Here is a 72,089-nt window from a genome sequence, read left to right as displayed (position 1 = left end):
ATCATCAGTGCAGTTCAGATTTCATTTGACAATGAAGAACATTTTACACCTTGGCTAATATCGTTATGATTGTGTCATGATGCCGAACAGCGATTCGTAGGTTTGTAAAAATCATGTTACGCAAGCATCGGACTGTACAGAGCCAGAGGGCAGCATATCAATTATTTAACGCTGATTCAACTTGATAAGTAAACTACAGAGGGCGACAAACAGGGTTAGTTAATGGTGCAGTGCTGCGCCGTTTGAGACCTGTTCTCTAGTAAACTTCTAGTAAACATGATTTTGAAAAAAAAAATCAGACGAATCGATATTCGGCATTTTGCCAAAATTCTAAAGATATCCAATATTCGATATTTAAAAAGTTCAAGTGGCATTCTCTTAAAACACCGTTTATGTGATTCTCGTGAAAAAAAAGAAGCTCAGCCCTCTGAAAAGGACATCTCTAGGGAAAGATTAAACCCTACTCATGTTTATTCAAATAAGTAATTTCAAATTGTAATTAAGCAAAATATTGCTCCAAATTCCATTTGAAAGGTCCTAAACGTGCACACGCCATTTAAGAATATAACACATGACAGCTATTGCAGAAGACGCTTTCTTACACTAACCTCTCGACATGTTCCGTGGCATGAATCCCTTACCTGAGTTGCAGATCTTCAATCCTTTCATTATAGATCGTGGCCACCCTGACGGCCTGATGTTTTTCACCCTTAACTGCTTCAATAGCCTTTCTATAGTTATCTAAGAGAATACCCTTAGCAGCAGGTACCTGGATGTAGTAATTGCACACAAAACGATAAATTATGGTTTGATATTTGAACGACTTTTTGTGTTAATAGTATCCAATTGTATTCAATTGTCAATCCGAAATTATATTAAACAATCAACAATGACCTTTTTAGCCATAACACTAACTATCTACATGTATTACATATTTTTCAAATGGAATATGGCTAATTTCGGTCGGAAGTTTCTCATACTAAAAAAGTATTTAGAACTCTCACAGTTAAACGCCACCAATATCAGGTGAAACTAGATGATTTAGATACCAAATGATCAAAAACTCAACATTGGTTGACCTTAGCCCTTTCTTGTTTTAACTCACTGAATCGTAAACAGCGTAAAATAGCAGTGCGCCCTCGAAGCTGAAAGTTACAATTAGGCAGGGCGAATATTTACCGATCGATGCCGTGCGGATGAATTTTGGTAATATTACAACGCAATTATGATGAGAAGAAATATACAATTTCGAAGCATCAAAACCCAAATGTACTTTTTGGGTTATATAACTTGGTTAATTTCAGTGATTTTAAAGCAGTCTTCTTTCAGATGCCACACAAACAAATAGTTCCTCGTCGTATTTCCATGCATCACCCAGGCCTATTAGTGGTATATAACCTTAAAAGTAGGCATCTGGATATTGTAATTGCATCAGAATTGATTGTGGTCGTTATTTGTATTTGTATCAACGATTGATTTGATCAATCAAAACCCTCTCAGCCCACCACCATTTTACTCATTAGTATAGGCTGATTGGTTAGATAATTATTTTAAAAAGCAAAGGCAATATTATAAAAAAAAATTGTTATTATTGTGGAAAGTAACTGTCTCAATTAAATAGTAAAACATTTCGGAAAAGTATCACCATCACAAGACCAAACACAAATTCATTTATAAATATGTTGGGGTGGACTTTTTCTTTTCAAATAAAGTGCCGACATATCATAATCTATTATTCAGTTCTACACTATGACGTTTGCATATAGTGGTACGTGCCCTCTCATCTTTGATAAAAGCACCTGTTTGATAATTTATGAATATCACGAAGTGATGTCATAGGTTATTGTACTTGTATCCAATCAGATATCGCATTGGCATGCGCGATCTACGTGGCTATTTTAAATTCACTTGTTTATCTTGCTATTCCAACAGATATAAAATGTAACATATCTATAAATCTAAATATTTCATTATACAAATTCAATAAATCTTTTATAGATACAATGATTATTTCTTTCGTCTGTACTGTGAGTATGCATGTTCATCATAATAAGACCATAAAAACGAATAAAATCAGTCGGCTCTCAACACGCGATATTCAAAATTCCCGCGCCGAAGTTGTCTAAGTACAATGACCAGGTTATTTGTGCTCAATTGTCGTCAGCCTTCATTGTATTACTGGGACGTCATTGTACTCGACAATTTCGGCGCCCGGGAATTTTGAATATCGCGTGTTGAGAGACGGACGTTTTTATGGTCACTATGGGTTTGTTTCAAATAAATACATTTAAATTCGTGCTTGATAATTATTTTTCTTAGATATACGGCATAACGTTGTGATTGCCGGAGACTTCTTTAAATGAAAATAGAAGAAAACCAGAATAATCGTCCTTTTACCAATAGGGACGTTCTCTAATACAGCTTCTACCTCGATACCTCGTAGACAATAATTAGTGCAGTTTGGCAAAAGAAATTCTAATTAATACTTTAAAAGTATCATTGTTCGCCAATCGTGCATTGAATAAAGCCACAGATGCTTTCCAACTAAGTGGAATCCATTACCAGTCTTTTTAATATCACAATGAACACATGAGCTCTCGTAAGGACCCAGTGTCGTTTTGTAAGGAGGTTAATTTCAATTAAATGAGTGTGTCTTATAGATCATTTGTCGACTGTTTGTCTACGTATAGCTATTATGCTATTTCGAGTTTTAAGGTAGCACAATATAAAACCAATCTTAATAGACATATAAGAGTTTTGTCTGTGTATTGGTATTCTTGGGATGTCATGTCACCAAAAAGTGGTTAATAATACCATTAAAACTGTCTTTAGGGACCGTTCATTATTTCCACCGGAGGGGGGGCGGGAGAATAAATGGGGGGGGTCAGATGGTGTTTTGTCAGGCAAAAAGGGGTGGGTCAGATGGTTTTTTAGTTATTGAAAGGGGGGGTCAGATGGTTTTGCATCTCAAAAATCCTGGAGCTTCAGGGGGCTTCGCCCCCTGGACCCCCATCTGGAACATTGCCCCTGGACCCCTGACCATTAGATTTGCGCTTTGCACTTAAGTCGGGCCTCACCTGTTTTTCACCTGCCACGGTGTGAATTGACAGAAATTTGCACCAAAAGTAAGTAATTTATTATAACATTTTGAAAAAATGGGTCATTGGATAAAACATTCCAAAAAATGGAGAAAAATTCTAGATTTTGCTTCTAATTTGCCAAATGTACAATACAAATTTGCTGAAATAAGAGAATTTTGAACCATATTTCATAAATATACATGTACACTGCCATTTTCGTAATAGAGAATTAAGAATAATCAAGCTGCTGCACAGTAATGCTGTGGTCAGTCTCTTCTTTGTTCTTTTACAATGAAAAGAGACAACTACACCACCCCAAACTGCTCCCCCAATACACATCCACTATCAAACCCCACCCCACACAGGTGTCATATTCCATACCCTAGTTAAACTACAAAGACTCGCCCAAACCACCATGACAATAAACTTGGGCAATGTATTCAAATACATTATAGAAAAATAACATCATCATCATCATCATCATCATCATCATCATCATCATCATCATCATCATCATCATCATCATCATCATCATCATCATCATCATCATCATAATAATAATATTAGAAATTCACCCTTTCAGAAATTATATTATGGTTGTGTGATGGACAAATGTTCCTGACAAATGTGCAGTGACTGCCACTGAGTAGTGAACACACACAAACCACAGCCACCCTAGCCCTATGGATGGGGTGTACATGTCTGTGTGCATGTTTTCTCTCTTTCAAGAGTTTAATGAATTAGAAAGTTCCATGAAAGAAATTTTAGATATTTTTATATAGTCAAAATATTAATTAAAATATGTATAGTTATCAATTATTTCATTAACGATAACAGTAATGATTCTGGGAAGTGACAGATAAATCTAAATAATTTTGTGGATTTGTTGGATATTATGACAACAAATTTTGAATCAAATTTGAGATCTATTTTGACATTTTTAGATAATGATTTCACACTTTATATGGATCTAATTGGACCTTCTGTGTCCAAGTTTGAGCCGAACCAAAGTACATCACCATAGGCGTAGATCCCCCCCCCAATATTTTGCCAGGGGGATGCTCCATACAATCATCCCCCCAATGTTGACGCCTGAATGTAGGTTTCTGACCACATATTTGCCCATTTTAGCCCCAAAAGTGCAAATTTCCACACGCTTCACACACATTTATTCCACTTTTGCACCATATTTTATCAGTTTAGCTTTAAAATATCAACATTTTTAGCGCATTTGTACCATCAACTAATTATGTTGCCAAAAGGTGCTGGATTCACTTTACTTCAAGAATTTTTTTCAAACCCCTCCCCCCCCTAATGAAGTCAAAAAGAAATCTACACCACTGTACATCACTGATTTATGGTAAGATGTCACAAACTACTTTTTATTCCTTTTAATATACTGATGAAGAAGATTTTGCAACTCATTCATTTTATACCAAAGGGGGCTGCGTACTGCACCCAGTATCAACATGTATGAGAAGTTGATGCATACTTACACTTTGAGAGATTGAAAATTAATAAATCAGCTTGATAGTTTATTAAACTCATTTGATTTTTTATATTCTGTATGATTGAATTAAATTACAACTTAAAAAATGAAATAAATTCGTTTTACAGCCATTTTACATAAAACTAATGAATTATAATAAGTTTGACCCTAAGTTTCCAAACCTGCCACTTGAAAGATTGTTCTTGGTGCAAAAAAAACTGTAGTCCTATGGATATCGCTGTGGTTTGTTCAGGGACCTGTGGTATTGAAGTACATGTACATGTACTAGCTGGAGCACAGGGTGGCCGTTGAACCAAAACCTGTGTAGGCCCTACATGCATGTGAAATAAATAATGTTTTAGAAAAATAAATAAAACAAGTTAAAATACCCTGTGGGGTTCTACCTAGTTGATGAGGATGTGCCACGATTTTGGGGTCCTTTTCAGCGATTTTGGTATATTGATGGGTGGCTATTCAGTAAAGACCAATATTTGGAGAAAAGTCCCGGGAGAAAAGTGCCCAATTACTGCAATTAGGGTAAATTTTAGGTGCTTTTTTTGAAAAATTGGTGATAGCCGGGTGGCAAAAACAGTAAAGGCATAGTATTTCAGCCTGATATGTGGCAGTGACGTGATGCGTTGAGGCAGCTGATCCATGTGCGCATCATTGCGCGTGTGCATACGTCAGCGCTTTAAATTGCAATACTGGGTAAAAACCACATGTGCCTGCCAACGGTCAAATTTTTTTTATTGCATGAGGTGAAAGGGGTTTGGTAGTAGGTTACAAAATGTCACATAAAAAATTCCTCCAGAGCTCGTTGCCATAGCAACGGCAGATTTTATGATTTTGACGTTTTTTGCTTATTTTGGGGTGAAAATAAAGGAAAATAGGTACTTTTCTGAATTGCTCCTGACTTTAAATTTGAGGTCACATTTAAAAAACAACCTTACCACCATAAAGTCCTATCTTTGTGCCTTCCCCAGATACAAAAAATATTTCAATAATATTTCCCTATGTGCAATTTTAGGGCTGGGCAACATTGCCAATTTAGCATTTTTGAAAAAATGTAATTTTTACCCTATCTTTGAAGTCTAAAAACTAATTTTGCTTGAGCACCGAGAATTAGTTTCTCTTTGTTGGTACTTGGGCAGACATTGCCCCTTCCAAATTTGGTAAAACATCTCTGGGGCTATTTGACCTGTAAAGCCAGTGTTGCCAGAAAGTTTGATAATTTTCAAAAATGCATTTTTCAAAATAATGCATTTTCTACATATTTACTCATGTAACCTTTAATACCACCAACTTAATTGAAATATTTGCACACTTTGCACACATGATTAGACACACACTGCAACATAAGCAGCACTTTGAGGCTGGGGACAAGTCCTGTCCTGCAAAAACCGGTATTGCCAGAAAATCTTACTTTTCTCCAATTTGTGTGTTTTACAATTATTTATTCGGCTAATTTTATACTATCAATGTTAGTTGAATAGAATGTGCATTCAAACATCATCTGAAACAATACAGGTTCAGACACATGGGCGAGTTTTTCGACAGGTGGCATAGCAAGCCATAGGCTTAGGGGACCTTGAGGATACTCAGCCTAGTTTTGACAAAAAATAGTCATTTTTGCATGGAATTTTTTTTTTAAATGACATAATTATATGCATCTTGAAAAGTGCATCAGCTTACTAAGATGGATGTTTGGATCAGAAAAGTAAATCACAACATTTTTCTGTGACCTGTGGTTTTTGACCTATGACCTCTTGGAATTCATAAGTAGGCTTAAAATGTAGGATTTTAATGATTTTGGTCGTTTTGGGCAAAAATGAGGCCTTTTTTTACCACCATCTCAAACAGGTTTTGAAACTTAGGCAATAATGGTGTTACCAGATTATATTTACCCATAACGTAACTTTTGAGTTCGTCAAAACATGCGTGCATTTGTTTAGAAATATAGCCCGGTAAAATGAATGATACGAACAATAATATAAACTTCAAACTCCCATGCGGGCATCAATATTGACGTTTGCATTATTTGACACCCTCATTGAAATTCTCCCCTAAATTAAGACATCCTTTTATTGTTCCGATGCCATCAATTTCTCCCGGCAATTTCTACTTCTACTTCTACGTTTATACTGGAACAGGACCTGTTGACGGGATACTTGTCCAGGGTGGAAAGGTAACATCACTGTCTTCACATGTTCACATGGAAACAACCATGCAGACAATATTTTACCGGTTTACAATGCAAGTAAAAATCCAACTGGTGATGAAGCTAGTGGGTCATGATGTGCTGTTGCAATTAAAACACTCCCTATTTTCAACCATTTTCCCTAGTTTCTAACACAATCCTCAAAATAATTTTCTATCCGTCTGTGTATATGCTATCAATTTGGTTAATGCCATTCCAAAAGTATCATGGTAACAATGATATGATCATTAAAGGGAGAAAAGATATAATACATAATACCCTAAAGGATGTTGAGGTCGAAGGTCATTTAGGGGTTGAAATAGCTGTGATTGGGCTCAAACTTGGTGAATATAAACCGAGAGGGAATGTGTTAAAATCACAGCAGAGGTCACTTCAGGTCAAACATCATGTACAGGTCAAATTTCAAAATTGCTCTGATTAATTTGATTGTGAATAATAAATTGCTAAATAACATTTGACACAGAAGAAGACCCTCTTACTTCCATACCCTTACTAAAGCTTCCCTTTGAAAGGTCCGATGTTTAACATTTTCCCTGAAAGACTCACAATTTTAAATATTCCCCTCCCGAGATGCCCATATTCAGGTATGTAAGGATGTGATCAACTGCGGAAGATAACATTCAATGGTCTTTATAATAAAACATGAAGGATCTAAAGATTTACCAAATCCTGCATACCAGAAAAATATTTATGTATGTGGGCCTAGATCTTGGCCACATCCCAGTCCACATTGAGTGTTTGGGGCAAATAAAGTGGGCCTATAGAAGAATCCATTGAGCCAAGTGATGGTCAAAATTCAGTTGGCCATTACTGGGTCCCGTCTGCATCAAACTGGTGTTGTTACTGCTCAATTGGTTGGATTATATCGGCTTAAAAATCAATGTTGAATTCAATGAATATTGTGTTGTAAACTTTCATCATTCGGGTGATGGAATGCAGTTTAATATCCCCGCCAAGGCCCAGACGTGAATTCAGGGGGGCGGCTTCCTCCTTCCAGACACCCTCCCCCTCCTTCCAAAAAAGAGGAAAGGAGAGAAGAGAAGAGAAAGGGGAAGGGGAAAAAGAGAAGAGAAAAGGGAGGAAAGGCGATTAATTTTACAAACATTTCTGACAGCGAAGTTAACATCCTGTAAAAATTCTTCTGAAAAATTGTAAAATTACGTAACAATAAAGTATATTTTCTTATAACTTGTGTATTTCTTTAGAAAATTTCACCAGAACAATAGAGGCAATGTTGCTGCCGGAAATGACAGTAAAATTACTGCATGTATTTTACAATGGATGTTTTTGTGATAATTTCTTCAGATTTGTTCAGTAAATTTTGTAAGTTTGTGAGTATTGATAGGCATGTTGTTAGTATAAAGCAGTGGTTTAAATCAGAGAATACACTTGAAACTGTTTTTCGTTGATACGAGTTCACTCGGCTATCCCTTTGGATTCGTAATCAAGAATCAGCAGTTTCGAGTAGACGCATTAACAGGATTATCATCAAGCCAAAACAATTGTTTTATTGGCATAACATTTTTAAGCTATTAGGAGAATTCAAAGAAGACAGTTTCCATGGAAACGGCCATTTATATCCATTTTTACTAATTTTACTGGGAAATTAGCTCTATTTTACAGATATTTAATTAAAAATGAGCATTAATAGCCGTTGCCATGGAAACTGCATACTCGTTGAATTCTCTCAATAGCCTAAACTTAAAGAAGCCCTATTTGTCAATGAACTTAAGTGTAATTTAAACTTTTGTAATGCAAAACATTGCTAAAAATGGTAACAAAAAGGTCAATTTTTGCCCCAAATGACCAAAATCATTAAAAACCTGCATTTTGGGCCTACTTATGAATTCCAAGAGGTCAAAAACCATAGGTCACAGAAAAATGATGTGATTTACTTTTTTGATCCAAACATATATCTTATAGTAAGATGATACACTTTCCAAGATTATGTCATTTTTCAAAAAATTTCCCATGTAAAAATTACTTTTTTTGGTAAAAACTAGGCTTAGTATCCTCAAGGGCGCCTAAGCCTAAGGTGTACGAAGGCACCTGTCCGACTCAACCATGTGTCTGAACCTATATTGTACCAGATGATGTTTGAATGCACATTCTATTCAAGTAACATTGATGGTATAAAATCAACCGAATAAATAATTGTAAAATGCACAAATTGGAAATTTGGATAAATAAAGTAAGATTTTCTGGCAATACCGGTTTTGCAAGACAGGGCTTGTCCCCAGCCTCAAAGTGTTGCTTCCGTTGCAGTGTGTGTCTAATCATGTGTGCAAAGTGTGCACATATTTCAATTAAGTTGGTGGTATTAAAGGTTACATGAGTAAATATGTAGAAAATGCATTATTTCGAAAAATGCATTTTTGAAAATTATCAAACTTTCTGGCAACACTGGCTTTACAGGTCAAATAGCCCCAGAATTTTTTTTTTTTTTTTGGAAGGGGCAATGTCTGCCCAAGTACCAACAAAGAGGAAATAATTCTCGGTGCTCAAGCAAAATTAGTTTTAGACTTCAAAGATAGGGTAAAATTGCATTTTTTCAAAAGTGCTAAATTGGCAATGTTGCCCAGCCCTAAAATTGCACATAGGGAAATATTATTGAAATATTTCTTGCATCTGGGGAAAGCACAAGGATAGTACTTTATGGTGGTAAGTTTGTTTTTTTAATGTGATCTCAAATTTAAAGTCAGGAGCAATTCAGAAAAGTGCATATTTTCCCCTATTTTCACCCCAAAATAAGCAAAAAACGCCAAAATCATAAAATCTGCCGTTGCTATGGCAACAAGCTCCGGAGGAATTTTTGATGTGCCCTTTTGTAGACTACTACCAAAGCCCTTTCACCTCATGCAATAAAAACATTTTGACCGTTAGCAGGCACATGTGGTTTTTACCCAGTATTGCAATTAAGTGTCCACTAGCTACTTGAAGCTGTGCCTATAAATGAAATGCACACTGACATCACTGCTTCATGGTGATGAAAAATGGTACAGATGCGAGAAAGTCTGCATTCAAAGGTCTGTGTGGCACATCCCTGTAACCAAAATTACAAAGACCCCATGACTCCTCCGCAGCAATACTTTCTATTTTGGTTGGGGGGGGTCATATGATTTTCATGTAGCTCGGAGGGGGGGTCATATGGTTTTATTATCGGAGAAGGGGGTCATATAGTTTTCGGCAGTGACTTTCTGTCTGCTCCCGGCCCCCCTACCGGTAGAAATAATGAACGGTCCCTTATCAATAGCAAAAAAATTTATTCTCATTCTTAAACACTTCAATTCCATTAAAAATATTAATCATAGGTTTTCCAAAGTTTAATAATGAAATACTACATTCTACAATTTTACAAGGAATTACCTAGGACTTTAATCGATCAGTCCCGTTGTTGCCATGCACCTCCGATTGGTTTAAATAGCGTGTACGAGTATTGCGTCGACTCGCACGTGCTGAACCGTGTTATACCGTGTCATGTCACACGGCTAAGAACCAATAAGATTGCAGGAACTTTCTCGAGTGTTTAAGAATACATTTTCGCTTCAGAGTATACGAGTCACCCATCGGTGGCAACTGGAGTCACTGTTGTTTGATAGCATGTAGAACTATATTCATGGCGCTATACATCTTAAATCTTGTTTTCATCTTTACAAAGAATATACACTGTATAATGACATTAATTAAACATCAGAAAAATGAGTAACAAATGGCAAGGACATTTTCTTGATCATGAAATGAAAGGAATAACTCATATTATCGGGCTAAATGAAATTTAAAATATATTATGTAAATAGCGCCCTCAATTTGCATACAAATATGCAATTTATAGAATAACAATTACCACAAAAAAGCAAATCTGTGTTTTGTTAGCAAAATTAATAAATGATCACATCAAACAACCGTGGAGTGCGCCTGTATAGATGCAACCAATACTTACCGAGTGAATAATCTGCAATGAATTATGTTTGTTTTCCTCATTTCCATCTCTTGCTACATACTTCTTCTTCCGTACATCAACTACTTCATTTGCATCAGCTTTTGTTTGCATAATATAGAGCTTAGGTACATAAATACATCCTAGTAGTGCAAAACCTGTTAACAGCATTCCAACTGAAACAATAATTGGTTGATAATGCCTTCCTGGTGTTATTGCCAAATATGTTGCAAATGTAGTCACCCATAACATAACATGAATCACAAAGCTGAAAAATACAAACTTTCCTTCGTAGAAATTGTCCACGACATCCTTGATTCTAGAACCAATAGCAATTCCTGTACAATCCAAAGCGATATTATAAAGAAACAGTATTGTTTTTGTATCAAATTTAGTTGCGGATCCGCAATCAATGAATATAATTTTGGCTCCTTTATCGATTGTGCGACTCACTTCTGGTGAGCTCGTAAAATACCACGCAACAACCAATATGGTATGTAAGGATATAATCATTAACAATATAAGATATTGTTTTCTTGCAGTTACTTGCAATAATTTCTTCTTGTAATTAATGTAAGCAGTAAGAATAAGAAAACATTGTAGTAGTGTAATAGGCAGCATTTGAATTCCGTTCACGATTCTACAAGACAAGTAATCAGCTGGTATTAATGATAGAGCAGAAAAACAAAAGCATAATTTAACACAGATTAATATGGAGAAAGCGTGTGTTTCTGCACATGCGTAGTACACAATTGTAACATTTCTCCTGATGGTAAATATTATAAACACTACAAGTGTTGTGAAAACACCAAAACAAGCGATGCAAAGAATAGCCAAACTTAATCCATCCAGTGGATTAAGGTATAACTCTTCCAAATCAAGGCATTCCGTACGATTTTCGTTAGAGATCTGTTCTTCAGAACAGTTTGTGCAACTCAACGCATCGAATGTGTCACTGTAATGATCTTTTGGACACACAACGCAGTCCCAACAACAGAGAGATAATCCTTGAGAGGTTCGTCGTTCCCCTGGTTTGCAAGATCTGCTACAGAATGATGCCGGTGGTTGCATGTAACCTTGAAGTCTGCTCTGCTTACGACATGAGTCCTGGTAAGACCAGAAGACATTGTCTACGTTACCCAGACCTCCTTGAGAACGTCTCCAATGTCCAATGGTTTTGAAGTCGAAATCTTGAGAGCAGTTTGAGGCTGGTTGGAGATTAACGACATCATACCTTGAATGGAAATGTAGAATAATGTACTTAATCAAGATAATATTATAATGATAATATTGCAAAGTCAGTTTTTACAGCTCGTCTGTGAAACAGAATGATTTCTGTTAAAGTTCGCATAGAAAACACACAAATAGTGCAGTGAAATACAGACTTTTATTCTTTGAAGCTTTCACACATTGGAATAACCATAATAACATTGGCCATTTGTATACAATTATGAATACATTGTTTTATTAGTTAATTACAGTTATTTGTTATTTGTCTGCTGTCAGATTTACCAGAAGACTGTTGGCATTTTTTCAAAATGTTGTTGTTGATGTTATTGATATATCTGCTTTGGAGCGGGAAACTTGACGGGAGGTTTTGGTTTAATCGGCAGCGGCACGTTTGTCTCCAAAATTTGTCTTGAGTAGTCCAAAGTATACCGTAAAACCCCGTCTACAAGCATATATGGGTTTTTTATGAAAGCTTAACTAATACTAATTAGGCGTATATATACCAATACAATAGATTGGTCTTACAATAATACTTGTTTTTATATGCTTGAATCTGTAATTTATTTGTTCAAACTCCTTAATGGCGCCTGGAATAATTTAGTTTTCATCAGAAGCACTTTATATGCTTGTAGACGGGGTTTTACGGTATATCAAATATGTAACTTACAAAGACTCAATTACGTCTGGCAAAACTGTCAACAGAGAAGCGTTTTCATTTGGTCTTGCGAAATAACTCTAATTAACTGATTAATCAACAGATCTGATGAACCTCTTCAATGACATTGTTTTATATTCTCACCATGCTTCAGATAACAAATCTCCATTGGAATTGAAATCAATACGATAGTCTGAATACCCTGTAAAGTTCACATTCTTCATACATTGTAGCATCATATCTCCCGGCACCTCTCCCACATATTCTCGGCACCCATCTGCTGAGCCACAACCAAGAACTTCATGAAGAGCTTTCGCGATGACTTCTACCGAATCAAAAACAGTGGACATCGTCGGAGCATCATAAAAATGATCATCCGTTGGTAAAGTTTCATTTCCCCTACATCTATTATCATAACCTTTTTCATTCTTTCCTTGGTCCGTCAGATAACATTCGAATACATCCTCCCAGTAATTAATAATAAATGGGTCTTTGAACTGAGTAGACACTGGCGTTCTTGATCGAAGAAATTCTTCGAAACCATCCACATCTTGGCTGTGTAATCTTAATCCCAACATTCCTTTCGTAACGGATGTTAATGAAGTGTTTTTCAGAGCAACGGATAATGTCCACGCATCTGTTCCTAACCACGTATAACCAGATGCATTATGGGATGCGAATACGTTGAAGAGTTTCAGCATTGGTTCTTCAGTCGCAAAAGCTACGATGACTTTGATATTCGGTAACTCTCTTCATAAGAATATACAAAAAGTACCAAGTTTAGTGTGTTATAATAGTAGAAATTAACAACCTTATTTAGACATATAAACATCTCAAAAAAAGTAACTACCCCCTTAAATAATGGTCATTCCAAAACGGGCAATTGTATTACAAATCTGTCAAATGAGTTGCAGTAAATTCTATTGATTTGTATTCAGTATAATGGAAGGAAATCTGTGTAGTGATATCTAAGTGTTTTTGTATTGTTGTAAGCAACATGGTAAGACCAAGAAAAAAAATTGTTTGCTTGCCCTCAAATGAATTTTAGCAATTGTGATGCGATCAAGCTAAATCAGTCGGAACTCGGCAAAAATAAATTTTCAGTTTCTTACAGAATAGTAAAACACATTAACAAAGCTGGATTTTGCAGAAAACCCCATTGAAATTGAACAACCAGTTCCAAAGATATGATTAATTAAAGAGTTTCCAAAACAATAGGTAACAAGGGAAAATATCTCCTTTGTTTGGCTATATCTCAAAATCAATATTTCCGAGTTCCGACTGATTTTGCTTGATCGCATCACAATTGGGTCGGTCGATCAGGATTTCTTTTTTTTTAATAGCAAACTCTACTGTTTGCATTAATTAAGGCTCAAAATATGAAAAATCAGACAATTTTGGTGTCAAAATGAATCAACTAACATTACAAAACAACTACAATGTTGAACACAAGCTATAAAATACATTTTTTACATCTTCAGAATGCAAACATTTGAAAAAAAAAAAACTTTTTCAGGAATTTCCAAAAATTGGGTCGGTATTCTTTTGTTCAGTAAATAGAAATAAACAACTTTTTTCTGATTTCCAAAATTAGGGTCGGTCGGTTGAGGGCAAGCAAACATCTTCTTTTTTTTGCCTAAGTGCAACTTTCAAATCTGGACCTCACTACATTAAATTGTCCGGTGTTTTATTGTTTTCTGGGTTATCGTATCAAATGAGGTGTCAAAATGCGCAAAAATAAATTCTGCTTCCAACGCATTTTACAGATTTGTAATACAATAGCCCGTGTTTGAATAATGGCGGGTTAGTTACTTTTTTTTGAGATGTTTATTTAATTTTTTATTATTGATTTTTATTTTAAATGGCAACATACGAATATACACTGTTTGTTGACATTTGGCACAGATGTGTCAAGCCATCGACATTAGAGGCAACGGGTGACTAGCTTTTTAGTCATGCTACATGGCATATATTTGCCAGATGTGCGATAATAGGTATTTATGCATATATAGAGTGCTCGTTAACATTGCAAATGTGAGATATGTAGGTGTAGGCTCATGTGTTATTGCATTTTCTCGATGATGCAATTTTATCATGTATGTATGTCGTGATGTTGGCACTATAAATTTACGTTTTTACGATGTTCGCTAATTGATGTGCACATCGGCGTGACGACATTAAAATAGAAAGAAATGAGAATAAGAAATGGTCTTTACATTGCACTTAGATGTAATTTGGTTGTGTCATGATAAAAAAAAAACACCTTATAATTTTTTTTTTAATCATGAAAATATACCAACATTTGAACAATTAATAAAGCAGTAGTAGGTCATTGTCGTCAAATCCGTAATTGTCACGTGATCGATGAGACATACACTTCTTAAGTATTGTGATTGATTGTGTAATTTAAAGTTCGTGATATAGAGATAGAGATACTGGATTTCTCTTTGATTGCAGTCAGTAGCATACTTTCCCGACTTTGACATGATGACGGAGAGGTTGTCGGCTAATTCCTACCCTGAGGTTATCATTTATAGTAAGGTGTTATACATGACTCTGTGTTAGATCCAGATCTGTATGGTGGGCTGATTTGAGTCAAATACGCAGCCGCGCGTAATGCATTATACGCGCACGTATTTTGCCGTGTGACACCTCGATGCACGCGATAAGGCATAATCAGGGTAAGAATGGGCTATTCCGGTTGAAATCCATACACCCTATATGGAAGACATGATCTTAATCTGCACACAGGGGCTGTAGATCTCAACTGGAGCAACTACCCATTCGAGTAACCCTTTTTGAAATATTCACACGCACTGTGTGGAAGAGTAAGGTCATGTCTTCCATAGGGGAGTATGTATTTCTACCGGATAGCTAAATGGTCTTATTTTGGATTTACGGATGATGAAATCTACCACGAATCTATTTGGATTCATGCTCCTCTAATGGCTTAATGTAATCATTCTAATGTATAAGGCGCGGTAGTGCTTCTAAGCTTACCTAGTGTTGTAACGTAAATTATTAGGTCCTACCCATGTTAGGATGTCTACAATCTTAAAGTAGCCTAAATTGTAGCATTTGTTCGTGTGGGTAATTTTTGGAACTTGAGCTGATACGAATGCAAAGGACATGCTTTTGATTAATCATGTTAGCCCAGTGAACTAAGATGTTTGATACATTACATTGATACATTAGCCATGTTAGCCTTGGAATTTTGAACTCGAATACACTGCAAAATATTTAGTATGGTATGACGGAATGAACAACAGATAAATTGAACATAAAATATCATCAGGATAATAATTTACGTTAATGTCAGCTACGGAAATAGCCAGAAAAAGCAACCTTGTTGCAGTCAAGCAAGGATTTGTTTTATTTTAAAAATGGATAGTTTGTCACTGAAATAAATGATAAAAACAAATTCGGACTATTGAACCGGTTCACTAATTCAGACTAAAGAACACGGCTATATTCCAACTAGAGAACCTTTTAAAAATTGACTATCATTGAGCCTATTTTCGTATTCGGACTAGAGAACCTGGTTTTGAAATTCAGATTAAAGAGCTTTTATTTATATTTGGATCTTTTTTCATATCGGACTAATGAACCGTCGAAATAAAGAAACATCGGAATAGAAACCTTCGTAATAAAAAAAACCTGTCGGATTAAAGAAGCTTCGGACTTAAGTTCGTCGGATCATTGTTACTAAATATTACCTCAAATCTTCCAAAATACTCTTCAAGTATTCCTCGGAACTCTTTGCATTGATTTGTTGTGTGTATGCCACACACACATTTCTCTTGGCTGCTTCTTCCACGAAGAGGTCTCTTCCATCAATACCATACGCTAAATCATCTGTTGAGATAGCTGCAACAACAGACCAATCAAAGTAAGCGGCTATGTCTGCTAGAGCTGTTGCCTGATTGGAGTCGGTAGGGACAGTCCGTGTGAAGTACCTTCAAATAAATGACAAGAACATAGGGGTGACTTTAAAACTTTTAAGTCCTGTTGACCACCGGTGCCCGAGTAGACTGGCAGTTTAAAGCCTTAATGTACGATTTCCGTCAAATTTTAATTTTGTTATTCTTTATTCAAAATGTTGAAATAATATTAGTAATAACTGCCGGGAAGGGTTGCTGTCCACTTTAAGTTGAAATAACAAGGTAAGTGAAAGAAAGCCCACTAGTTATTTTGACCATTTAACTTGCAGTTCTATAGGAGGACATATTATCAAAATCATGATAATATGTCGAACTTTGCTCTGTTGACCTACAAAGACAACAAACTTCGCCGATTATATTTAGGTGCACGCTGGAACATTGTGTAAACATTACAAATATGCAAAACAATCAGGTTTGAAAAAACATTAACCAATTTCATATTATAAGATTGTACATTATGGCTTTATATTGATATCTATATTTTTGGGAACAGAAGAACGCGGTTAACCGCCGGTTCTGGTGAGCTTTGTGTCATCCTGGATAAAAATAAGGGTTTTGCATAAATGAGGAAGGATAATAGTTATGTTAAGCTTATATTATTGCAAACAAATATGTAAGTAAGATATATGGAAATAAATGGATATACGAGACAACACTATCAATAATAACTCCCGCTGAGAGATTCACCAAATCCAAAGCCAAAACTAAAACCAGGAACTTGAAAAGGCCCATTCGCAATATTTGTTTCACTTACGCGTATCTGATTTCACTCAATATGGAACTTGTTGCTGAGTAGCTTATTTCTGGGATTTTGAACAGTCCGAATAAACTAGCCACAGAAACGGCAGAGTTGCTTGTTGTTGGGCCGACTACTCCCACGAAGTCTCGTAGAATATCATCCCCACTGTAACGATATCAAAAATATAATAGCAGCAAGCAAAAGGGGTAAAAAAAGGAAACGGGTCATGACATTTCCTTCAATTGTAAATAACCTGACACTGTGTATGTAAATACTTCGAGATCAATCTGATCCAGAGCAATTCTAGAAACATACTTATGACAAGTAGGTTTTGAAATGTTGCGACTCCGTTATTATGAGTTCTCGCCTTGGATTTTTTTTTTTAGGAAATGAATTTGGAAAAAACCTTCTGTTAATAAAATACTATGCTGAGCTACCAGCCTGGGTGGCTCACGCTCCAGTAATTTCAGATGATTGAGCTCAGTAATACATCAAAGAATGTCTTCCAATTCATGAAAAAAAGATAATCAGCTTATTGGATTAAAAGCTTAGAGGGAAGGTCTTGCTGCTCAGCGAGGGTTTGTAATTATCAGAAGGTTTTCTCCAAATTCATTCTCTAATGGCAACTAACATTATACCCTCGTAATGTATCCCTCGTAAGTATTCCTTGCATTCCACAAGATTTAGAGAATAAAGGTATTGTTTTTAGCCGCTGGAGTGCATCGATCGTCTCATATAACGCGGGCGACATCATTATTTTAAGTAAAACAACGAGGCGAAGCCGAGTTGTTTTACTTAAAATAATGATGTCGCCCGTGTTATATGAGACGATAGATGCACGACAGCGCCTAAAAACAATACCTTTATTCTCATTCTTAAACACTTCAATTCAAATAAAAAATATCATAAGTATTACAAATTTTAATCAAAATTAAATCCAACATTTTACACGGAATTACCTAGAGCATAAAATCGATCAGTCCTGTTGTTGTTATACACCTCCGATTGGTTCAAATAGCGCGTACGAGTATCGCGTTGACACACAAGCGCTATAAGTGTGTGATATCGTGTCATATCACACGGGTAATAACCAATAAGATTGCAGGAACGTTGTCAAGTGTTTAAGAATTGGATATAGTTTGTACAAACACAAGACTATCGAGGTCCATGCACTGGGATCTGCATCGCTTGTGATCACTAATGATAGTGAAACAGATGAAGTTTGATGTACTCACCAGTGTTCCATTTGCACATGATTGTTAAATTCCGCATAATCTATTATCTATCTATCTATACAAACATTTATTTAGCGCTCTAATGAGAACACGGCGCTTTACAATGAAAAACATAATCTAGTTGTTGATATTGTTACACATAAACCAAGATCTCGTATATACATGTAAATATAATCTATTACCCGGACATAGGTTTTGCCTAAATTCATTGTTTTCACTTAATGGGAAAAACAGCAAACGTTTAATCTGTAGCTCAACATTTCGCTCAATTCATATATTTCGTAGGGTTAGTAAGTAGGTCCCATCTGCAATAGTTGGTGTCATAATTATGTGCATGTGTTGTGTAGCCTACTACATGCAACGCAAAAGTGTTCAAATGTCTATAGGGCAGCTATTGCAGATAGAGCCTTCTTGCACTAATTTATCTTGACATCTTACCCTTTACACTCATTCACGGAAGAGCTCGTTATGAAATCTAAAGATGCTGCTACTGCGATGTTTGGATCAGCACAGGTGCCGTGAAGATCAAACCCTGTAAAACAAAGCATAAAGTAAATGCATGTAATCATGATAATGGTCCTTTTTGAAGTTTTTTGTATAACAATACTTCATTTTCTTGTTTGTTGATTTCTACTCGTACTTCTAAATTTTGGCTGGCAAATCTCATTGATGAGCATAGTAAAGTGTGAAAATCTCTCTCTTGTGGAGGTGAGAAACATAACGGTCTAGACTGACTCGTTTTCCTTTGACAAAGGGTCGTTTATTTTTTCATATTGCATAAAGACGTAAAATCGATAATTATTTTCACCAGACATTCTACGTAACATATATATATCGATTTTACGTCATCAAACATTCGTTAGAACTTAAACATGACTTGAAATAGAATGGGAATAGATTGAATAACGAAGACATAGTTTACGTCGAATATTCAGAGTCTGTAGTGGCCTTAATGCATTTTATTAATCCGACCTCAACAGACACATATTCAGATCGACTCAACCATGGTATAAATATTATTGAAATGATCTTCATCTAGTGAGTTTATGATGGTTTGTAAGTTAGGCGAGAGACGGCAGATGTTAGTGTTACATTAATTATGAATGATAATTTTGAAACCAATCATGTAAATAATTTATGACACTTGCTATCACTTGTTATACGTAAGGGGCTGCGTAATAATTATGAGCCCTGGGGGAGAGTAAAATTGAGGTGGGGCAAGATTTATTTTGGCCAGCCGAAGGGGGGGGGGGGCATTTTATGGCACGCCTTTTGGAAATTTGTATCCTCCGGTTCATAGTTATTGAACAGCCCCCAATAGCGATATTGTATAATAATGAAAGTGTATTCATCTTCATTCCACAATATTTCATTGCATAACATTATATTGTTTACTACACTGTACCAAATGTCAAACGGGTATCAATCTGTTTCAATTAGAGCTTTTGGTAGCAAATGCGGTATCAAATTGGAGATAATAAGATGTTGCACACGACCGTGTCAAGCAAATTGTCATAAGACGAGCAGGTTTAGATATGTGTTGGGTTATGTAACTGAGGATTTTATTTAGATTTATGTTGGGTTACGTTATGTAACTGAGGAATTTGTGCTGTGTTTATTAATGGCAATCATCTTCATCTAGTGAGCTTATGACCAGGGACAAGTGATTTGCGCGAAAAAAAATAACCAATTGCGCGGAGATTGTGCGGAACTTTTTTCAGTGCAAATCATGTATCCCTGCCCATACGAAAAAATAGCCAATTGCGCGGAGATTGCGCGGAAAAAAGTTCCGCGCAAATCACTTGTCCCTACTTATGGCTGTTTATGTTAATATGTTAGGCGAGAGACGGCAGATGGTAGTGTTACATTATCTTACCGTTATGAATGATAATTATGAAACCAGTCATGTAAATAATGTATGACACTTGCTTTCACATATTATACGTAATATCGATATTGAATAATGAAAGTATAATCTATTCATCTTCATTTCACAATATTTCATTACATTGCATTGCACTCCATTGCACTGCATTGCATTGTACTTCATTGCACTCCATTGCAATGCATTACAATGCACTGCAATGCACTGCATTGTATTGTATTGTATTGTATTGTACTGTATTGTATTGTATTGTATTGTATTGCGTTGCATTGTATTGTATTGTATTGTATTGTATTGTATTGCGTTGCATTGTATTGTATTGTATTGCGTTGCATTGTATTGTATTGTATTGTATTGTTTGTATTGTATTGTATTGTATTTTATTTTATTTTATTTTATTTTATTTTATTTTATTTTATTGTATTGTATTGTATTGTATTGTATTGTATTGTATTGTATTGTATTGCGTTGCATTGTATTCATTGCATTGTATTAGATTGTATTGCATTGTATTGTATTGCATTGTAATTTCTATTACATTACACTACATTACATATATTCCAGCTCATTAATTTCCCTGGATCGTTGTTCCGGGTATTAGTATTTCCCCTGGCTAGTTTTCATGCCCCTCCAGTGAACATTGGCCTAATGTTACCCAGGACAATATGGATGAGGTGTCACTGGAATTGGAACAGATATCTACTTACCTTGCTGTTACATTACATTACAATACTTTTCTTTACATTACATTACATTACATTACACTACATTACATTACATTACATTACATTACATTACATTACATTACATTACATTACATTACATTACATTACACTACATTACATTACATTACATTACATTACATTACATTACATTACATTGCATTACATTACATTACGTGATTATTACATTACGTGACTATTACATTACAATACATTATACATTGCATTGCTTTACATTATATTTATACATTACATTACATTATTCACGTTACATTATACATTACAATAATTATATAATATTATTAGCAAAAGCTATCAACAAAGTTAAAATAAAATTGTTTTTACAGATACATAATTCAAATGAAGTACATCTATTATGCATATGTACATTAACCTAGAACTGAAACAAGCAACGTGATATATTAAGATGTCGATATCAAACGAAAATATAGCGCAAAGAAATGTCAATAATATTGAATAAATAAAGTCCTGCGTACTAGTGTTGTGTTTTTAATTAGTGGTAGTTCATTAATATGTTATGAAGTGAACAAGGCAACGATTTTCCCATGTCAGTTTGAAATAATAAAAACAATATAACCATTCAAAACACCCTACAGGTGTTGAAGATAGCCCTGTACTGTCTTGTCTTTCATATACACAATCTAACAGCAGATATCAGAAACAGTTTTAAACTTCTCACAAATATAATACATACACGCACCTGCAAGACGAATTAGGATATGCAGGCAGGAACTCTTTTCGGAAACAACGTTCTTGCAACTGAAAGTTAGAGTTCTTCACTGAATGTTCTATTCCGTCTTGCAGGTGCGTGTAAGCCATGCATCAAGGTGGTATTATTAAGTTTAAACTGTTTCTGATATCCACTACGAAAGTAGTTACAGGGTTGTGCATGTCATGCATCAAGGTGGTATTATTAAGTTTAAAACTGTTTCTGACAGATTTGGTAGAATTGTTTGGCAAAAATGACATTATTTCATAGCGAGTGTGTAGATCAAATATCACAGATATACTTTTATAGATCATGTGGTTACATTGTAAAGAGTGCTGAAACAACAACACTTTTGTAAAACGTACATAACTCATTAACAACAATAAATCAAGCAAGTTTTCAAAGTATATGATTTGTAGAATAAACTTTTGCAAAACATCAAAGTGTTATTTTTCAATACTATATTGATTTAGATAATGAAAATTAATTCATTTTGGCTGTTTCGACCAACAATACCTAGTCTACACTTAAGCCATATTATATTACATTAATCGAACAATAAAAACGACTAATTTTGAATTGAATTTCACTGACACAGACTAAACGATAGTCAGTGAGTATTGTTATTTGGAGCAAGACTTGAATATTGTCCTTTTACCTCGCTATGAAAATGTTCTAGATGGCAAAATAGAGGCTAAATGGTCCGTTTACTCAGAAAACAGCTCTAGAAAACATGATTGTAAAATGTTTCATTTTGGTATAAAATTTGCTCTCAATGGTACTATTCGTGAACGTATTTGAAGATACAGACGCATGTAATACCGCTTAGACGACGAAATAAAACCTGTCGGTCTTTCGGGCTTTTTTTATTTTTTATTAATTTTTTTACCAAAATACCAAAAAATGTTGCTCATGAGATTTTCGAAATTTGTGTCGGCATCATTTGTACTGGAAAGATTTGTTTCCCGATTCTTGTAAAATCTGGGTCGGTCGGGCCCAGAGTGGGTCGAGCCCGTAGAACAGGGTTTTCTTTTTTCGTCGCCTTTATGTGTAGTATTTTGTTGTAAGTAAATTGTAGAACGTACTTGTAAACTGAGACAACCAAGATTAAAATGATTTTCAATTTATTTTCTCTTAATTATTATTTTAAAATTAATCACAAAAACATTTTGACCACTAACTCTTTTCAGGTCAAAAACTGACGCTTAATCATTTTATAATCTAATTCACAATGTGTCTCAAGACTAAAATGTTGTTGATAATTAAATGAATAACATGAAATATATTTTAAAAGCAATTTGTTCAAGATATTTGCAAGAACTCCAACAAGAAATTATATAAAAGCAATTCAATTATAACCCCGTTAGTTTGTTAAGTAATTTGGCAAAAACAGTTTAACGAATAGTTTCACACAATACTTGCCTATGCATACGTTTGTATTATCAGAAATCTTTAAAATTCTATAATGTGGCGCATGCTACAATTTAATTAATTGCAATTTGAAATATGCCCTAGAATATTTGCTGTCTTTTGACCAAATTTGACATTTGATCCCTAATGACACATTTTCCGTGAAAAGCTACTTCGCGCACCGGTACGAGCTTTTACTGGTGATCATAAGGTTGTGTGTTCGAACCGTGGCGGTACCGGTGCTATCATGTTGTGAGCTTGGGCGAGGCGCTTTACCTCTATTCATCTGTTCGGCCCGAGGTGTGAAATGGGTACTGGCGGGCCGAAGCTTACTTAGAAAATAAAATAAAATAGCACGAGGACCACTAAATAAGTCCTTAATTTAGCGTGGGTTGTTCTTGGCATTTAGCATGTTAGCCACGCATACCTGCCTACATAATATTAAATTAGATCGAACACGATGTAAGGAGATATAAAACAAACACTAATTATCACACCCTTGATGGTGAATTGGTTTAAAATTAAATTCCAAACACATCGCCGATTCTTGGTATTCTGTCATGGTTCTCAAACTTATCCTTCACTTTTAGGAAATGTATACATAATTTTAATTTTTTACACTTCCGCTGGAATCACTGAATAAGCCCTTATTGGTAGATGAGGTATTGTTGGTCGAAGAGGCCAAAAATTGATCATCATTGTCTAAATCAATATATTATTGAAAAATAACATTTTGATGTTTTGCAAAAGTTCCTTCTACAAATAGATTTGAAAACTTGCTTGATTTATTGTTGTTAATGAGTTATGAACGTTTTACAACAGTGTTGTTGCTTCAGCCCTCTTTACAACATAATTAAAAAAACCACAGGACCTACAAAAGTATATCTGTAATATTTGAATTCTTCTACATACTCGCTATGAAATGATAAATGCAATTTTTGCCAAAACTCACTACCATTCGCAAGATGCTGTGAACTACAAAATCGCAACAGTTTAAAATAATTGCTAACCTTAAGTGTGAGTTGTTCTTGGCATTCAACACGATGAGTTAGGACATGGTGTTAGCCACGCATACCTGCCTACATAATGTTAAATTAGATCGAACGCGATGTAAGGAGATATAAAACAAACACTAATTATCACACCCTTGATGGTGAATTGGATGAAAATCAAATTTGAAACACATCACCGATTCCTGGTATTCTGTCACGGTTCCCACAGGTAAAGCTGGTTTATTTTAAAGGAAAGCAAATCAATGTAATGTGTGGATCTGATGATAGAATTCATCGATGATCAAATCATAATGATTGTTAAAAATAAAAACAAAACAAAAACAATTTAATGTTGCCATTTTATTTAAAAGTATAAATACTGTATTCAAAGACATAAATAACATAACATTTCTATATCAAAGGCTTATTCAGTGACACCAGCGTGTAAGTGTAAATAAAATGTGTATAAATTTCTTAAAAGTGAAGATTTTAGTCTTTAAAATTGTCATTTTTGAAATACAAAAATTTGGCAAACAACATGCGATCAAGCAAAATCAGTCGAAACTCGGAAATACTGATTTTGAGATATAGCCAAACAAAGGAATGATTTTCTTTTGTTTCCTGTTGCTTTGAAAACTCTTTAATTGCTCATATCTTCGGAACTGTTTGTTCATGCAATTTCAATGGGGGTTTCTGCAAAATGCTGCTTTGTAATGTAAATACTTTTCATTATCCTATAAGAAACTGAAAATTTAATATATCCGAGTTCCAACTGATTTTGCTTGATCGCATCACATTTGTTAACAATAAAGACAGAATAAGACAAGTAGAGAAATTAGCTACAGGTATTTGAATGGGGCTTCAACTTTGTCAATACTGCTGTTTTCCTAATTTTTTGCCAAATTTTTCATTTCAATAAACCTACTCCTATTTTATTGACTTCACTTTTAGGAATCACTATAAGCCTTTAAGTATGAGTTGTTCTTGGCATTTAGCAGGATGAGTAAGGAAATGGTGTTAGCCACGCATACCTGCCTACATAGTGTTAAATTAGATCAAACACGGTGTAAGGAGATATAAAACAAACACTAATTATCACACCCTTGAAGGTGAATTGGATCAAAATTAAATTTGAAACACGTCGCCGATTCTTGGTATTCCGTCACGGTTCTCACAATTAAAGCAAATCAATGTAATGTGTGAATCTGCTGACAGAATCCATTGATGATCAAATCATAATGATTTTTAAAAATTAAAATAACACACCCAATTTATTCATTGGTATTTTAGTTAAGAGTATATATATATTGTATTCACCGAGATAAATAACATTACTTTTATATATAAAGTACATTTGTTCCGTCAGACTCAAAAAGTATTCCTGTTGGCATATCAGGGCCGGATTTACCATAGGGCCAGATGGGCCCGGGCCCAGGACCCCCAAATGTTGGGACCAAAAAAATTGCCTTGTTTTGGGCCAAAATAGGGTACAAGAATTGCAAAATTTTGCGCGCTTCGCAAAGAATCCAAAAACGTGGCCACTTGGGTGCACATGCCTTCCTCACGGTGCGTTTGGGGGCCTCCAAATTTTGGCCTGACCCAGGGCCCCCCAAAAGGTAAATCCGGCCCTGGGCATATTTGAACATATTTGGCTGTATTTGTGCTTCAAACATTTCAATCCTAGAAACAGGCATTACGATGCTAAAAAAGAAGGAAAACGACTTTTTACAAACTGCAACATTAAACAAATTTACAACACGATTTACTGGTTTTGACTTTGACGATTTGTACTTCTCTTTTTCTTTTGTTGGTGTATTTATAGGGTTTGGGGTGGGTAGGGGTTGGTGGTTGGGGCTGTATTTGTGGATGAGGTGGGTTTGGTTGTGGATGTGGATGTGGGACTAGTGTGGGAGGGCAGTGGCGGGTGGGGTGTGTTGGGTTGGGGTGAGTGTGACTTTTTGTGAACATGGTGTGTGTTTGAATGCAATATTTCACCGAAACCACTGGTAGCTCTCTTTAATACTAGATTGATTTTATATTTAGCGTTTGATAGTCGTCTGTGCTAGTATGAAAGCCCTCATAATGTCCCATTGTTCAGTTTGTATTTTTGAAGTTTCCTTAAATAATAAAGTAAAGTATTTTGCAATTAGTACTTACCAATAGTAATATTTGGAAGTATATCCTGTCTTTCATTTATCCTTTGTATGGCATAAACCATGGCGTACATTCGCTGTAAACCCCGAGTATTAATCATACGACATTGTCCACCCCGTGAATAGTGAATGTTAAACAACCCGCCAAAATAATATCGTCCAATCAGAGAGTAGCTGTCACTTGGCGGGATCAGATCTTCTTCAGAATCGTCTGGAATTATTTGCGTGGACCGCAATTCCAAGTTGAGTACGAAGATTAGGCACAGGAATGGTGTCCTTGTCATTGCAGAAATGGTCATTGTGTGACAAGTCCATGAAGTTGTTCACATTGGAGTAACCATATAACGTGCGTCTGACTGGTCAATGAAACTGGAACCAAGTATCGACGCAGGTCATTGATGGTCAGAGGAAAGTGCAAAAGTCATCCTGATAATATAACTTCTGATTGCATAACGATACAAAATAATGCTGAAATCAACAATATGTGACCGTACAGCACGAATGAGCCGTAAATGTCCTCAATTGTATTCTGAGTTACAGTGTAAAATGGGCATGAAGGTCATATTCATAGGTATTTCAATTTGGTGCTACGTGTATCTCATTAAATGAGGTACACGTAGCACCAAATTGAGGTACCTATGAATACGACCTTCATGCCCATTTACACTGTAACTCAGAATACAATTGAGGACATTTACGGCTCATTCGTGCTGTACGGTCACATATTTTGTGTTAGATCCCAGTTTTATAAAGAGCCATGTGTCATCCCATCTCATGTAAGTAGGAGCACACAAGATGCTTGCAGCAGGAAAGTATTAAAAAAACCACCAGAACGTCAACTGGATCTCGAATGTTCCAGTTCGTGTATTTCACAACACTCTAGACTACGGTGTGACTAACCCACCTATATAGCCGGGCAACCAGTAAGCTGCAACGAGTTGATTGATTGCTGTAGTGGTTACCTAACGATACGTACATACGACAATGATCAATTATTGAATACAGACTTGTAGTTAGTTTGCTAACGTGTAGTTTATGTATAAAATATAACTCTACATCTGTGAGTCTCCCATCTGAAATGGCCTGTTATTCTAGAACACATGGTTACCTCAATAACACTGAAATGCATTTTTATATTGAATATGTACGCCGATAGAGGGATGTTCCTGGACTACAATCATATTAGTGTGTTTTATAATAGATATTGTAAACTGATAATTAATTTCGTGATTATTTTTAAACCAGGATACGAAGTTGCTCGAAAGGTTGAGAATGGAGCATTAGCATTATTTATTTGAATATTGTTTTAAATCTGGAAATCATTATAAAACGATTACTTATCTGGCTGAATTTACATGATCAAAATTAATACTTATCACACTGTTCTAGTATTTTATGATATAGTAGATAATAGTTCAATAGTATGGCCCCGGGGTATGGCCTATGTACTTGGATTGTATCAACGAATACATTGAAAAACAAGGAAGGAAATGTCAACTACACATTATTGTAAATATTGTGTATCATTGAGTAAACCATACACAACCAAACGCATTGGTCGTATGCAATGTTGCCAGTGAGTGGACATAAGCCCTTCAAGTCAATGCTTACCTGGTGGCTCCGGGGTTACACTTATTGCTTACATCTAATCGTACATTAGTTTCTAAAGAAGAAGTGCAGTGCTTTTATGGCTTTGTCCTGGTTGCGATGGTGTATTGTGGTGTGTACAGGGTGTGCGTATTTTAGCTGCAAGTCCCTGTTTGTTGCTAAATGGTTATATAGCGGTTTCCTGTTAATGTGCCATTTTAAAAATAGGAACAAGGAATATTTCTTTTTCTTTTTTTCTTTGAGTTGTCAGAGAAAAATCGTCCGGCACCTCACTCGGTCAGGCACGCCACTGTGCGGAGCAGTTCGAATTTCGGATTCACATAAAGGAGGATTTTGGCTGTGTATTAAAGGTAACCAAACTGTAGACTTGTGTTGAGAAGATAATTTAATTAATCTAAGCGATCGGACACATTCAAGCTGATTTTTCCGTGGCAGAGATTAGGGTACAAAGGTGAATTTGTTGAAGATGTAGAGAGGCAAATAAATTAGTTCGTTGATTGAGACATCATATGATTGAGTTTCAATTCTATGGTCACTTATTGTGTTTGCTTATGATCAAAATACCATTTACGATCTTCATCCGATGATGCTGGATATTTGCATTCATAATTTAATTTCGACCAGTTATGTGTCAGAACATTGTAGCGTTTTCTCGACGAAATTCCTTAGGTTGGTGTATTACAATTTAAGTTCATCTTGTCAAAAACCAATTAAGGCCATCATCAGAGTGATGGTGGTTGATACTTCCTTCTGGTTGATTGATAACCAACAGAGAGCACACTAGCGCCCAGAAGTGGATCATATGACTCATATGCGTGACTGTGAAAATGTCCCCATATCCCTGTTCGTGGATATTTTGTAGCAGAGGATTTAAGAGTGAATCAAGCTGTCACTTCTCGTTTAAAGTGGATTTTCACCACTCTAGGAAAATAATTTGTTGCTTTTTGCTTGGCTACAAGCCAAGCAATATTATCATTCGTTTGCGACCTCGACCTTTGACCTGAAGTAGGAAACTAGTCTTGTTAACATGCATTTGCTTCATCCTCAGTAAAACAATGTTGTAGGATAATGCTTAAAATTTAAGTTGTGGGTTTGCAGGAGGCTAAAGAGTAGCCTCACTCCCCCATGACTTAATTCATTTAGCTATATATTCAGCAGTGAACGCTTTGACTTGACCATACTGCAGTTACTGTCCGTTTTCCTATACACAATACACAGTGCTCTTTCCCAATGACGCGTGACCTCTACAAATAGCCTACGTTAAAAGTATGGGGATATGCCTAGTTAACGTCGCTGTGTGAAAAATAACCGGCCAATATTAAAAGTACTCTTCTAAAGTTCTAGAAAATATAGTTTTGTAACATGTCCTAAATTTTTAGCTAATTGAGATGTTTGGAAATATGCGTACTTTGGTGTTTTAGTTAATGTTATAGGTAATAGTACATTGCCTAGTTAACGTCGCTGTGTGAAAAATAACCGGCCAATATTAAAAGTACTCTTCTAAAATTCTAGACAATATAGTTTTGTAACATGTCCTAAATTTTTAGCTAATTTAGATGTTTGGAAATATGCGTACTTTGGTGTTTTAGGAAGGATATGTAAACGACAGATAACACCAAAAATATAAAGAAATTATTTCTAAACCGTGTTAAGTCTGCAAACCACCATGTTTCTCATTTTCAAGAACGCTGGTTAACAATAAGCACGTATTGTCTCATTTCATAAACAAAGACCACAGAGAATTGTTCTCTAGCGCTCGCTTTATAATCGTATAAAAGTATAATCCCAGCTCATTGCTCCATTATACGTGTAAAGCAGACACATATGTTGTGTGTATTTAACCAGAGAAGATATGATTTAATCAGTTCAGCTATTTTCAATGAGTGTTATCTTGGTTTAATAGCTTTTAATGAGGTTTAAGTCCTGCAAAGGTTGAGTTGAATTCTACTGTAGACATGACTGCATCATGCCATGTTAACCCAGGGATGAAATAGCACCTCCCAGGTAACCTTGTTTCCCGCATAAAGCAGTGGTCAGTATAGTGATTGTTTTTTGACCTGAAGGATAATGAGTTTTAATGATTGTTGACAGGTGTACCATATAACATGGAACTTGCTTGGGTTTCCAAGATAAATTTAACCAAATTCCAATAATTATTATATTGTCCTTGGACATGGAACAATTGACCAAGAACAATTTTGGTGGTTAATGAACTTTCGCATCACAGTATCCATGGTATAAGAGAGTGTAATACCACAGTGTATTCATGTGTTTTACTTCCATGGTCTATGTTACTGCAAAATTCTTGATTTAATATGTGGTGTTTGTCAGTCATGTTTGACGTTTGGGAGAATGAATAGCTACTGTTTGATAGGTAGGTGGGTATTTATGTTGTGCGTTGGTAGTAGATTGTATACATGTAGGTACAGGTTTAAGGTATTTCATAGCACAGATCTAGACTATGGTCTATGCAAAGTCTATGTTTATAGGTAGGTATATATGGCCTATAGGTAGGAAGGTATTAAACGTATCTATAGATCAGGTACTCCTAGATGGTAGTTGCTGTTGGAGCAGGTGTGTAAATTAAGGGCCAGTGCTGACTTGGACTGATTGGATCAGATCGTTTCATTATATAACCGAGTATATAGGCTATTGCAATATGAGTTCCTGCAGTGTAGTATGTTCTTTGTATTTATTTTTTGATATATTTCATTCAGTTTGGGTATTTCAAGGCCAAGCTCTCCCTTTTAAAGGGATTTTTATTTTGGTAGTCTGTACTACGGGAATTGATAAAAACTGTCAACATCAGTGCTATGTAAGCACTGAGCTTGGGTATAGCGTGATGTAATATGTGTAAGATATTTCGTGATTCTTGCACCGAGTCAAAGAAATCTCCGTTAGAATGCTATTCCTTTTGTTTATTATACACATATGCATGCTCTTAATCAAAAAGAGCAACCTGTACTAAAACTAAATTGAAAGGTTCGCTGTAACGCACTTTTAACATGAATAGATTTGATTTGCCTGTAGGTTTAGTTTTTCAAGGAAGAGAAAGAACAATTTGCTTGAGTAAATCGATTTGTCCATGAGACCATGTACTCTCCAAATGTAATGACATTTAACATGGTAAACATCGATTGGGCAACTCGATTATTAAAGAGCAATGGACGCGGGAATACAGACTTCATCAAACACAAAAACGACCATCGTCAAATATTTAAGGCGGACGGAGGGGAGGATGACCTCAAGGCGTTTGCAATTAAATATTAAGACAAATAAAGCGGACATACAGAGGAATGGTATTGTTTCTATAAAGGAGATCCCAAGGCTTGATATAAGGGGTGTCATTTCCACCACAGGTGCATGCAGGGGACAGTTGGAAAACGTTTTTATTATTATTAGCCGTAACTCAAGAGCTACAAGACATATGGAAATATAAATGCCACTATTGACTCATTTCTTGTAATATCACAGCAATGTCTTAATATAAAGAATTACATTTCAGTTGTATAGTGACAAGGCTAAAAATTGGACATATATATGTGGCCTGATCAAGCAAAATCAGTTTGAAGTCAGACATATTCGATATTCTGTTTTCTACATGATTGTATTTACAAAGGCATTTACAATGTTACGTTTTGCAGAAACCCCATTGAAATTAGACAACCAGTTCAAAAACATATGAACAGTTAAAGAGTTTCCAAAACAGTAGAAAACAAAAGGCAATATTTCCTTTGTTTGGCTATATCTCGAAATCAATATTTCCGACAAATTTTACTTGATCACATCACATATGTGACCATCCAGCACAACTGAGCCCTGAAGTCGCCAATCATCATTTTTGAGATATTCAACCAAAATATTCTGCTTGAAATTAGCTTTAAAATGATGTATATCATGTCTATAGTATTTGACATTTAAGTAGTGAAAAATCAATAAAACAGTCAATAAATCCTTTGTTTCCTATTGTTTAATGTTAAGTTCAATGGAGCGTATCTCAATAGTGGCACTGGCGACATCCGGGCTCAGTTGTGGTGGATGGTCACATATGGCCCCTGCCATCCCACGCGTCTTATATAACCAATGCGAAAGAAGGCAAATATAGAAATTGTTAACGAAAGAAATAAAACAGTGATACCTTTCACTGAATGAAATATAAAAGCATTTCTGCCCCATCCATGCAGTAACACACAGCCTGCACATCGTCATCATCCCTATATCTTGGTGTCAAAAATTGCCGTGATAGTACAGCGAATCCTCTCGTTTTTCAACAGCTACGCATGGCGATTTTGTTCGAGATAGGCCGAGCGACTCAGGCTAAGCATACCATGACTATCATATGAGATACCACAGAGTTTCTATATTCTACACATTATTACGATTTGTGCATGCTCTAGTACCCCATATGATGTTTCTATATATTACAAGAAAATCTATTTGTTTTCAGGTAAAACCAGGGTTTTGTTTCCCGTACACTCGAAAAGCAATACACTAATTAGCGGGGCCTTGTAGCTTGCTGTGGATATCTTTTACTGCATTTTATAAGTAAAGATTTGGAAATCCAAAGTAAAAATTGTCATATATTTAATTTTGAGAATTACAATTATACTTTATAGGTATAAAGGAACACGTTTAGCCCATTCAGGTAAGTTCCAGGTGCAAGTCCTATAACACAATGCATATGTAAACTTTCTTTATCGGTGTCAATAATAGAATATTGATTTCAACGGAGTATGGCGCTGTATGGAAAAATATTTATAATACAGGGTGTTGACACTGTGGCCTGTATTGATCCCTAGTGAATCTGGCATTGGATGGCGTGTTTTGGTTTGAGACAATGTGCACTAGATATACCAGAGTTAGACTGCTTTAACTCTATTTTTAAATTTCAACTTTAAAAAAGATTTTTTTTTCAAAAGATAGATCCCTGTCTATAGGATTTTTCGTGAAAAACTATTCATTCGAGTGGTACGCCCCCGATTGATATGCTTTGACGACCGAGGCGCTGAAATATTTTCTTTCATTTTATCTCCTCAGTGCGGCTCAAAATCCAAAGGAAACGTATATGTAAGAAAGCAACACAATGAAAACTAATGTCATTTTATCATTCTGTGAAAAACAACTAAAAATCCTAATTTATCTGAACCCTTACATAAATAGCACATTATGTTATAACAACTTCCAGTTACCTTTTAGAATAGCGCCATCAATGTCTCCAATCAACGAAACTAAGGTTAATAAAGTTTCACAACATAAGCGTAAGCCCCAATGCGTGAAAAACGTATTGTCAAATCAAAATTTGTATATTTTAATTTTGACGCAGTCGGTGTGCTGGGATAAGACAACCGCACAATTACTAGTCACTCTGCATCTATCAACACTTTGCAATAGCAAGCGTTTTTTAAATACGTTTCACGTAATTGCAGGGGCGCGTAATGTGTGAGACATGCGCAATTAATTAACAATCAGTCCGGCCTCATGAATTTGCGAGGTTTTCCAATTTCCAATAATTATTTAATCTGTGAGCTGAACTCGTCTGGTTTAATATGTGGTTTGAGTCTCCGTCATAAAATCAAATGATTGAAAATAACACACATGAGAAAAATGCACATCTTTGCCTTTGCAAGCATTTATTGGCTTTGTATGGCATACATTGCAGCAGCAACAGAAGCAAAAGCAGGAGTAACAACAGTTTCCATACACTGCATTATAATTAGTGTATTATAGTTCACAAGAACTTTGCACAAATTCTATGCAAGTCACAGATGTTTCAAATATACAACAATATTGTCAGAATCTACTAAATACTTTATAAGTTTTCGAATACAGTAAGCCAAAAAATTAAGGTACCAGTTATGTTCACCCCCTGTATATCCTAAACAAAGACAGACATATCATAATTGGAACCAGCAGCCAATAGCTGCATCTTTTAGCTCGAATTTAAGACCTCATTTGTTGAAATTGTTGTAGAAATAAAAACACCGTGCGACGATCCAAAACCCCAAGAAAGATGCTAATTTAAAAGTTGAAGTTTTCTCCACTGCATGCCATATTGACTTGTACACAAAGCGCTTGCGAACAAGAGAACTCGCGCAGTGCTTCCATTGATTAGCACGTTAAAACTAGCGTCGTGCTTTCATTGATTAGAACACAAAAACTTTTGATTTCGTTTCTTCATTACGTTTTAGAGCTAAAGAGTACAGATATTGGCTTCTTGTTTTAATTTTGACATACAGGGGTGAACATAACTGGTACCTTAATTCTTTGGCTTACTGTAGGTAAGAAAATAAAATATTATAAATCCGAGCTGTCTGTCAAACAATAAATTCTTCCTGTACCTTTCAAAGGAGGGTTGCAGCCTTTGCGGATGCGAAATTTATTTAGAATATCCCATTTTGATAACATATTATTAAAGGAATGAATAAGTTGTCGGTGACCTTACGCCCCCCCCCCCCCAATTTTTTAAAATAAATTTGGAGATACTATTACTAGAGAATAAAACAACCATCTCGGAAGATAATAGTCGCTATTTCTGGGTTTGCCATTGGTTGTGCTACAACAACAGACAGTGTAAACAATGACGGAGACCTAAACTTGCACATTTCTTTTCATTGAGTGTAAATTCGTATCTTCAGTAATTCAAATTATGCAAATATGATAATAGTGCATTATTAAGTTTTAAGTCTATTGACATTTATAATAGATTCAATATTAGAGTTTTGGAAACAATTAGAGGTCATTGTTCACGCCGAAATCGAGGGTTAAGAACCAGAAAATCGTAACTCACTATGACCAGCTCTCACAAAATGAGCATAAAGTTTTTTCTTGGTTTGGTCTTCAAAAATCAATTTCCTCCGTAATGTCTTTTGTTTTCTATTGACTTTTGTCATGATTAATGGACTGTATCTTCCATACCCTGGCGACTTTATGATCATTTTGTGGGCGCAGGTGATTTTTTCTGGCTCTCAACCCTCGAAATGAAAGTTTAATTTCAATGTTTTGTTAATATTAAGAAAAGAGGGGCAAAACACTTTATTTAATAATAGTAGTAAAAATCTATACATTCATCTTGAGTATAAAATGCTTAATATATTAAAATTCGGAATATTAAATCAACCAGAAACCCAGCAAACACAAAACGTTTTCGACATCATTCGCAAAAGGTTATAAAAGGTTGTCAGGAAACGTTTAAATTTCGGGTTATATAAAGAGTAAATTAAGAGTATAAAACGTTTGCATAACCTTCAAAAACATTTTTGATAATCTACTGCTCAGCAAACAAAAATGTTTTACAGAAAACGTTTAAATGTCGGGTTATATAAAGGTATAAAACGTTTTAATAACATTCCAAAAACATTCTTGAAAACTTGATACAAAACATTCTAAACAGAATGTTATTTTGGAGTTTAAAAATATTTTGCGAAAAATGTTTGCCCAAAATATTTTCAATAACGTTTTAAAAACGTTTTCATGACCTTTATATAACCCGACATTTAAATGTTATTAAAAGGTTTTGGAAAAAAACAATTTAAGAACATTTCTGTGTTTGCTGGTTTCCAATATTTTAACATAATGTTATTTAAGTATTGACACAATATTTGGCAAAAATGTTTGCAAAAATAGTTTACAATAACATTTTTTGAAAACATTTAAAAATATTGTTGTAGTGTGTTTTCATACAAAACGTTTTAAAACGTTATCATGACCTTTATATAACCCGACATTTTAATGTTATTAAAACGTTTTTACCTAAACCAAAAGCCAAAATATAACTTATTTAAAACGTTTTTAAAACGTTTTTGTGTTTACTGGGAACCAACGTTTTTGTTAGATGGAAACACCGAGTTGCAACAAAACCTTCGGTATTCAGCTAGATGAATGACCGAGGGTCGTCCAAGGTCAGCTGCGAGGAAGTTGTTAAGCAGTATACAGACTTTTTATTGTACGTACAATATTGTATGTACAATATGTACGTTATTTAATCTATTGCCATTCTATTTCCAGTAATGTTTAAGTTCTAACGAATGTTTGATGACGTAAAATCGATAATATATTTCTGCTAGATATTGTATGTAACATATTATCGATTTTTCGTCATCAAACATTCGTTAGAACTTAAACATTACTGGAAATAGAATGGCAATAGATTAAATAACGTACATATTGTACATACAATATTGTACGTACAATACTCGGAGTCTGAAGCCCGCTTTAGTTGCCTGATGATCTATCCCAACCATGGTGAATGGTTGAGGAATGGGTGTTCCGCTCGACACGCACCGCTTATTTGACTGACCTTGGACGACCCTGGGTAATTCACCCTGCTGAAGATCAAAGGTTTTGATCCAACGTTAATGTTTCCATCCGTATATGTAACAAAAACGTGACTTTTCTGGTGACCAGATTTTATTAATCACAATTAGAACATTTGCTCAGATGAGTAATAATATATCTTCTTATCATAAATGATATAATGCTGAAATGTCTTGAGCTTGATTATTCTAGTATGTTCTAGAATTATAACTTTGATTCCCAGTTACATCAACCTATAAGGACAAAGCTACGTATCATCTGGTTAAGGGATCTGTTTTGAGCGTTTCGACAGTATTTTTTTGTTGGACATGAGAGCACATCAGACATATCGAATTGCATTCTGAATACGAAGAATGTCTTTCTGATATCAAATAATTGTCATTTTTTGAAATTCACGATATAATACAAATTTTATGACAAATTATTAAAATTTGATATTTTTCACATTTTTGATATAACAGTCCTCGAAGTATATTTTATCAATCTAATGATATATTCTTAAAGTGTATGTAGCTTGGAGAAAAAGCCGACGATCAATTGAAAATTTTGACCTTTCATATTGAAGATATGGATTTTTTCCCAAAGAGACCTAATTTTTTTTTGTGTTTTGAAAAAAAAAATCCATATCTTCAATACGAAAGGTCAAAATTTTCAATTGATCGTCGGCTTTTCATCCCATACACTTTAAGTATAAATCATCAGATTTATAAAGTTTACTTCGAGTACTGTTAATTATCAAAAATATCAATTTTTAATCATTTGCCGTAAAATGTGTATTACATTGCGAATTTCAAAAAATCAAAATTATTTGATATCAGAAGGAAATTCTTCGTATTCAAAAAGCAATTCGATATGTCTGATGTGCTCTAATGTCCCACAATAAATACTGTCCAAACGTTCATACCCCATCCCTTAAGGGGTTATACAGAAGAATATAATATATGCAAACTAGAACAACTTCTGACATTTCTATTTCTAAACATACAAATCGTAAGTGACATTCTGTCATTTTTACAGGAGAAGCCTTTTGTATTTCAATTTCTTAAGGGATGGGGTATGAACGTTTGGACAGTTTTTATTGTGGGACATTAGAGCACATCAGACAGATCGAATTGCATTCTGAATACGAAGAATGTCCTTCTGATATCAAATAATTTTGATTTTTTGAAAGTCGCAATGTAATACACATTTTATGGCAAATGATTAAAAATTGATATTTTTGATATTTAACAGTACTCGAAGTAAACTTTATAAATCTGATGATTTATACTTAAAGTGTATGTAGGTGGGATGACAAGCCGACGATCAATTGAAAATTTTGACCTTTCATATTGAAGATATGGATTTTTTTCCCAAAACACCAAAAAAATTAGGTCTTTTGGGGAAAAAAATCCATATCTTCAATATGAAAGGTCAAAATTTTCAATTGATCGTCGGCTTTTCCTCCCAGCTACATACACTTTAAGAATATATCATTAGATTTATAAAATTTACTTCGAGGACTGTTATATATCAAAAATGTGAAAAATATCCAATTTTAATAATTTGTCATAAAATTTGTATTAGATCGTGAATTCAAAAAAGTGAAAATTATTTGATAGCAGAAAGACATTCTTCGTATTCAGAATGCAATTCGATATGTCTGATGTGCTCTCATGTCCCACAAAAAAATACTGTCGAAACGCTCAAAACGCTCATTCCAGATCCCTTAACGTATTTATAATATTGGTTGGAACTTCAATTTTTAAAGTTTAATTGATTGCTTATAACAATAGCAAGTTTTGTATTTCAAAACGTTCATAATCTATAAATAACCCAATTTCGACTTCTTTGCACTAAACCCCTCTAAAATTAGCACCTCATATTGCTTATTATTAAATAATCTGTATAATGCATAATTATATTGATAGGGCTAGTCGGCCCACATTAGGCTTATATACCGTATATATTATATACACCCCCCCCCCACATCATCACCCCCACATTATAGGGGTGTAGTTTTGTCAAACTGTAAAAGACCTACCACAAATTGCAACATGCGTCCATCTCGCAAAAGGTCACACAGGAGTCAAAAATTGAAAAACTATCAGGTTTGTATGCACAAACCTGGTTTAGACCTGGACTATGGAGATTAGTTCTATGGAAAAGGAACTTTTTGGTATTTACATACCGTAATCTATAATTTTAAGGGCAAATACATGTAGCTTAATAGAAGATGGCTACAGTTTAATTTTGGGAGGAAAATTAATTATTAAAGATTAAAAGGATCCTTCCCTATGTTTAGCATCCATAGTTAGACCAGGTCCAAAGTTGTTTTGTGCATAACGGACCTCGTGTTTTATCTCCTGTGAAACGGGCCAAAAACGGTCAAAGCCCAATGAACTCTGTAGACCGTAACCTATTTTATATGATGTTACAAGACACAAAATATTGAATTATTAATATTTTGATTTTTAATTTTGATTTTGCCAAAGGAACAATTTTAGTCTCTTTGTACATGTATTAAATTCGGAACAATTGTTGATCCTTGTGGATTCCAAAATTGACATTTGACCTTTTGTCTATAACTCAAGAACTGATGTACGTCGGAGATAGGTCAACTATACTTTTTCCGAATCCTTATGGCGAAAAAAATACATTGGTATGGTATTGGTAACTTTAAAATATGACCCCATCATCCGGGCCCATCATAAACGGCCATGTCGGATTCATACATATTAGACATTAGACACTGGGGTGCGTGTGCTTATGTGTAAATGTTTACCTTTCTGTGTAGTTTCTGTGTTTTTATTCACTGCCCTTTCCTCATTTTTTAGAATTAACCACCAATTATCATGATTATTGACATCTGTATTTACACATACCTTTATGGGTACATTCAATAGTAAATTTGTGTAAACCTGTATTATATAAAGCTTAAATATCACTTGGCAACTTGTCAATCTGATTAATAGTACCACTGATTTAAATTTTCCATTTGCCAAATTTACATGCTCAACATTCCCAAAAATTCCATAAAAATGTATCCTTACGCTTGGAAAAATAATTACAATTTTAAATCTAATCCTACACATAATGACACCACATTGAATCCAATGTGACCACAAGAAGTACAGTTTCAGGCAATTGAATAGACGAAGGTCCAGTTTTAAAAGTGACAAACTGGCCTATCAAGGCGCAAAAATATTCCAACAAGCGCAACAAAGAGACAACACAGTTTCTTCAATGAAGCTTTATTTAAAACAGTTTTTATTTCAGTGTTTACTTCTCTGTACTTTCATTATATTTGTCAGTTCTTTTGTTTCAGTTTTCTTTCGTTCCTGTTGTTTTAAATTAAAGCCAAACGCATAAATTAGCCATTCACCACTCTCAAACCAGAATGTCTAGTACGTGGAGGTTAGAATAGGCCAGTTTGTCCCTTTTAAAACTGGATCTTCGTCTAATCAAATGCTTGTAACGTTGCTTCTTCCTTCTTGAAGACATTGGAAGCAATGGTGTGTCATAATGAGCCGGATTAGATCTATTAAACAAATAAATTTACCCAAATATGGTTTAGTTTAAAAATTAAGATTTTTCTTCCAAGTGTAAGGATACATTTTTGGCGCAGTATACAATCACGGTTGGTACAAAACATCAGTACTTAAACATGATCATGATGATACAACACAAAGTACTACAAAGTTGTTTGTTTCTAGAAGGAAAATTAATCTGGGTTAACATCTGTACTTACATAAATATTATTGTCCACCCACCCTGAGTCATCGGAATTGCCGTTAACTATTTTCTGACCTTTGTTACCTTCCGTTGCATCCTCATAAATTACTTCATCATTATCATTCATATCATCTTTGTCATTCACCTGCTCTGTGGAAGGTTCGACAACTCTAGATATAGGCCTCATCTCGGCATACGGTTCTTCCGTTTCAATGTCATCACTGGTAGGCGAGCTCACAACATTGGTCCCATTAGAGTGTAACTCAGACGGATCTTTGTCCGTTTGCTTTTGTTTTAGAGAAGGGTGACCCTCTGGGAGTGTCGGACGTCGTGTTTCAGGCTGTTTCGGCATGCCACCCACGTCTTCGTAAGTGGAATTGTACACAGCTTCTTGAGCTTCAGGTGATTCTCCTGGCGACTTGTCATCGATCTTAGAATAACCACTTGATTTTCTCTTATCTGGCTTACTATACAGCAATGATACATCATCTAGGACCAGTTTGCTGTTTCGTGTTTTATCAGGTTGACTATACACAGGTTCTGGTGGTGTTACGCTGTTTGTACTCGGGTTTGAAATATTTTCTGCTATCGCAGTCAGTCTTCCTGATGGTGGAATAATGTTAGCTTGCTTTTTGGACTTTGGTTTGTCTTTAATAGGAGGCTTGTCCTTTATAGGAGGCTTGTCTGCTATTGGAGGCTTCACAGACGGATGTCCATCAGGTAAAGTTGGGCGACGTACCAATTCACGCGGCTTCGTGTCACCTAGATTGACATCTTCATAGGCGGGAGATTCTTGACTATCTGGTGGCTTTGATGATCCTTCTGATGGATTAATATCAATTTTAGAATATCCGCTATCAAAGCTTGGTGCTCGTGGAATCTCTGTAGATTTTGCAGGCTGCGTCTTTTCTTCATCCGGCTTGACAAGTGACAGTGACGCAGTGTCTTCAATATTTACAGCCGGAATATCGCTTTTCATTGGATCTTCCACTTGCTTAATATCATCTTCATCGGCTTGTTGTGGATCATTTATCTGCGGGGTTGCACCAGGATTAACCATCGAGCTCCGGTTTCTGAACCCTGTCAGAACTACGCCGTCATTACGATCATCTTTAGATGTACTCATCAGGGATACTGTTGAATTCGGAACTTCTGCTTTTATCTCCTCTGCCGTGGCGTCAGGACCAGATGTGGTCGACAGTGATTTCACATCCCCATTCATTTCAGCAGATGCTATATCATGACTATCTCCATCCTTATCTCTCTTTTTACCTTCATCAAGTGCCTCTGAATCGGGATCAGATTTTGTTTTACCGTTCCCACTACTCTCTTTGTTGTGAGAATCAACACCGAATGTAGTGGTTGAAACTTCCCTATTGATATCTTCGGCACCCGTTTCTTTCTCAGTTTGTATAATTGTTTGTAATGCTGTGGTATTGTCGTGTCCAGTAACAGACAGATCGTGAGCCATAGAGTTGTTCCCGGCTTCATCAAAGGACGTGATAGCGGACATTGCGCTCGGCTTTCGCCGCGAAGAAGCACCGTACCTGAAACCAAACCGATAAGTAGGTGAGCAAAAAGTTCAAGTATAATATCAATAAAAAATGTATCATCTATAACGTACGATTTGGTAATTCTGGCAGTGGTTACAGTGTTTCAAACTACAATAAGCGTTTTGCACATTACACATTTCCGGCTTAGGTCATAGGTCAGGTGTACCAAAATCGGCCGTCCCGTGAGATTTTGTACCTACTTGTACACAGAAACAGGCTACAAATAATCGCAAAATTCTACTGTTCATGTTTTTTTTCTTTTTAAATATTCATGATATGATTGATATCAATTTGAAAAAGATGAATATAGTCTTTATTGCAAATGAGGAAAAAGTGGATTTCGTCACATTTGAAAGTAACCACAAAATGAATATTTGTTTCCTTGTTTTGCAATGGATGGCAGTAACTTTGGCACAGCGCATGTATCCCACAATGCAACACAATCTCGTAATATCGAACTTGCTTATTATTCACTTTGGCTAATTGTGTGGGATTAATAATTGAAATATTCAAAACTGCCGCGGTTTGTAATTCAATGGACAACTCTGCATGGCATATTATTAACAAGACCATGAAGCCTACGACGTTTCATATTGTTACTCGAGGAGGTAGGTGAGTTTCGATTGCAATATTATTTATAATGTCAATTCCATCTTTTCAGCGATAAAAAGAAAATTATTGGATTGCGTCAAGTGTGATATGAGAATATATCGTATGCGCCATCAAACTACCAAAGGAGACGAAGACAAGGTTTGTAGTTCAAACCGCGAATGCGGTATATTCTCGTACCACATAAAGAAATAGCAAGTTTGTGTATCAGTCGTGACTTCTCTCTAGTCCGAAGCTTCTCTAGTCCGAAGGGTCGCTAGTCCGAAAACCAAATTAAGTTCGCTAATCCGAATATAGAATAAGGGTTAGGGTCCCGGTTAGGGTTAGGGTTGGGGTTATGATTAGGGTTATGATTAGGGTTAGGGTTAGGGTTAGTGTTTGGGTTAGGGTTAGGGTTAGCGAGCCTTATAGAACCTTATTACTAGAGAACCTTATTTATTATTCGGACTAGCGAACCTTTAGACTAGAAAACCCCATATTCGGACTAGGGAACCTTCGGACTAGAGAGTTATCACTGTATCGGTTAGATTCGTTGATAATTACCTGTTGTATGTAAATGCTATGAGCCATATGACAAATACTATGAATATGATGGCAAGTGCTACGATGATACCAATGAAAGAGCAGTTATCAAATCCAGCTGAAGAAAAAAAGTCAAGAATTATATTGTTACACTCCATCCAGAGTGAAATATGTTGTGTGGGTTTGTTGAATAAACCCAACACATCCATAAAACCGACTTTTTTTAAAATTCTTTAAAGCTAATGCATATAGCAGTATTTTGTATATCTATAGACACGTGGTCCATTATTTATTCGGTATCCACAACGAAAGCAAAGACACACGGTATTGTTATTCAACAGCGAATTAAGCGAAGCACACACAAACAAGTTAAAAAACAATAAAACAGAAACAAAACAAACAAGGCGGAACGAAAACATTAACATTCTACATATCATATAGCTTGTAGGTTTTAAATATTGCTTGCAAGCAAAATATTTGTTTTTTTAATGAAAAATTTATATTTTTCTTTTTACTGTGCAAAATGAACAAGTGATCTATTGACCTTAATATTTGTAGCAATGAAAGACGAGAAAAACTAAACTACGCAAAAAAAGTTTCTTTATGGTTAGGAGATTTATCCAATTTTAAAATCTAGCGACCAATGTTGTACGTTTGCTAAATAATCGCATGCGGGAGATTGTCCTGCGCATTTTGACACCTCAATCACTACCCTACGACACTCCTGAGAAAAGATATGAATGTTTAAGTAACACGAGGTCGAAAAATGAAAATTGCAAAGAAGCCTATTCAATGGTTTTAGAGCCGATTCACTGATCCAAGACGGTTTCATTATTCCCGCCTTTTCAATTTTAATTTAAAGCATCTTAATTGATGCATGTTGGATAATCCTTTGCTTATTGTGCAGATGAATGATCAAAGACAAAGGTGAGTGGGTACTAAGACATTTATGTTTTGAGAGATGGATTTGGAAAAAGAATTCAAAACAGGTCATGATTACAGCTGCATTCCTGGAAGCAGAAGGAATTGAGACACTTGAGTGGCCCTCCAGAAGCCCTGATCTTAACCCCTTGGAGAACCTTTGGGATCAGCACAAGAGACGAGTCAACAAGAAGATAAAGGCAGATACAACTCTGCTGGGATTGCGTCGCATCGTTATCAACGAGTGGCACGGGGTTGAGCAAGGTAACTTTCGACGCCTCATTAGGAGCATGAGATGCCGCGGACGCGTGGCTGCTTTAAGGGAAGCCAACGGTGGACACACAAAGTATTGAAAGTCTGGTAAAGAAAGAGATTAATCTCAAGTGAAGTTGGAAGCGGCAGTATGATGCGTGAAATGTGCTCAGCAATTAAACAAAAAATGTTATCTGCATTTTTGTTGTTTTTTGTGTTCTTTTATGTTGAAAACTTGAATAGGCCCTTTTGCAATTTTCATTTTTCGACCTCGTGTTACTTAAACATTCATATCTTTTCTCAGGAGTGTCGTAGAGTGGTGATTGAGGTGTCAAAATGCGCATCATTTAGCACACGTACAAAATTAGTCGCTAGATTTTAATAGTGGGTAAAATTCCTAACCATAAAGAAACTTTTTTTGCGTAGTGTAGTTTATTCTCACCTATTATAGCATCGCTGTCACAAAAACTGACTGTCTCATTTGTTGCACTTTTATCATTGTCTCCTTTCCCTGTAATTTTGGTAGCAGATGTCATATAATCAGTAAAAGAAGTCTTCGTCGAGCCACTCCCATCGGTTCCAGATTCCTGATCAACTGACGTGTAAGATGCAGTCAAACTATCGTCAGTTGATATTCTAGTTTTTTGTTCTGTTGTAGTTTTCGTTGTTTCGGTAGGTTGTGATGTAGTGAGGATTTCAGTGGACCCAGTCGTAGTAGATGCAGGGTGAGTTGTAGAGAGAATACCACTAGGTGTATTTGACGTCGAATACGTAGTTGTACCTGATTAATGCACGAAGAAAGAATAAGTTACGCATTTTAAAGGGTTATATTAAAAAAATCTTAAAATTTGAACAAAAGCCGTCATTTTGTTCTTAACATGGTAAACGAATTGCTTTCTTTCTAGTAACTGCTACCATCTGTAGCTATATGCTGTCTCAACATGTTGGATTGGAATTTTTAATCGCTTGGTAGAGTATTTTAGTCATATAAGTATAGATTATAAAATATTATGTCATGCCATAATATATCATTGAACTTGAAAAAACAAATCAGGGAGTGAACATGTATATTTTCAATAATCAGTGGACTTCGGTTGTATATATAAATGCGCATATATAAATGCGCACGTGACCAGATGGCCAGTGCCATGTTCGTGTTACCTCACTGTCAATCACTGAAATTGCGACCACAGTTCCAGGTGGTGGCCGCATTGCATTCTCTAAATTCAGTAAATTTTCATCGTCAACCGTGTAATTGAATGGGATTATTTTGAAATTTTAAAACGCTTGAAATATCACAAACAAATAGGCCTATGTTGATAAATAATATAAATACAAGCTAAAAGCGTTGGGGTTCGATAATGAACCCCACAAAATTAACCGACTATATTGGAAAATGCCATACGGCCGGGCGGTTTCACAAGTTGCCGGCTCGATCATGTCATCCGCCGCCTGCACAGTTCTGACCTTGTCCCCTTTCATACTTTCATGCCGTTGCGACAAGAGGCATGACTTATCAGCCATTCACAAGTCTTGATTGTGTCTGTTTGTCTACAATGCGCGTGTGTCACGCCGCCCGGCGGCAAGAAGCATGATAGTATGAAACCAGCACTACGTCATAGATATGGCCAATTGGCACGCCCATTTAGCACGGAAATTATGAAATATAAGTTTGTAAATCACCTATATCTAGCTTTTCCGTAGTTAATTTTTTTTTCCGTGATGGAAAACGTTAATAAAGAGTTTATCTTTCGGGTCAAGTTATTTTACCCTTTGCAATCAATGCCACTATTTTGAAAAAGCAATTTTCCTTGCGACCTGTCATTTTCCCCTATACTTTTGCACGGGGAGTTTATGTACATCCGGGTACCTTATATCGTTGAACACGGTATGGCGACTTGTAGATGTCACGTGCGCATTTATAAATGCGCATTTATATATATACCCGAAGTCCACTGTATACTGATACGCCATTGAACATAATAGTTATTGTTTCGTTAAATAAATCACATTTCTTTATATATATTTATAATGAAGTAGACGACAATACTGGTAGAATTTGACTGATATAATAGTTCTTTTATCATTAATCCTTTACCTTGACAATTAGTTTCATCTTCGCTAACAGGTGCTCCGCAATTGTGAACTCCATCACAGAGTTGTGTTTGATTAATACATCTGCCATTGTTGCACGTGAAAGTAGTAGGGAGATCGCATGGCTGACATGTATCATCAGCTTGATCAGTACCGTCAATGCAGTCAACTACATTTACATCATCACATACATAGAGATCGGGAATACAGCTACTGTTGTCACAGAAGAAACTTTTTTCAGTGGAGTAACATGTCACTCCTGGGTATGGTTAAATAATGAAATTCATATCATCATCATCATCATCATTGATCATCATCATCATCTTTATTGATGCATATTATTATTATTATTATTATTATTATTATTATTATTATTATTATTATTATTATTATTATTATTATTATTATTATTATTATTATCATTATTATTATTATTATTATTATTATTAGTGTTATTATTATTATTAGTGTTATTAATATTATTATTATTATTATTATTATTATTATTATTATTATTATTATTATTATTATTATTATTAGTGTTATTATTATTATCATCATTAATCAAAACACTCTTGGTAACTTGTATCGGGCCCCGTCGCATTTCCCCCCGTAAAATGCATGGTGAGCACGTTATAGACAGGTTTATCCCATGAAAAAAACTAACACTTTTCCTACCAAGGTCATACTGGGCATGTATATTACTTTGGATGAAAGAAGTAAATTAAGCCCACGGGACTTTCCTTAAATCCAAGATGGCGGCCAAAATCCCGAAATTCCTCTAACATTCTTAATAATGTATCTTAGAATGTTTTGGAACTATTTTATTTTACCTTCAAGTCATATACAGATATCGGTTAAAGTATGTGCGCAACAAAAATAGGAAATACATTAAACCTACTAAATATGTCACTCAAAATGAGCTAAATCTATATGACTACCTTTGAAAAATGATGAAATGACACAATGAATCCATGTGTCATTATGGTCAAAGTATACAACTTCTAAAACTTCAAAGGTGCTTGTATGTTCATTGAAGCATGATGAGCAAAACTACTTTTACAAATTTTCTGTCAAATAACATCATTTGGGGACATGCCATCATGCCAGTTTTGTGTGTGATAAAATTGCGAAAAGAATAAGGCCTTTTAAAAATAGAATGTGCTTTTCTCATAAACCTGGCATTCTTAGCAATGTGATTTAAACTAAATTGCCACTAATTTCACCAATATTTAAAATAAAAACATTAACGGAAATTGAAACCAGTCGGAGAACGATCATTTTGATACGGCCTGTATAAAGTAACGTTCGAAATGTGCAAAATTAATATTTAGTTACAAACACTTACCAGTAATACTTATGTCATCTACGGCAATATGACCAAGACTACCACTTCCAACAACGGCTTCAAATAAGATCTAATGGTAAACGGTCAAATCATTTTCATTATTTATTCATGAAATGTAGGTCTTTAATAGTTATTTCATTAAAGTTTTTCTATAATCCGACGTTTTTGTGTTTATTTTCCCATTGCGACAAATGCTGCGTTTTTCGTTTTCTGCTGTGATTTTCCGATTTTTTCTTTCTTGTGTGTTGAGGCTCTGTTCTTCTTGCAGACGTTTTATCGCTATGACAGATTTTTAAGGCAGCTTGTTTGTCTCACCGGCAAAAAACACGAAGTTCGTTGACTATAATGTTATTACTGTGTTAAACGCTTTTCTTAACGTAATCGATTGTAAGCATGTTTAAATCTGAACATGTTATGACTTTGATGGTCTGTGTTCAGGATTTTATCATGGGTAATTTGAAAATCTGTAAAGTTTGAAACATATATACATTGGTGTGGAACACGTTTAAAAAGAAGTGTCGGAATTGCCCTGTGCATCTCCCAATTTAACTCGATACACAATCTGTTTTGGACCAAAATAGGGTAAAATTGTAAAATTTAACCGCTTCGCTCGCACTGGTATATTACATTAACATTTATTTTGGGCTAAAGTAGTCTGAAATTGATTTTTTTGCGCGCAGTAAAAACCCACAGTAAAACCTGCTCAAAATCCGCTGCTCGTCTTTCCTAAATTTTATGCTTCCGCCGCCGCCACTGATCACAATGATAATTGACATTATATAAAGCTGAGGCGTAATTCTTCTTTTTGATCTCATGAGGAACGCAGTCTTGTTAGCACTTGATGTACTTCGTTGTTATGCTTTGGTGTGTTTTGTAGGGTGGGGGTGTGTGTGTGGGGAGCGGAGGAGGGAGGGGTATGTAGGGGGTATAGGTTTGTTTTATTGTATTTTCTGTACATACACAGAGAAAATTGATTTAAACATGCAGTTGTTTAAAAGTTCAACACTTGTTTAACGGGTGAAATGAAAAGCCGTGTTGTTCATTTCACATTTACAAATAACTCTTTGAAATTCAAACATCATTTTTTCTCTGCGTGGCTTTACCTGAAAAGGACCGGATGATTCAGTATTAAGTGTCAATTCTACTTCAGTCCATGAATTGTTTTGACTTCCTACAACCTCCCAAATATGTCCACTGGTTGGAATTAGCCGTGTCGTCCATTCTGTTGATTCGAGACATCCTTGACGTTGGTAGACAAGAAGCGATCTTACATCCTTTCCGTATGTATAGTGATAAAATCGTAACTTGGATGAGTCGTTCAACGGCGTCAATTCGTTGCTCAGTTTGTAGCAAGGAGAGAATAAAACTGCATTATCGGCTGTATTGGAATTTGATGCTTGTAGGAGATAGCAGTCATCTGTCACCACATTCAAAAGGTAATAAGTACATGATAATGTAAGCATGAACCGAATTAATTTAATCAATTAATCAATTAATCAATTAATCATGTTAATTAATTAATTAATTCATTCATTCATTCATTCATTCATTCATTCATTCATTCATTCATTCATTCATTAAATTAATAATTAATTAATCTTGTTAAATAATTAACTAATTAATTAATCATGTTAATTATTTAGTTATAACATATAATTCTTCAAAATCATCATGGAACCGATAAGACAACCGATAAGGCGCTGCATGTGTATTCGCTGTACAAGTGACGTAACAACCGGATTAACTATATACACCATAGCAATAGGTTAAAACATTTATTGAATATACATTGATGCGGTACCTCTACATTGAACCATATCATGCTGAACACTCGCACTGTTAGTCCTGTTCACACGGTCCGACATAAGTGAGTTATTACCGGTAAAGTCCGACCGTGTGAACACGACTTAAGATTAGTATCTTTGAAAAAAACCGGAATTGTATTTAATCTATGATTGCAGGCTGCTAGGGCCATTTCCTATTGTGAATGTGGATTTTATTTTGAATGACAAGCTCCTAGAATAACGTTTATACAATGAAAACATGATCAAGGTCGTTTTCGTTGTTTTTTTGTCATCTCTGGCTTAAATTTAAACGCATTTCTCCAGGGTTTTTTTAAGATTAGATTTGGTTTCATATAGGTGAAATATCCTGTAAAATGTACCTCAAACGAATCAAATTTTAAAGAAAATCAAGAAAATAGAAATTCGTCAGGGTAGTTTAGAAACCAGCATCGCTCACTTGCACACAAACTCCTGTCACTGAGAATTCTGTTTAACTATTCAAAAGGGTTCAGACCATATTTGGTATGCAGTAAATAAGGGCACTATTCCCCATGTTAATCAAGAAGCAGTAATAAATCTTGGTATTGGCCCTATTTTTCAACTCAAAAACCAGGGAAAATATCTTACCTGTCCCAGAGTCCTTTTCAACATAATACATCCCCCCATTTCAACAAATGACGCACCCATTTACTATTACTTTGTACAGGTTTCCTTTGTTTTCATATTGAGAATAGACTGGCTGAACATAGATCGGTTAGAAGTAAACACAGAGGTATATTTTGTCACTATCGACCCATGTGGCAAAATATAGTAAACCAGTACAGAAAATTGAAATGGAAGAAATGCATTATGGGAATTGTACAAGATCTCTGCTCCAAGCCACAACTTATTCAAGGTGTTCCTTGTCAATTATGCAAATGAGACATTATACCGTTGGAAGCTTTTTAACACTGAGATATCGGACCTTGCTTTTGTTATTTGTTAATTGGGGGGATCACGCCACGTGAATAAAACGAAAGATACATTAAAATACTGCCTTTTGTCTATAACTTTCAAGAAGATATGTTTATTTTGGAAGAATAATTCATAGAAATCTTTGTAATAACTCACAAAAGACAACAATGCACACATTACCAATATTTTTACACTTTTTTGTAACCACCGGGACGTAACCAGACCCAGTTAACAAGTGAAGCACAACCCCAGAAAATTACTTCGTGAGTTCGAATTTGAACCTGGTCTGGATATTCCATCAGCGATGGTAAAAAGTGCTTCTCTTTCGCTCAGAATGTTTATGATTAAATAAAAAGGTATCTGTGACCCTTGTTTTCGCCACGGTTTCCGAGTCGAATTGAACATGTTTTGTGTACAAAACGTATTCGCATGCATCTCGGAGCTCTCGGCTGTTGTATGGCCGATTGCGATGATTTAAAGTCGGGGTTCAAGTTTACGTTGTTGATAATCAAAATTTCAAGGTTTTTTTCTTCAGAATTTGATTGCTTTTTATCTTAATTTATTTACCAAAGTGTGTTGTTTACTGCACTGCTTAGCGTCAGTGCAGTCACCGGAGCAGATCAGTTACGTAATCCAATTAAAATGTGCTCAACAACAGGGGATTAAGGCCTTCGCAGCAATCCGATTATTACATCACTTCGGCGGCGAATTGATATGGTGGTTAATCTGTTGTATCATCACTTCTACGGCGAATAGAGCTGTCAAGCTTTCGTCCGCGCTCTGATTGCAGCAAAACTAAGCATACTGCAGTTACTGTCCGTTTTCCTATACACAATACACAGTGCTCTTTCCCATTGACGCGTGACCTTTACAAATAGCCCTACGTTAACAGTATGGGGATATGACTAGTTAACGTCGCTGTGTGAAAAATAACCGGCCAATATTAAAAGTACTCTTCTAAAGTTCTAGAAAATATAGTTTTTAACATGTCCTAAATTTTTAGCTAATTTAGATGTTTGGAAATATTCGTACTTTGGTGTTTTAGTTAATGTTATAGGTAATAGTACATTGCCTAGTTAACGTCGCTGTGTGAAAAATAACCGGCCAATATTAAAAGTACTCTTCTAAAATTCTAGACAATATAGTTTTGTAACATGTCCTAAATTTTTAGCTAATTTAGGTGTTTGGAGAGGGTCGTACTTTTGTGTTTTAGGAAGGATATGTAAACGACAGATAACACCAAAAATATGACGAAATTATTTCCAAATCGTGTTAAGTCAACAATCATTATGTTGCTCATTTTCAAGAATGCTGGTTTACAAAAAGCACGCCATTGTCTCATTTCGTGAACAATGGTACACATACCATTGTTTCCTTTCGTTTTCTTTATAATCGGTTACCCAACTGAAGCTTTAATACAAACTTTATTGCGATATCGCACATGAAAACAGTCACATGTGCACAGCCAGAGAAGATCCGATTTAATCAGTTGAGCTGTTTCAATGAGTGTTATCTTGGTTTAATAGCTTTTAATGGGGTTAAGTCCTGCAAAGGTCGAGATGAATTCTACTGTAGACATGACTGCATCATGGAGGCTCTGCAATAATTATGTGTACCCCAGTCAGGGGTGGTGAATTCTCATAATGGTCTGTCAAAAATCGCTTCCCCCATACGACCTACCACAAAACCTTTGCCCACCCCCTTTGACATACCAAAAAATCTTTGCCCCGCCCCTCCCTCTTTACACATGCAAAATGTTGAGGAACCCAAATTTAAAACCTTTAATTGTCTATACGCTGCGAGTGCAGTGAGCAGGAAATTTCGCATATTTGAACGTGTTCCTAACGTTTTCCTACACCTTTCTAAGGCGTAATATAGAAACGGTGCCCCAAACACGTGTGCCAAAAATCGCTTGTCCTCTCCCCTTTCGACCTGCCAAAAATCGCTTGACCCTTTCTTTCAATCTGCCAAAAATGTTTGCCCCTAACCCTCCTATAATTCACTATGCCGGGGGTTGCGCCACCTATAAAGTGGGAATGAGAGTTAAATGTCAAGCATGTTTTTTAATTGAATATAGAATTGCTTTAATAATTGAACAAAGCAGTGTTAATTGTACTGTTTCTGCACTTTTGCAGCTTTCTGAATTTGAATAAGATTTAAATTAGTAACTTTGGTGTACGGACAGGTAGCACAAGTAGAACATTTTGTTACATTATTTTCTGAGGCTACGACATAACGAGACTAAGTACAGACGAATAAGTTTTAAAACTTATACAACAAAGCAGTATTATCACTTTACCAGTTGTATTAGTACGTCCATTTGCTGGTCCTGTCATACCATCTGGTGACGATGGGCCAACTGCTAATACCCAGTCGAAAAAATCTACTGTATTGTCAATGTTGTCATAGCCATACGCTTCCATCGACTGACAAGGGTCTCCTTCGATTGCTATATGTATATTGAAAGATACGGAAAAAAGGCTATTACAATAATTGAGGTATCCTTCAAGATAGTGATCGGATGTGCGGATCCAGACATGTCGCAGTTGTACAATAGTTTTGCGAAAGCTGTGGAGGAGTCAGCAAAGTCCATCATTGGCATAAACAGGATACTAAATGGTGTTCAATGGGTAAGCTAAGAGACATCAAACCTTCTAGATAAACGGGAAAAATCTATAAAGAAAGGTATCAGCAAACCAAACATCAAGAATGCAAACTGGAATGGCGTCAATTTAGCTCAATTTGCCATGGAGGCATTACAGAGATGAGTTCAAAGGAAAATTTAATACCTATCCAATGCTGGTGAATTAGTGGAAACGGTTTAGGCTAAGACTGTAAATAATTTGGCAGGAATGAGCAAGACTACCGAGAACAAGGTAAGATAGCGGGATGATAGTCCAAATATCGGGATGATAGCCCAAATAAAGGCAAGAAATATATGCCAACCTACTTTAGCCTGACAAAACACCAGACGCGGTAGAGCAACACCCACGTAGACACCAGCCCTTTTACGCTTGGGACCCGTACCCGTACCCATGACCTGGGATCCGTATCCATGGCCTGGGAACTGTACCCGTACTCATGGCCCGGGACCCTTAACCGTACTTATGTCGCGGGTCCCAATAAGTCTGGACATTGCACACATTTATATTGCTATACTACAGGTAGGGTTTAGCAAAGGACATGATTGTGTTGATCAATTTACATCCCAATACTGAGTTTAATATGGAAGGTGTCACAACAGCTACACTTTTCACTACTTTTGTGGACAAGAAAGCTTTTGATTCTGTCGATATAGATGATGTTCACCATTACACGTCATTATAGCATGACCCTTTATGATTATCCGCACTACTTTGTATTGGAGATCTGATCGTGGATAGACGTTGTCACCAAACATGTAAATGACTTAGTATCTCGGGTCAATTGCATCGTCATCAGAAAGTGACATAAGGAAGCGTTGGACGTTCGTATTTGTATTCGTCTGAACAATCCAAATGATCTGGAACACACTCGGTGTTGCTAATGACCTTGAGGTTATAGTTTCTAAAGAGCTTGTCTGCCTATGCTTTTATGGTTATCACCAAATCCCTGAGTCTCTACATGACTGTATATACATTGTAAAAACTGACAAAGTTAAGACCACTGACTGTTCAAGAAATGCAAATAAAAAGGATTGATCAGTGTAGTTTATTACAGAACACAACTATTATGTATAAATTTTGTGACATGAACAATAAACTAATATTAAAAGTGAAATGTATCCATAAGAGCCGCTTCAGACGTTATTACATACCTGCCAAAGACAATTTGGCACACACGAGGACAAGCAGAACGAGCTTCAACATGATCTTCTGTTAATTAAAGTAACATTTTAGCCATAAATCGTTGGTGTTCCGTTCTTCACATGTTGTCATTCCCAAAGATTTCACTTATTTAACTTCCTTCTATTTCTACACAGTAAGTTGAAAGACGTACAAATTAAAGGTGTTACTAATCCCAGAATACCTTGCAAATCATGAAAGTGTATTATGAATACTTGTTTTAGTTGTTTAGTGTTAAATTTACCATGCCAGAGTATTGTACAATATAAACTAACCCTTGCCAACTTGAATTTACTACATTATCAAAATCTTGACCAAAACACACAGAAGTGGGTAAGTACAATAGCTACCCTTTGAACATTTGGCAAATTACACACAGTATATTGTACTCATCTATACAGGGCAGCTACATATGGCAGCTATTGCACTTGCCAACTTCAAGCACTGAGCAGTCGGCATGCGGAGTGCGTTTACAGTTCTACCCGAACGGGTCCGTGTACTTATGGGATATCTTACCTTTGTGTTAAAATTAGTCCGAGTTGAATCGTTTGAGTTCAGTGAACATCAATAGAACGACAACGTAATTATTAGCGTGAAACGGTGATAGTTTTGCTGTCTGAGCATGTACGTGCGTTAAGTCAAGTTCAATACAGCGTGTGGGTGCACCAACAATTGAAGTAAAATGAATGGTTTCATATTTCATTTGTTTGGTAGTATGTGTGGAATATACCATGTATATCTTAGGCGGAAATAAAGTTTTGATATTATCACAAAGTAACAAAATAACATTTTTATACCACGACAGACGACTTCTGAAACATGCAAACAATTCACCAGGTACAATTCACTTTCCGTGTCACACGACTCGATTGTATTGGACAAAAGCTCAAAATTTGACACAAATGTTTGATTTTTTCAAGAATCCATAAACATAAATGCATCAACAACAAAAAAAAAAAAAAAAGAAAAGAAAGAAACTGGAATGAGCGTTTTGAGCGATTCGACAGTATCTTTGTGGGACATGAGAGCACATCATTTTTTGAAATTCACGATATAATACAAATTTTATGACAAATTATTTGATATTTTTCGCATTTTTGTTAAAAAAAGTCCTCGAAGTAAATTTTATAAATCTAATGACATATTCTTAAAGTGTATGTAACTGGGAGGAAAAGCTGACGATCTATAGAAAATTTTGACCTTTCATATTGAAGATATGGATTTTTTCCGCCAAAAGACCTAATTTTTTAAAAATGTTTTGGGGAAAAAATCCATTTCTTTAATACGAAAGGTCAAAATTGTCAATTGATTGTCGGCTTTTCATCCAACCTACTGTTAAATATCAAAAATATCAATTTTTAATCATTTGCCATAAAATGTGTATTACATTGCGAATTTCAAAAAATCAAAATTATTTGATATCAGAAGCACATTCTTCGTATTCAGAATGCAATTCGATATGTCTGATGTGCTCTAATGTCCCACAATACTGTCCAAACGTTAATACCCCATCCCTTAATATTCTTAAAAAGCCGGGATTTTATAAATGTGTTCAAAATATACACTCAATGAACATTTTCTGGCATGTATAACAATAGATTATGCACACTGGTCATGCACATATTCTAATTAATAGGCCCTGGTCAGCCTAATTCCAAAAACAATTCGACGTAGAAGTGACGTAATAATCGGATTAACTAATAGATGAATACAATTTTTGAATATATAGCCCCACTGTGATATAGCCCTGCACTATATCGTTCACGCGGTACCTTTGCATTGAACCATAGATGTCAAAGAAATACTGAGATAAGATAAGTATCTTTGAAAGGAGCGGTCCGGTATTGTATTCAATCTATGATTGCAGACATGTACAGGCGATGAGTGCAACTTGCTTGTAGTGCATGGCGGTATATTCAAAATGTGTATTCATCTATTGCTATGGTAGTCAATCCGATTATTACGTGACTTCTACGGTGAATAGTATACCTGCAGAATGATTGACAGCTGTTTGAGTCATGATTAGGTACTAATTCCATTCATGGTACTTCCAGTGGTTGTACCATTATGAATGGAATCTACAATAGATTACAAAAACATTTAAAAAACCGCTTTGTCTGCGAGTTACAAACTGTAAATTAAAGACTTGAATCAAACTATTGTATACCGTAAAATTCCATCTACAAACAATATGCTTATGAGTGTTTGTTTGGTTTATTTAGTATCAAAGAGGCGAAAGGCACTCATTCTCCACAAAAAACATTACAATAGATTGTACAGCCACCTGTATCAGCATAATAGTTGCTCAAACTCCAAATAATGTTTTTGTAGAAGGTGTCTGCATTTCGTCTCTTTCGTCAAAAACAAACAACCAAAACACTCATTTAGAGACATTATGCTTGTAGATGGAATTCTGCGGTATTTTCAGATTAAATTGTTGAAGAATTGTAGTAGCCGGCAGCGATACCACGGACACTGATGTCACAGCAAGTACAGAATGATCCACCAAATTTTATTACAATAAAACAGTCCCAGTACAGATATAAGACGGGTTTTATTCATTCACAATTCAATGAGTAACCTCGATATAATAAAGATGAAATTGCAGAATCAGGACACCTTGTATGTAATTAATATTTTTCCCAGCACTTTTAAATTTGACACAATCAGTCTCAGTTTTAAAACATGTTAAAACGAATTTACAATTTTATATGTTAAGACAGGTTACTGTGCTTATTTTACATGTAAAGACATTATTGCGTTATACACAATAATTATTTTAATAATTAAAACACTTAAAATATAATTTTAACTGATGAAATGTTTAGTATCAATAATGTTGAGGGTTAGTTTTCTGAAGGTGTTTTTACACAAACTGAGTACGAAATCAAAATAATCGATTTAACTTTTACTAAATCTCTTGAAAATTTGCTAAAGACTCTCAAAGCTCAAAGTAATCATACTATAGAGCCTTTTGACCGTAGCAATCCCTAAATACTATACCCTGAGAACCGTTAAAGGAAGTGTCCGGCAATCACAACATTATGTCTAATATTAGGCATATCACCTCAAAAATAATCGCAGCAGAAACATGTTATTTAATGTTCCTACATTATTGAGCTTTATTAAAGCATCAAAAATCAAAAAACAGAATTGAAATCGGTCAATGCATTGTGACGTAGTGTCAATTTAAAGATGCTCGTAGATGGAATGAAATCCTGCCACAAATGGCTGTAATGACAAAATTGGCACATTTTAAGATTTTGAAGGTATATTTGGACGCTTGCTTGAAAAAGCAGCGTTAATTTAAATATCACGTGTTAAATGCATATCTTTCCTGACTTCGTTACAGAAAACAAAATTAAAAAATCTATCATTGAATAATTATAATAAATTAACCAAATATACTATTTTAGCAATTTCGGCCAATCTGCAGACAAATTAAATCTCAAAAAATGACTAAGTTCAGCTAATTAATATGCAAAATTGATGCCAATAGAAAACCGTACATGATATAAAGGTGCGGTTTTTTTGCCCACATATGTATACAAAGTTCTTTCAATTGATAACAAAAAATACACAAAAAGTAATTAATTATGCAAATTAGGTAATTACAGCTAATTATGTATTTATGATATTATTATGCAAATTAGGCATGAGTAATTTTAGGTTTTTTTCAATATTTAATGAACGTCTGTTCATTCATCATAATTTTTTAAGTATGATCCTGTTATGAGGTTGAATAAATGAACTGCAGTTAATTATTTAAAAACAATACAAAAAAATAAAAAGTTTGACATTTTGACGGTGTCTGGAATATAATTTTCATTTTTACTGTAAACATGGTATGTGTCACCATTACTCAAAGCCAAGTCCGAAAAGTAAAAATTAAAATTCAGTTGCAATGAGACTTTAAATTAACATTTTGTCATCTGGATTAACATGGGAGGATAATCGGTAAAAGCAAAAGCCTAATACTGTACCGCGTATACAAAAATAGTATGGCCTTGGACACACACAATGGCTTAGAGCTATTGTGGTTTGGAAAATTACTCCCTAAAAATATCATTGATTAATGTTTTGCTTCAACTACTTTTAGGGAAGTGTTTCATTCGTTGTCGACGGAATTAATTTACATGCTAAGAAAGATTAGTATTTCAGCTAAATGGTGGTAGTTCCTTTACTTCAATAGGCCTATATTTATTGATTTATGAGCGATCTTCAAAAATCCATAAAAACAGGCAGTAGCTCTTAAACAAAACAATTTTTTTATTTAAGGATCCGATGTTAGCCTCGGAAAGGCTTCACACACCATATATTAAAAATTTAAACAATTTGGATAAATGAAGCATATGAAGAAATTCATTTATCGACATGGATGTTTTCTAAAATTGGCCAAATTTGAAGCGCGCCCTTTTCAATTCACTGTTATGCTTGCATGCACAGTGTAGCAGAATTATTGTGCAGCCACTGTGACATACCTACTAATATGTTAGAAAAATAATTATCAAGCACGAATCACATGGTTTTATTTAACACAAACTCATATTAACCATAAAAACGAATAAAAACAGCCATCTCTCAACACGCGATATTCAAAATCCTCGCGCCGAAATTGTTTAGAGCAGTGACGTCCCAATAATTCAATAAAGATTGACGACAAATGAGCACAAATGACCATGTGATTCGTGCTTTCTAATATATAAGACTTAATGTTGTGATTACCGGACACTTCCTCAGTGACCTACCTGCCGGCCAGGTAGATCACTGGGTTTAAAGCATTTCTCTGGATTTAACGTCTTTTAGGGATTGCTACGGTCAAAAGACCATATTTATCATGACTATAAACCTCTTGCTATATGAAGAGCTTATTTTCAAACCGTGTTAAGGGATCTGGAATGAGCGTTTTGAGCGTTTCGACAGTATATTTTGTGGGACATGAGAGCATATGTAATGGTGCATCCTACTGAAATTATAATACCTATAGCATCATAACCCATTGCAATATCGCACAGGTAAATCAGAAACATGTGTTTGTGGACTTAACACGGTTTGGAAATAAGCTCTTCATAATATAGATCTACTATGAGACTAAATCTCGAAGAGGAAGTAAAGGCAGTAAAAAGGCATCTGCTATTGCCCTCATTTTCATCAGACCATTAATTGATTATATTATCGGTACGATCGGTATTCACTTCAGGAACATCACTCAGAATAATCATAAGAATATGTATTTGCATAAGTATTTTCTTCCTTGTGTTCGGTTTTGCCTACTTCAAATTCCGGCGGCAAGGAATACATTTCATCATATGTTATCGGTGTGTCCATTTCAGGGGTAGAATCATATATGACGTCGTTCTGAGGTGGTGCCACATCAGCTGAGACTTTGTGAGATTCTTTCGGATACATTTCCATTGCGTTAATATATGGCTGTTCAAGATGATCTTCGTATTCCGGATTGACATCAGACTTTCGTTTGGTGTCCAGGTGTTGTCTATCAGTGTTAGTGGTATCTTTGCTGGTGCGCACTCGTTTCCTTAATGAAGACAATATGGGTTACATGCAAATTAGCTCAAATTTTGATACTTTTCCTGGTTTAGTCATCTTAGAAAGTATAAGTAAAAATAAGATTAAACTATTATAATCTGATAATTATCTGATTATTTTCTACTTACAGAACAAAACACTAGAAACTACCAATGGATTCGCGCGCGATGAAGCTGGTCAATACATGCATCACCTTCCACATAGCTTTTGTGAATATTATTCAAACCGTTTCTGCATGCTGCACATGATGAAAGACTTTGCAACTAATCATCTACTATATAAGTCCACTACCACCTCGCTATATCTTATTTAAGATGATATTCTTTACGTCCTTACCAGATTACGATGGCCAGTAAAATGAGAAAACAAGCTGCAATCACTCCTCCTATTATAGGTGCAAGACCTAAGATTGTGAAAACGAAAAGAAGAAAATCATGAGTGAAAACAAAAATAGTAATGAGCACATTATTTAATTATGTTCCTGTGGACGCTTGAAGCCTCTATGGAAATAGAGTGAGAGCAACATGTGTTAGCACTGGATTCCATACCCATATTAAATATATAATAATCTGACACCATAATATGCAAATCGTAAATTGCTAGAAAATAACTATTGGAAACCTTTTTTGTTATGTGTCCATTACCATAATTGCAGATAAATTTAAAAGACATATATATATAATGTTCATGCAATGGCTTTCGTAGATACCTTTCATGTTAGCACTGCATAAAATCTACATAATGATAATGCTATAAATTCAAGATACTCATTCAATATTAATTATATATAAATGGTTATACTGATAACAATAGCCTTGAAACAGTGTGAAGGATTTGAATACCTTTTATGGTCACCAAAGGATTTGTTACGTCAGATGTCGTTTCATTAATTCCTGTCACAGATCCGGATATTTGAGAATTGCTAATGGTAGATGGTGTAATTGTAGAAGATCCACCTGAATGTAGCAATTGATTAAAAACAAAAAGATTTTTGAATAACGGCAATTTGTGGCGGATCAGAGGAAGCATGACTTAGCGGTGTTTGCACTCAATTATTGGGACAAATAAAGCTGACACACAATAATAATTGTATGGTTCTATAAAGGAGATTCCAAGGTTTGGTATAAGGGGTGTCATTTTCGCCACATATGCATGCTGTTTCTCTTTAGGAGAACGAAATCCACATTTACGCTGGCAAAAATAGCAGCAAACTCGAGAAAGAGCACTACTTCTCAAGTTATTTGAGAGATTGTGATTCTTACGCCAACGCATTGGCAAAGCTAACGTATGTGTACTTCAGTTAAATCAAATCAAATCCCCGGGTTCAAATCACTCTACTGCCCGGCTCTACGGTGACTGACTTTCAATTGGCTGAAGGATTTTTACACAATCTCTGAACTATTTAGGCCCGGTTCATACGTTTCATTCGATGTGGAATATCCGATGCAACAAGTAACCATTATTTAATCTTCCGTTTCAATCTAGATACAATCTATTTCACGTCATGTTTATCTTTGAACATGTTTGGTGACGTAAAATCGATAATATACTTCCACCAGATATACGACGTCAAATATACAATGATGTTTCGTCAACAAACACTTGTTACAGATTAAGATTGATCGAAACAGATTAAATACCGAATACTTGATGCACGGATACTCGACGTCGAATATATGGAGTATGAATCGGCCCTAATATAGCAAGGTACGTAACCCATACCTTGACAATTCATCTCAGCTTCATCTTCACTTTCACGTCGTGTACAATCATTAACTCCATCACATAGCTGTGTTTTATCGATACATCGGCCATTGTTACATTGAAACTTAACCAGTGTATCACAATTACATGTAGCTTCAGCTTCATCAGTACCGTCAATGCAGTCAACTAGACCGTCTTGATCATGTTTATCGCATACCCAATCATCTAGAATACAGCTACTGTTATCGCAGAAGAAATCCGTGTCTACAAAGCATGTTACTCCTGTATAAAGAAATCGTATAATAAAAATAAAAAAAAACACGCCTAGACGTTGATTCACAAGCCTCAGCTCACTTTACAGGTTATCGCTGACCAATACATCATTCCATAAACCATTTAACAACAATTCAGAGACTTTGCTGCTTCAAGAGCGCACATCCTAGACATTCCACAAATAACCTTCGCAACCAGGATCAGCTCCCGTACGAGTTACAACGAGGCAATTAGCAGTAAGTTCCTTGTCCAGGGGAATTTAAAGCTAATTCAATTTTTCCAAGAGAGCGTTGGCACCGCCAAGGTTCGAACCCGCAACCTCTTGCACCATTAGGCCAAAAAAAAATTGTTTGTTTGTCCTCCACAGCTTTGAAAGAGGATGTGCGGGCGGGCGGATGTTTTTTTTTTTTTAATTTTTTTTTTCGGATTTGGCGTATTTCTGGACCTTACTAGAGCTAAATGCTACAATCATTCATGGTGACTTAAAAAAACCAACATTTTGTTTCTTTAATATGCAGTTAAAGTTATAATTTGTGTTCATGTGATAGTCTTTTAATGATTTGGTGGGCTTTTTTTAATTTTCAACCATGAAAGATCTTAGCATTTAGCTCTAGCTAGGTCCAGAGATACTCCAAATCTGGAAAAAAAATTGAATTTTACTTACTTTTATAAAAAAAAAAATTGAAAAAAAAAATATTGGTCAGGCCTTCATCTGAGGAGCGGGCGGTGGAGGACAAACAAACAACTTTTTTTTGTGGCCTTATCCTCGGCAACAATGGGCTATACCAGTTGAAGTTCATAAACTCCCTATGGAAGACATTGTCTTAATCTTTTGTGATGTCACATACCCATATGGTAACTTTGACCACACTTTTTAACCTTATCCACCCTTAACATTATACTTTTTATAAAACCCAATATATTGACCATCTAAATTCAGAGGTGAAATGTTATGTTTAGTCGTCGGCAAAATGTATCCAACATGATTAAGATGCGATACCAGAATGAGTGCAAAAATGAACACAAAGTAACCACAGTTTACGGTAATATTTATTACTAATTATCTGAACTTTTGATGGTGTACTTGTACATGTGGTAAGTGCCACGGTTTTTTAAAGAAGCATTTTCAGGAATGTTGGTGTAGCGATGCCCTTTCACATGTCCATTGTTGGTGGGTTTCAGCAGAGACAAATACGCTCAAAATACAGGAATTGTACACATTTTAGCAAACTTGTCCACAAATATGCGGCCAATGCTGACCAAATTGGGTACTTTTGGGAAAAGCTGGTATATCATGATTCTTAAAATGTACTTTTATACGAATAAGTGTAGACAAAGTCAGATTTCAAGATTCTTCATGGAACATAATCCACTTCACGGGTTATGTTTTAGTATTGGTATTCGTCAATACGCGAAACACAATATATCTGTCCTGGTATACGAAACAAAATATTAAACCTCGGATATAGACATAGAAAATAAATGGTAAAGCGGCAAAATCGTCACACTTACCATTGATGCTTATTTTGTCTAATGCAATGTAGCCGAGACCGCTTCCAACAACAGCTTCAAACAAGATCTAAAAGTAAGAAATAACGTTTATCAAGATTGTTTACAACGAAACGTAAGATACTCTGCCTCTGAGGAGACATATCGTTTTCGTGTATGTGGGCGGGGAAGTATATTTGCATGATTGGTATTGTGTGCAGTAAGGTACGTACCGCAAATGTATTCTAAATATTTCATTATTACTATTTTGTTGTGAAACAGTTGAGAGTTTCCGTTAAGGGGGTACTACACGCCTCGATAAATGTGTGTCTGTTTTTTGCATTTTTCTCAAAAACTAATAACACAGTGGTAACAAAAGTTACGTATTTTATAGGGTCAAGGAATCCAATTATTACACACGAATTTCATTAACCCAAGCCAAGCGGCTCGTTATTTATGATAAGAAATAAGGTACCGCTAAGATGTACCTCATTTCCGACCATATATACTGAACCGCTTGTCTTGAGTCACTGAAATTTCGGTGTAGTAATTTTGTTCCTTGCCCCAATAATATACATAACTTTTGTTACCAGTGTGTTATTATTTTTTGAGAAAAAATGAAAAAATAGTCACAAATTTACCACAGGGGTGTAGTACCCCCTTAAGATACAGAGTTGATACACTATGGCAGAACGGTCAAGTGCGCTGGGCTTCAGCGCATAAATCCAAAAACAATAAACGCGAGTACGCTAATTGCGGTCAGCGAATAACATGTACGCATCGTACATCCACTCCGCGTATTAGCTGAAACTCGTAAGTGTTATATATACCTGAAAGGCGCTTGATGGGGCAGTATTCAGCGGTATTTGTACCACACTCCACCTATCGCTCTGGGCTTCTACAACCCTAATAAGTTCGTTGTTTCTTGGAGCCTGAGAAGTAGGCCAATCCTGTGCTCTTTCACATCCAGGACGCAGATAAACACTGAGAGATCCTACATCACTCCCGTATATGAAGTGGTTAAACCGTAACGAAATGTCTCTGTTCAATTGATCGTTGGGTTTGTAACATGAAGAAAACAGGAACGCATTTTCGCCTTCATTGGCATTGTCTGTCTGGTACAGTAGGTAGCATTCATCTATGATGCCAAAATTCAAAAATGAAGATGTTTTACATAATAATTATTGCTTTTGTTAAATTCTACCGGTACGATGTTGATGTTCTCTCCAAAAATAATACAATCAACGGTAAAATATTAACGTCAAAACGTTACTTTTCTGAACTAATTGCCGTTCTCCTATTATCTGACTTTGATATTACATTTCACAAAATTTGCAAATAAGAGAACTATATATATATATTTAAATATAATACGAACGACAACGGTAAAATATCTACTTTACAATGAATTGACTTTAAAAAACAACCCATCAGTATAAGCTTACCGGTAGTGTTAGTACCCGGATTTGCTGTGCCTGGCATACCATCTAAAGTTGCAGACGTTACAATCCAGTCATGATGATCTACGCCATTAGGCACATTGTCGTATCCATATGCACAAGGATGCTCTGGTAAGATTCCTGGACAAAGTGTGACAACAAGACAATAATACAAGTGGCGTGCGCAAGGCGGGGACCTCCCCAAACTGATAAGTTGGGGGGGGGGGGGATGCAAGCAGTCGAAAAATTGTGGTTCACTTATTACGGCAAGAGGAGCGAGCCGAACATTTTTGAACAGTCGGGGGAATCGAGACCCATGCCTCCACCCACAAACTTTTGAAAATCTGCACACAAACGCCACTGAGTAATACAGTAATGAATGATATGATATTCTTTAGCCCGAATGCCTCTGCCGACACTGTCTACGATAACGGTGAATATTGCACTGTCAGCACTTAAGAAATTTGCTACTCTACAATATGATAAATAACCTAATGTTTTACATTAATAAAATAATTAAACTATTAATAACATACCAGATGAAGACTGAATAAGATTTGAAAAAACGAAAAGAACCACAGACATCAACATGGCTTGTTTTTACTTTTACCACTATAAATAATGTTGACGTTTGTCTTCACAAAGGCAAACCTTAGTCGTAGGCAGAATGGAAGATCATTGTAAGCGCAGTAGAGCATAATAGCTGCCATTTGCAATATTTCACTAATGTACTTACTTTTGATCAATATCACGCAAAGAACACCAACTACCTGTAAAGGTGATAAGTTGGCTTAAACGCCATCAAGAAAGTAATACAGAATATCAACAATTTACAATGAGGGGATTGTGCTGCACACGATAGATGTTTTACATAAGGCAGCTATTAAATTCTCTGCCAACGAAAGTCATATCTTTTCGTTAGTGTATTTATTTCCTTATTTGAGATATTTTCAAAGTTTTATTGTGCAATGGCACGATGTCCAAACATGTGTGACGAATTTTGGTTTCGTTCCATTTAAATTTATATTGTATTGTCGCAACGTAAGAATAGTACTGGTACATGTCATAACTACCATGATTGTTTTAAAAAGACATTGTGATTGCAGTTTGTATGTTTAGTTTAAGAAACATGTCAAATTTGTCACTTCATGAGAATTATTGGTTTTATAAGGCGGCTGCAACGACCCATTCATAGATTCCTGTCTACTTGCCTATCCATGCTCTCAAATTTCCCACTTAATTTATTTCTGAACCCGGGAAAGCTTGGGTATCATAATGTTAGCTTTGGGGTGCTAAATTTTGGTTCCCCTCAAGTTCAGTAGTGGCGTCAATGCTTTTTCGCTATTGCGCGGCAAGCGTGCCGACAAACAGCCCTTGTACGCTTGTTGTACCCTCTGCGAGATTAACTTTACGCGCTAGATTCGATAGTGCGATCAGCAAAATACACACCTACGTCACTATAGAACTTGAGGTGAACAAAAGTATAGATTAATATCTTTAGTGAAAATAAGACGTACAAATGGTAGCTTATAGGGGCGGGTGGTGAGGAACTTCTACTCTTTTTTCATCCTAAAGGTGACGTGACTGCAAAAACAATGACAATGGGCTGGTCTATTGATAATGCAGGGCCATTTCACCTTTTCTCTGATTCGACGTGAGTTTTAAAAGCAAGGTCAGATCCTCAATCCTCAATAAAATAGAGGCACGCATGCTGACGGGCAGAGAAGAATGACAACTAATGGGCAAATGTTTGGTATGACGTCACATGTTATCTCATCTATAATCTATTTGTAATAGACACGAAGATGGCGCTAACCCAATTATGATACCATAGTACACAAACAGTCAAACATTATATCGCAGTCTTTTATTGTACAGCCTTTCATTGGCTATGATTCAAATACACAATGTAAAACAATTAATAAGGTGGGTGACCGGATTGAAAACTACACCCATCAAAATTGAGATTTGCTTACATCATGATCATATTATATACTCACTAACATTTTAGGTCTGTGATATGTTTCCATTCCGGTATGAGATGACAAACAAAAATGGTAGCAGGGTGGACCACTCTCCAAATTATTCATAATCAGTAATCACCATGACACCCGCAACAAATAAGTATGATATATCCATATAATTAGACTGTGTAATATCAAATATAGTAAACCTAAATTTGCTAGCCTCGATCCTTATCTTGAACTGGATTATACTTTTTCATACTAAGCACTGACATTTACAGAAACAAATCCTTCACCTCAATAATATTCTACTGTAATGCCTGCGTCTACACTTAATGTGTGGATATAAACAAGGTTTGTACAAACTTCTCTGTTTGTAGATGTTATTACAAGACGAAAAGTTTGAGACGATTTTCATCAAAATCGGGGGCATGTTGTGAACCGTGTATAGACAAAAATTGACCTTCCTTCGTCCTTTTTACTAAATAAAAACTGATATGTCGTAGATTGGTCAAACTATATATTTTCTGAATTCTTATGACGAGAGCTGTCTTTAACAAGATTTGAACAGATATGAATAAAAAATTATTTTGTTTTTTACAAAAACATATAACAATTGTACATTCTAGGGCATTTTACGAACAACTGAAGATTGACGCAAATTCTACTGGTTTTGTCGTTATTACTACTATTAAAGGGGAACTCTTTTCTTTTTGGTTCATATCACTGATCTGTTTTAGGAACATCGGCATATGCGTATGCATATTCATTGTCTTCGTCGTTATTCATTTCATCTTCGGCCTCTGCAGACATTGCACCATGTGCGAAATCGATGTGCACTTCGTAGTCTGTGTTAGAAGCAGACGTTCCTTTTGTGTCGGGAGAGGTACCCTTCTGAAGTTCCTCATAAGACTCTTGTTGATCACTGGTTCTGTTGTACTCTGTGTAGCCATCCTCTCCAATGACAGGTTGTACGGTTGTGGACTCGCTTCGCCTAGTACTATTAAAGTGTGTTCTTAGTTCCGCATATGGACCTTGAGCATTAGCATTGTATACCACATAGCCGTCGTCTCCGAGTTCAGGCTGTGTTGCAGTCTCTTTTGGAGTGGGTTTTGTCTTGAAGTACATATTTTTACTGAAATATAGGAAAATTTAACCAAGTTAAAAACATATTTGGCAAAATAATTTATTTTTTTACAATGACGATTTTATTTATATGTCAGAAATTAACACCATTATCATTCTTCTGCTGCGGAACAACCGACAACAAGAATTATCCATGCACATCGATCTCTGGCATATATTCTGCATGAATCGTGCCATCATCATACCCTAGCTCACTTTTGATGCAGGTTAAAAGTAGGTGCTTGGACATACAGGTCTTCTGTTGCCGTGAGTGATATGTACTATCTCCTAGTATTATCTCCTAGCAAGCGTTTCTTCTGGCAGGCAAAAGATGTGCCCAAGGCATCTTAGCTGGCGATTCCTTATACAATGGATAACAGTGTTGGTCATATACGAGTGGATATTTATACGTAGTGGAAGATAAAATGTGACTGGACGCGGCGAATCAGCCGTAAAGTCGGCCCCGGTAAATTTTGTTTTATTTCGTGTTTAGAAAATATATACCATAAGCTTTAAAATGGTATATCATTTGACTTTAAACGATATCCAAAAGCGGGGTTATGATTTGTCGAACTCTGTTCCTTAGATAAAATTGTATTTCTTAATGGTTCTACATGTGTCTCTTTTTCTACATTTCTGGTAATAAATATCCAACAGTCATTATTGGCGGTCATTTCAAATCATCCCCAAGTCAACGAGGTTCAGAAATATCCTCTCATTGTTCATTGTTGATTATACATACCTAGACAAAATACAATGCTTTGTTATCTACCACTTGAACAGGATTTAGCCAAAGCAAACAAAGACAAGAACTATTCTATAGAAATAGGTAGAAGCTTACCTCTTCAGCAGTAGTATTATTGATTGATTTAAACAGCGTTTGATAAGATACTTGTCGCAACGAATTGATACACCTATGAATACGACCTTCACATACATTTTACACTTTAACTCAAAATACAATTTGCCGAGTTTACGGCTGATTCGCCGCGTCCACTCACAAATGGTTAAAGAGTTTAACTTCAACACTACACTATTTTTCGCTCACCTGGAACGTTTTCACTAGTTCGACTACCGTCTTCAGCAGATGGTGATGCTGTGATGATATCTTGTCTACAATCGGGATATCTCTCACTGATGACGTCATATGATTGACAGGATGACGTCATTTTTTAACGCTCTTAAAAACTGTGGCTACAAAGACTGGACTTTTTTCCGCGGCCAGCCCAAAGAGAAAGACAGTGCTTCTCAGAACCCGGACTCGGAGACGGCCAATAAAGGTTTTGTCACCTTGCCTTACATAGAAGGCCTTTCTGAGAAGCTACGCCGAGCGTTTAGGACCGCAGGAGTATCTACCAGCTTCTAACCTCAAAATACGCTTAGGAGTACTTTAGTAGCCCCTAAAGACAAGACAGAACCCATTAAACAGTCTGGAATTGTGTACGAGATCACTTGCGCTGATTGTGATGCTAGTTATATAGGCGAATCGGCCAGGAAGCTCGAGAAAAGGATCAGTGAACATAAATCCACCGCTGGCAGTTCCAAATCAGCTGTCAGGGAGCACGTCGTAAGATCAAAAGGACACCAGATTGACTGGGAAAATGTAAAAGTTCTTGAATGGGAGCAAAAGGAATATTCCCGTAGAGTTCTGGAAGCAATACACATAAGGACTCAGAAACCAAGACTGAATCGTGACAAAGGTCTAGAAATAGACCCCATCTGGGATAACTTGCCGATGCCCGGGGGGGGGGGGCGGCGGCGCTACATCGTAACATATATGACGTCATCCTGTCAATCATATGACGTCATCAGTGAGAGATATCCCGATTGTAGACAAGATATCATCACAGCATCACCATCTGCTGAAGACGCTAGTCGAACTAGTGAAAACGTTCCAGGTGAGCGAAAAATAGTGTAGTGTTGAAGTTAAACTCTTTAATCAGTGTTGGTCATGTCATATGCTGGTGTCCGAGACATGTTTTGAGGCATAATCCTGTAGCAGAATTCACCAGAAGCGTTGATTATGCTTTACATGTCTTGTGATATGTCTTGAACACCCAGGATGCACAGCCATAAAGAACTGCAGGAACAGTAATATATCCAATGAAAAAGTTATCATAGGCCTTATACAAGAACAGTAATATATATATATTTCCTTTTGCAAAGAGTATTATTGTGTACTTCTCAACAGACGGACTAGTTTTAAAATAGCCTTGTTTGCATCTTTTAATATCGCATTGGAGCCAAGATATTTGAAATCTGTTACGTGATTGAAGGGTTGGATAGGGATGATAGTTAGCATTCTTGGATGCGCTAATATTATGAGGCCAAAACCGCTGCTGCTGTTCTTATTTAGGCCTATGCCCAGGAGATAGTGGATTCTTTTAACATTTTAGCTGGATGACGTATCGAGCGACAAGGATGTGTTACATCTCCGAGTTCAGATGTGGCTATTCTCGATAGAAAGTTTAGTTTGGAGCCAGAACATCGCCCTATAGAACTCACATGGAGACGTCAAAAGGATCTGAGATGCTTCCATCTACCATTACAGCAATTTTTAAGCATTTGCATAGCTCGCGGATGGCGTTGACCACACCTTCTGTTATTCCATAATGTCGCAGCACTGTAAACATATTCATCTTGAATCAAAGGCCTTGTTGAAATTTATAATGTGACTTGGACATGAAGCTGTTAATTTTTGAAATCATCCATGATTCTTCTAAGAATGTGGGTCTGCTGGGCACAACTTCTCATGTTGCTGGATTGAATTATATTGGTAGGTTCTGAGCAGTAGGTGTGGGTATTTCAGAAGGTGGTTGAACAGAGAGCAGATATAATCCACCCATTGCAAGTAGGTTATTGGCACTGTCTCTCTTCTCAGCAATTGTGGATGATTTCCATTAACAAAATAGGAAAAATTTAAGATGATGTTTTCTTACCAGACTATTATTGCTAGTCACAAAGTTTTGAATTAAATCAAATACTGGAACTTACATTTTTTTTTGCAACTTGCTACGTTGCGTCTGAAACCATCAGACTTCATCAGGCAACTGACCCGCTGGGCTGGTCATGTGACACTTTGAGACGGCTAGGATCGTCTTGATGGCCCAGTCCCATGCGTGAGATAAGTTGTGTCTCAGTCCCCCTTTCTTGTTAAGTGACGGCTGCTCTACTCTCTCCCAGATGGCTTCCTTGATGCCTCTCCTATGCCACTGTTCCTCCTTATCGAGAATCACTGCGTCCTCGGTGTCAATATTATGACCAGTGTCTTTAAGGTGAAGGTACACGGCGGAGTTCTGGGCCTCGTTTGAACTGGGCCTCCTATGTTGATTGAGTCTAGCTTTCAAGGAGGCTTGTTTTGTTTCGTCAACGTAGGCAGCAGAACAATCAGCGTCACCGCACACTAATCCATACACTAAGTTTGAGCGTTTTTCTTTTGATTGTTTGTCCTAATTAGAAGGTTTCTTTCAACACATCAATAAGCTAGACGACAACATCAAATTTACTCAGGAAAGTTGTAAAGACGACACGCTAGCTTTCTTAGACTGCCTGATTAGTGTGAAGAACGATGGTTCGCTAACTTCAAATGTTTACAGAAAACCCACGCACACTGATCATTACTTACAATTTGGATCACATCACCCATTGATACATAAGTTGGGAGTAATAAGAACTTTACAATACAGAGCTGATACCATCATAAGCGAGAACGAACTTATCCCAGAGGAGAAAGACCACATCAAAGAATCGCTGAAGAACTGCGGTTATCCGAACTGGGCTTTTCTAAAAGCCAACAAGAGCAGGAAAGACCAAAACAGTCTGATGGTGGTCAACCCAACAAAGCTCGCGTCACAATCCCATATATAGCTGGACTGTCAGAACGTGTAAAGAAACACCTCAAAGCTTTTGGGATTTCCTCGTCGTTTAAGCCAAATAACACCCTTCGTGGCAAGCTCGTTCAAGTAAAGGACAAACAATCAAAAGAAAAACGCTCAAACTTAGTGTATGGATTAGTGTGCGGTGACGCTGATTGTTCTGCTGCCTACGTTGGCGAAACAAAACAAGCCTTGAAAGCTAGACTCAATCAACATAGGAGGCCCAGTTCAAACGAGGCCCAGAACTCCGCCGTGTACCTTCACCTTAAAGACACTGGTCATAATATTGACACCGAGGACGCAGTGATTCTCGATAAGGAGGAACAGTGGCATAGGAGAGGCATCAAGGAAGCCATCTGGGAGAGAGTAGAGCAGCCGTCACTTAACAAGAAAGGGGGACTGAGACACAACTTATCTCACGCATGGGACCGGGCCATCAAGACGATCCCTAGCCGTCCCAAAGTGTCACATGACCAGCCCAGCGGGTCAGTTGCCTGATGAAGTCTGATGGTTTCAGACGCAACGTAAAAAAAAAAAAAAAATGTAAGTTCCAGTATTTGATTTAATTCAAAACTTTGTGATTTTAACGACTGAGAATATTCACTATTTTATTATTGCTAGTATCCACAGAATACTTGTAGCAAATATGCATCCTATAACAGCTCCGACAATGGCACCAATGGAAAGGTAATGTCCAGCTCCGACAACGACACCTATAGGAAGGTTATGAAAACGTTATAGATGTTAAACAATGAAATATTT

At 35.9% G+C, this 72,089-nt stretch overlaps 4 protein-coding genes across 5 annotated transcripts in view; all 4 read right to left on the bottom strand.

The window, feature by feature from the left end:
* Positions 1–26,781, bottom strand: part of LOC140157123 (extracellular calcium-sensing receptor-like) — a 27,806-nt gene extending 1,025 nt beyond the window's left edge. Inside the window, exons 1-7 of the mRNA XM_072180201.1 lie at positions 26,421–26,781; positions 18,963–19,056; positions 17,305–17,454; positions 16,326–16,565; positions 12,754–13,359; positions 10,728–11,958; positions 642–769 (exon numbers count right to left, since the gene is read on the bottom strand). Of these exons, the coding sequence (XP_072036302.1) occupies positions 642–769; positions 10,728–11,958; positions 12,754–13,359; positions 16,326–16,565; positions 17,305–17,454; positions 18,963–19,056; positions 26,421–26,715 (2,744 nt within the window). The 5' untranslated portion in view covers positions 26,716–26,781. The remainder of the gene's footprint in view (positions 1–641; positions 770–10,727; positions 11,959–12,753; positions 13,360–16,325; positions 16,566–17,304; positions 17,455–18,962; positions 19,057–26,420) is intronic.
* Positions 26,782–37,937: 11,156 nt separating this feature from the next.
* LOC140157122 (uncharacterized) lies at positions 37,938–54,007 on the bottom strand. The gene is made up of 8 exons (XM_072180200.1): positions 53,885–54,007; positions 52,388–52,537; positions 48,454–48,767; positions 47,351–47,420; positions 46,007–46,261; positions 44,351–44,689; positions 42,757–42,853; positions 37,938–41,598 (listed from the first exon to the last, which is right to left on the bottom strand). Exons 1-8 carry the CDS (start codon positions 53,934–53,936, stop codon positions 40,041–40,043), a joined length of 2,835 nt encoding a protein of 944 aa, XP_072036301.1. The 5' UTR covers positions 53,937–54,007; the 3' UTR covers positions 37,938–40,040.
* A 4,828-nt stretch (positions 54,008–58,835) lies between these two features.
* LOC140157121 (uncharacterized) lies at positions 58,836–65,174 on the bottom strand. Of its 2 annotated transcripts, none has more exons than XM_072180198.1 (8): positions 64,900–65,030; positions 64,370–64,504; positions 63,755–64,062; positions 62,949–63,015; positions 61,182–61,445; positions 60,302–60,415; positions 59,796–59,862; positions 58,836–59,448 (listed from the first exon to the last, which is right to left on the bottom strand). In XM_072180198.1, exons 1-8 carry the CDS (start codon positions 64,952–64,954, stop codon positions 59,118–59,120), a joined length of 1,341 nt encoding a protein of 446 aa, XP_072036299.1. In that variant the 5' UTR covers positions 64,955–65,030; the 3' UTR covers positions 58,836–59,117. The 2 variants fall into 2 exon arrangements, with proteins under 2 accessions (XP_072036299.1, XP_072036300.1); XM_072180199.1 differs by lacking the exon at positions 64,900–65,030 and adding an exon at positions 65,100–65,174 and having other exon boundaries at positions 58,838–59,448.
* A 1,059-nt stretch (positions 65,175–66,233) lies between these two features.
* On the bottom strand, positions 66,234–70,401 carry LOC140156361 (uncharacterized). Its single transcript, XM_072179328.1, has 2 exons — positions 70,392–70,401; positions 66,234–67,462 (listed from the first exon to the last, which is right to left on the bottom strand). Exon 2 carries the CDS (start codon positions 67,453–67,455, stop codon positions 67,051–67,053), a length of 405 nt encoding a protein of 134 aa, XP_072035429.1. The 5' UTR covers positions 67,456–67,462; positions 70,392–70,401; the 3' UTR covers positions 66,234–67,050.
* Positions 70,402–72,089: the final 1,688 nt, after the last annotated feature.

Source organism: Amphiura filiformis, chromosome 7 (genome assembly GCF_039555335.1).
Source record: "Amphiura filiformis chromosome 7, Afil_fr2py, whole genome shotgun sequence".
Taxonomy (NCBI): domain Eukaryota; kingdom Metazoa; phylum Echinodermata; class Ophiuroidea; order Amphilepidida; family Amphiuridae; genus Amphiura; species Amphiura filiformis.
This window is presented reverse-complemented; position numbering and strand designations above follow the sequence as displayed.

Excerpts from the sequence above, each read along its gene's own strand:
- LOC140157122 (XM_072180200.1), bottom strand. The coding sequence starts at position 53,936 with ATGTTGAAGCTCGTTCTGCTTGTCCTCGTGTGTGCCAAATTGTCTTTG. Across the intron at positions 52,538-53,884 it reads TGCCAAATTGTCTTTGGCAG|CAATCGAAGGAGACCCTTGT; the intron begins GTATGTAATAAC and ends ATATACATATAG. Across the intron at positions 42,854-44,350 it reads TGACAGCGATGCTATAATAG|CTGGATTTGATAACTGCTCT; the intron begins GTGAGAATAAAC and ends TTTTTTCTTCAG.
- LOC140156361 (XM_072179328.1), bottom strand. The coding sequence starts at position 67,455 with ATGTACTTCAAGACAAAACCCACTCCAAAAGAGACTGCAACACAGCCT.
- LOC140157121 (XM_072180198.1), bottom strand. The coding sequence starts at position 64,954 with ATGTTGATGTCTGTGGTTCTTTTCGTTTTTTCAAATCTTATTCAGTCT. Across the intron at positions 64,063-64,369 it reads TCCGGGTACTAACACTACCG|ATGAATGCTACCTACTGTAC; the intron begins GTAAGCTTATAC and ends TTGGCATCATAG. Across the intron at positions 60,416-61,181 it reads AGCTGAGATGAATTGTCAAG|GTGGATCTTCTACAATTACA; the intron begins GTATGGGTTACG and ends TGCTACATTCAG.